The 71,324-nt window shown below is 39.0% G+C and overlaps 9 protein-coding genes, 1 long non-coding RNA gene and 1 pseudogene across 10 annotated transcripts in view; 5 read left to right on the forward strand and 6 right to left on the reverse strand.

Annotated features, from left to right (window-relative positions):
• Positions 1 to 3,387: 3,387 nt before the first annotated feature.
• LOC134637127 (cytochrome c oxidase assembly factor 4 homolog, mitochondrial) lies at positions 3,388 to 4,701 on the forward strand. The gene is made up of 2 exons (XM_063487476.1): positions 3,388 to 3,495; positions 4,151 to 4,701. The coding sequence occupies exon 2, from the start codon at positions 4,152 to 4,154 to the stop codon at positions 4,398 to 4,400; it is 249 nt and encodes an 82-aa protein (XP_063343546.1). The 5' UTR covers positions 3,388 to 3,495; position 4,151; the 3' UTR covers positions 4,401 to 4,701.
• Positions 4,702 to 7,505: 2,804 nt separating this feature from the next.
• LOC134637269 (olfactory receptor 1M1-like) lies at positions 7,506 to 8,468 on the forward strand. Its single transcript, XM_063487655.1, has one exon. It carries the CDS (start codon positions 7,506 to 7,508, stop codon positions 8,466 to 8,468), a length of 963 nt encoding a protein of 320 aa, XP_063343725.1.
• Positions 8,469 to 12,553: 4,085 nt separating this feature from the next.
• LOC134635294 (olfactory receptor 1496-like) lies at positions 12,554 to 15,445 on the forward strand. The gene is made up of 3 exons (XM_063484692.1): positions 12,554 to 12,611; positions 13,094 to 13,281; positions 14,441 to 15,445. The coding sequence occupies exons 1-3, from the start codon at positions 12,554 to 12,556 to the stop codon at positions 15,443 to 15,445; spliced, it is 1,251 nt and encodes a 416-aa protein (XP_063340762.1).
• A 4,173-nt stretch (positions 15,446 to 19,618) lies between these two features.
• LOC134637537 (olfactory receptor 2AT4-like) lies at positions 19,619 to 20,581 on the forward strand. Its single transcript, XM_063487989.1, has one exon. The coding sequence runs from the start codon at positions 19,619 to 19,621 to the stop codon at positions 20,579 to 20,581; it is 963 nt and encodes a 320-aa protein (XP_063344059.1).
• A 3,360-nt stretch (positions 20,582 to 23,941) lies between these two features.
• On the reverse strand, positions 23,942 to 24,967 carry LOC134635295 (olfactory receptor 8G17-like). The gene has a single exon (XM_063484693.1). The coding sequence runs from the start codon at positions 24,950 to 24,952 to the stop codon at positions 23,942 to 23,944; it is 1,011 nt and encodes a 336-aa protein (XP_063340763.1). The 5' UTR covers positions 24,953 to 24,967.
• A 5,474-nt stretch (positions 24,968 to 30,441) lies between these two features.
• On the reverse strand, positions 30,442 to 31,461 carry LOC134635296 (olfactory receptor 8G17-like). The gene has a single exon (XM_063484694.1). It carries the CDS (start codon positions 31,450 to 31,452, stop codon positions 30,442 to 30,444), a length of 1,011 nt encoding a protein of 336 aa, XP_063340764.1. The 5' UTR covers positions 31,453 to 31,461.
• A 5,644-nt stretch (positions 31,462 to 37,105) lies between these two features.
• LOC134635647 (uncharacterized) lies at positions 37,106 to 39,853 on the forward strand. The gene is made up of 3 exons (XR_010094967.1): positions 37,106 to 37,202; positions 37,541 to 37,617; positions 39,818 to 39,853. It is a non-coding gene; the product is annotated as an uncharacterized LOC134635647 (long non-coding RNA).
• Positions 39,854 to 41,022: 1,169 nt separating this feature from the next.
• On the reverse strand, positions 41,023 to 45,669 carry LOC134636135 (olfactory receptor 8G17-like). Its single transcript, XM_063485972.1, has 2 exons — positions 44,723 to 45,669; positions 41,023 to 41,041 (listed from the first exon to the last, which is right to left on the reverse strand). Exons 1-2 carry the CDS (start codon positions 45,667 to 45,669, stop codon positions 41,023 to 41,025), a joined length of 966 nt encoding a protein of 321 aa, XP_063342042.1.
• Positions 45,670 to 47,329: 1,660 nt separating this feature from the next.
• LOC134635298 (olfactory receptor 52K2-like) lies at positions 47,330 to 47,970 on the reverse strand (annotated as a pseudogene).
• Positions 47,971 to 54,331: 6,361 nt separating this feature from the next.
• On the reverse strand, positions 54,332 to 55,547 carry LOC134635299 (olfactory receptor 8G17-like). Its single transcript, XM_063484695.1, has 2 exons — positions 54,607 to 55,547; positions 54,332 to 54,389 (listed from the first exon to the last, which is right to left on the reverse strand). Exons 1-2 carry the CDS (start codon positions 55,545 to 55,547, stop codon positions 54,332 to 54,334), a joined length of 999 nt encoding a protein of 332 aa, XP_063340765.1.
• A 13,788-nt stretch (positions 55,548 to 69,335) lies between these two features.
• The window catches only part of LOC134635300 (olfactory receptor 8G17-like), a gene marked incomplete at its 5' end in the record, with an annotated part of 2,782 nt that continues 793 nt past the window's right edge, over positions 69,336 to 71,324 (reverse strand). Inside the window, one exon of the mRNA XM_063484696.1 lies at positions 69,336 to 70,284. Within this exon, the coding sequence (XP_063340766.1) occupies positions 69,336 to 70,284 (949 nt within the window). The remainder of the gene's footprint in view (positions 70,285 to 71,324) is intronic.

Here is a 71,324-nt window from a genome sequence, read left to right on the forward strand (position 1 = left end):
ACATGCAGTTAGTGGGATTAGGTTAATTGATAATTCTAAATTGCCCGTAGGTGTGAATGTTTGTCTCTCTGTGTTAGCCGTCCATCAGACTGATGATCTGTCCAGGTTGCACCCTACCTCTCGCCCTATAGTAGCTGGGATAGGCTCCAGCTTCCCCACAACCCTGATAAGGATAAAAGGAAGAGGATGGATGGATGGATGGATGGAAAACTAAGTACATATTTATTTCATTGGAATTAAGATGATAAGTAGCAGCAAGGAGCTGCTAATCATAGAAGGGTAGGCATATGAAATCCTCTTTTTTCAAAAAGGCACAAACCATAACACTTCTGGAATGTCCTTTGGACAGATGAGACCAAAGAGGAGATGTTTGGCTACAGCACAACATTTGAAAAACCTCAAATATAACATATCAGCACAAACACCTGTTACGACCCTCCCACACTCATTAAAGCCATGGTGTGCTGTTTGGCCAGCATGGCAGCTTTGCTGGCACTGGGTCATGATCTCAGCACAGCAGCAAGTCTACAACAGGATTGCAGAAAAAGAAAAGAATAAAACTGTTGCAATGGTCTGGTCAAAGTCCAGACCTCAGTCTGAAATACTTGACCTTAAGAGCTCTGGATAACTGGATGCTCCCAAACCCCAATGAACTGAAAGAACTGTGGAGCAAAATTCTTCCACAACAAGAGACTGACAAAGTCAAACAGAAAACAACCACTTCAACTTATTGCTTCTAAAGGTGGCTCTACAAGCTGGTGAGTCATGGGGTGTACTTTATTTTTCACACACTGCTTCTGCATTTTGGCTTAATTTTTGTAACCCATCATTAATGTAAGTTGCTGTTAGTATTTACCTAATTTTAAGAACTGCTAAGGATCAGGTGATATTTTTAATCTAGTGACAGGTAAAACCTAGAACTGAAAGATGGTTTGCTTTCTTTTCACATGACTGTAATAAATCTCAGTTATATGTATAATTCTCAAACTTGTAGGGAAATTGGTTTAAAATTGAGACCTGAGCACACTGAGAAATATAATGTTATGTAATTTTTATTTTTGCATAACTAATACAAACACAGTAATTTTGCCCAAACATAAACTTCTGTATGAAATGACTAAATGGCTAATCCTGATAAAACTAACAATGAATGCAGATCCATTAGGACTTGGATTTCTGCACCCATGAGAAACTCTGTCTCAAGACAAAAATGATCCTCTCCAGCCTCCTCGACTCCTGGGAGCCCCACTAATGAGTCCTTATTTGTGATGTCATTTCCAGAGGATGCTGGCTAATGACCTTGCCTGTAACAAACAAAGCTTTTACTGTTCAAGCTTAGGCCTAATTAATCTCATCTGCATCCATTAGAAGGTTTTGCTCTCATGCAATTAAAGCTGCAGTGTAATGGGAAAGGATGTAGAGTGATATTAATGACTCATTAGTGTTCTTGAAAAGCTCAAGTAAACCTCTAATTGTCTAATAGTCATCTCGTCTTTGAAGAGCTGTAGAAGATAAGCCTGTAATCTCAGTTGCTGCACACAATGACCCGCTTTCTCAAGTCACACTTTTTATAATGTCTTTATAATGACTGTGAAAAATAATAGGTGCAAAAGATTACATTGTGCTCACACTTACTTGCTGTGGTGGCAATTGGCATAAATCATGTGCTGCAGACAGAATTTACAAGAAAGTGATAGCTTTGCTAGAAATTTGAGTTCTGTTTTTGTTTTTCATAATTTGAGGGCAGATCAGAAAATTCACAATTTTATAATCACTCATAAAATGTTAGATGCTATCACATTAGGAAATGTACCATCCAATCCTGGAGTACAGTAATATACAGAACTCTGTCTAGTTCTGTAACAAACTATGTACACCTGATGAGTCAGTAACTTCAATATAACCACGTTTAGCAGCAATAACTTAAAGTAATCATTTTTTGTATGATTTTATCAGTTCATGGTCAACACCTCTGTGCACCCAGATACATCAGGTTGCCTGTGGCTGCAAAACAAGACCAAATCATTACCCCTTCACCACCGTGCTGACAGTTAGTATGAAGTTGTTTGTGCTAATATGCTGTGTTTTGTTTTTGTTTTTTGCTGAGATGTTCACTCCTGGGAAGATTGCGGGTTGTGTTAACACACAGACCAGACCTGAAAGCTGCCAAAATGTCTGCTTTTATAGAGGCGCTCGCACTTCCTGACAACCAGTTTTTCAAGTCCATTTTAGCAGCTCCTGACTGCTATACCTGCTCTCTTGATTACTAATATGTAATTTGTTTTCCCCTGCCCTGCACAGAGTCATGTGAATATGTTTATAAGTAATTTTGAAATGTCCTTGAGACCCCCCCAAAATATTAATACATTATTAATAATATAAAAATATAAGATTAAAATTTTTTTTAATTATACTGTCATCAGCTTTAAGATTTGACATGTTACCCTAGGCCTGTAGAGTCTGCAGTATAGCTCTTTTTTTTTTTTTTTCATTTTCTCTGACCTCGAGCTGCTGGAACATCCACTCCTGGGAGGACTGGTAGCTGTGTTGGATATTTTTCACTTGAATAATGTCTGTCACTTCAAATGACTTTAAATCGTTTGGAAATAGCCTTATAACCCTTCCTACTTGATTCTCTAAGATCATTGTTGGTTACTGCTCCTCCTTGGCATTATGAACATACCTGAGCAATCTTACAAGAATGCTTTTACAAGCATGTCGACCAACAGGCTATAAACTGTTAGGCTTAAAACTTTCCATTTTGACAACACATATAGTTAGGGTTGGCTCAAGTGACCCTGAACCCTCCCTTAGTTATGCTGTATTAGGCCAAGGCTGCTGAGGGCTTCCCATGATGCACTGAGTGTTTCTTATTCACTTGCCATTTTCCCTTGGGGTCTTCTGTGTCTTTGAGACGTATCTCAACAATATACATTATCCCTCCAGCATTTGTCTTTTTTGTTACACTAATTGGCAACATTATAGCAAACAGGATGACCCTGTTTGTGTGCTCTTCTCCTAGACAAGTGCACTGATCTTGATGAAACTTTGCATAAACATTGCCAACAATTGTGCATATCTGTACAGCTGACATTTCAGCTAAACGCTGAATGGAATTTCACTTAGAAATTAATTAATGTATCAGTAACATTAATCAATGTATCATTAATTATGCATTTTAATTTTAATTAAAATGGTGTGTCATAATATAATATATCAGCAGTTCTGCGATGACCCTGAAAACGGACCTTTTTTCTTGCATTATCACTAATTATTAGTATTAATATTGATTAGTGATAGAAACCAATGACGTGCACGTTCTCGGTGCTCAGCGGAACCAAAGTCACCAGCGACGGAAGTACTTTACGGACACACTTTCGTCCGTCACTCAAATGTTACCCCTGCAGCGTCCTTGCAGGATGGTTGTAAAAAGCCTGAAGTTATGAAGATTAGGACAAAAGTGCCTCGATAGAGACATTCGCCGAGAGACAATAGGTAGGAACAAGGGGTAGTTTCTTTATCCTCACAGGTGTTTAACAGGTGTCGTTCAGGAACACGAAGCGACGGCACAGGTGTGTTATAACATCAGTGTAGCTAAACGACCAGGGTAGCCTGACACCGACGAGTGTCAACGTTGCTTAACTAATTTAAAGTTGGAAGAGTTCAGTGTTATTTCACTCAGGTAAACATTACCAAAAAAAAGAGTTGTAATCAAAGTTTTGTATTTTGTATTTACTCATGTTATGTTTCTTTCAAAATTTGTTTGATGATCTGAAACGTGTGACAAGATGCAAAAATACTTTTTCACAGCACTGTAAATATTGAATTGATATTTCACAACTCGGGTCAAAGCACTGAATTCTGAAACAAAAAAGCATTTGTATAGGTTACAAAGGACCTTTAGAAAGGGCGGATGTATAAAAGTAACCACAATAGTTCATAAAAATGACAAAAACTAATAATAAAACGATATTATTACATAAAACTCCTAAGATACAGATCTCTGTTTACTGTCTTCAGCGGATCTCTCACAGTGCAGATTTTAAGATGCCCACAGGCCTGAGCAGTAGCTCTTTTGTGTTCTCATTATTAATAACAGTCTGTGTTCTTGTCAGCAGTGTGACTGAGTCAGCATGTTGTATTCACACAGGATGGCGTCACCTCATGACCGCGGCCGGAAAGATGATGAGGATGACCCTGTTGAGCAGATGATATCGCGCACCGGCTGCGCTGAGCTTCATTACGCCATCCAGGAATGCATGGCTGAACATCAGGACTGGCGAGCATGTCAAAGCCAAGTTCAGATGTTCAAAGACTGCATGATGAATTTCCAAAAGGCCCGAAAAGAACAGCTGAGGCAGCAGCAGCAGCCGCCCTCCACCAAGTCTGCGGCCAGCTGAATTCAGAACATCTTGCAAACACATACAGTGCTGTGTTTGGGACTTGACTGACAACCTTAAATTGCAAAGACTGTACCTAATTTAATCATTAGTAATGAAAATAAAGCTCTGGCAGTATCATAAAATCCCTACTTACAGTCTCAAGTGTGTGATTTAGAGCCTGACTGATAATTGGGATTTAAACGGCAATATGAAATATCACTTAACTTCAATTAGCTTGTGTTTAAGTGTGTATGTATGTAAAGAAATGCCATACTATGTGATTTGTGAATCAAAGTGCATTTGAAAGTTATCTTTTCAGGTAAAACGCTTTATTTTTGGTCAGTAATGTATTTTCTTTAAATAAAAATGAAAAGATTGTTTTCAGTCTTTTCATAGTTGCATGAAATTGCCATGGCTCTTGCCACAAACACATTTTTAGGGGAAAATCTGAAACTTTGGGATTTTTCATGACTTCAAGCCAAAGCAATAAAACACCCCTGGAATCTTTGGTGTTCAGCTTTAGGTAGATACAAAACTGTGCAAACCACAGATATGAATAATGGTCTGTAAACTCTTTGAAATGAAAAAGCTTTGATATTTCCTCTATGAAACCACTGTCTAAGCATCACAAGCAAAACATTAATTCAAGCTATGGGTGTTAACCCCCCCCCCCCAAAAAAAAGAGTTATAAAGAGTTTATTAAGAGTTCTGTGGAGAGAAATTTGCCTCAAAAGTGTTACAAATGTGTACAGCATGATTCACAAGCATAAACTAAGATTTACAAATGTGTGCAGTAATTTGTGTGTAACTTTTGAGGATTCACAAATGCGTGCTGCAATCCATCACACAAATACAAAGCAATTTGAACACATAAAACTATTTTACAAATGTGTGCATCAAAGCCTGTAAAAGAAAATGGATCATTTACGCACAATTTATTAATTTCAGCTTCATGAGTCTTTCAAAAACACTTCTGTGCATGTCCTACATGCAATGTGAGTTTTGAGACAAATTTCACACAAATCGTAAATATGTGATCAACTGTGTACAGATCTGTGCACGGATCCACAAATGTGAGCTGTATTCAAAAACGTTCCCGTTTTGAACTTGGTTGGGTTGTTGAAATGCATAAGTAGGGTCTCTTGCAGCATACCATCACTACTGAGGGGGGATGCAGTAAGACAGTCATTTGGAATTTCTTAAATGATCGTAAGGGGTATGGAACAAAAAAGTCAAGTGGAAGAACCAAAAATTTCACCAGTACTGAGCCAGGGGATCAAATTGGCTGTCCATCAAGACACTGGACGATCCATGATCCATGCCAGCTGCAGCCCCGTAACTATCAGATGGCATCTGAGACTGAAGGGCTTCAAAAACAAAAAAACATCTTCAAAGCCCTCGTCTCCTTGAACGCCACAGAACTGACTGTTTGGACTTTGCAAGAGAGCACCAAACATGGGACATTGAAAGGTGGAAAAAAGTTTCATTTCACCTTGATGGTCCTGATGGTTTCCAACGTTACTGCCATGACAAGCAGATCCCACCTGAGATGTTTTCTGCGCATCATAGTGGAGGGGGGGCCATAATGGTCTGGGGTGCTTTTTCCTTCAGTCGAATAATAAAGCTTCAGGAAGTGCAGGGGTGTCAAACAGCTGCTGGCTATGTCCAGATGTTGCAGAAAGCATCTCTTATGACTGAGGGCCCTCGTCTGTGGGGCAACGACTGGGCTTTTCAACAGGACATTGTACAGTACACAAATACCCGCAGAACAAGGGACTTCTTCCAGGAGAATAACATCACTCATTTGGACCATCCTGCTTGTTCCCCTGACCTAAATCCAATTCAGAACCTTTGAGGATGGATGGCAAGGGAAGTTTACAAAAATGAACAACAGTTCCAGACAGCAGATGCCTTTCGTGCCGTCTTCACCACACCACGGAAATGTTCCCACTCACCTACTCACCTCATGGAAACGCTTGCATCAAGCACACCACAACTAATTTTTGAAGTGATCAGCTACTGTGGAGCTATTTATTACTGAGTTCATGTTTGGAACTTTGATTTCTGTTTTTAGTTTTGTTTTTGTTTTGTTGTTGTTGTTGTTGTTGGTTTTTTTGGTTTGTTTGTTTGTTTGTTTGTTTGTTTGTTTTTTTGGGGGGGGGGGGGTCCCTTTGGAGGTGTGGTGGTAAAATTTTGATCAGCTGTAAAACAGCCTGTTTCTTTCCTGGCCTTCAGACAACAATTCTGATGGCTAAAGATCCAAACGGGACAGGCAAAAAAAACAAACAAAAAACCCCCAACAAAAAACCCCCCAGCCTGTTTCAATTTAAGCGTTGTTTTCAATAAATTGCATGCTCAAATAAATGTTTCGTCTCACTCCCATTTCTTCTTGTTGCATGTTGAAGCTCTACTTGGAACCTTGTTAAGATCCACCCATGCAAAATATGATTTTTTTTTTTTCAATTTTTCAAGTAGTCTTAAAGTTTTGATAGGGACTATATCTGGGCTTCCTCTGTATTCTCTCCATGGAGTTCTCTCTGTAGCTTCCAGCAAAATCCAGCTGCATCAGAAAAGAAGAGGTTGAACTACAAATGTGCTAAAAGCTTTAATGGGCCAGTAGAACTGCTGTTGGAAAAAAAAAGTGTAGGGAAAGCCACAGTCAGACACACCTTTTTAAATGAGTCCTGTGAGATGCTTCAACTTAGAAAACATTAAAACATTAATTGGAATTAGTTTATATTAAGGACAGGAAAAGTTTGTTGATCAAAGTAAGCCACAATTCTGCTCTCTATGGATCAAATTAGTGCAAATGATTGGATATTGTTTAATGTTTTTCTCATTATATTGTAAGCATCACCTCATGAGATCAGTATAGGAAAACTGTATATATTTCGCTGTAAAGAAGTCAGACATGCAGCCACATGCTTGCAGCCTGTGCTGTCCAATCCTTTCAGAAAACATCAGGGGAGGATCATTCACTCCTTTAACACATGCATAACTTCAAATGTGCTCATTAAACTGACATGTGAATTGTACCTGTATTGTAATGCCTCTGTAACAATATGATTTTCTTTTCCTTAGACTAATAAGGTAGTCCTCAAACGCAGGCTGTGGAGTTCAACTATGATTTTTCAAAGGACTGTTTTAAACAGCTCTGCTATCATTCATCCTCCAGGTTTCTATATCATTGGATTTGAGACCTTTCCTTTCATCAGTGTCTACTTTGTCTTCCTGGCGTTTCTTTATGGTGTTACAGTGCTGTTTAACATTTTGGTGATTTATGTGATTGCTTCTACTCGTCATTTGCACACTCCAAAATTTTTGGCTGTTGTCAACCTTGCAGTTATTGATCTGTTTCTTAACACTTGTACCATTCCCAGCATGATAAAAATATTTCTCATCAAGAACAACTTCATTCCATTTAACTTATGTTTGCTACAGATGTATGTTTATTATGTGTTTGCATCTTTAGAGTCATTTGCTCTTGCTATACTTGCCTATGACCGGTTAATTGCAATATGTTTCCCTCTGCGTCATAACTCCATCAACACTGTGAGAAGCATGTGTTGTATTATCAGTGTATCGTGGATTTTTAATATGGGGAAAACAGCTTTTAATATAAGTATAATTACTCAACTCTCTTTTTGCAGGTCTGTGAGAGTGTTCAGCTATTTCTGTGACTATGCACCTGTGTTTCGGCTTGCCTGTAATGATAACACAATGCAGTGGTTTGCAGCTTCCATTTTCAGTATTTTGTTACTTTTTGTCCCCTTTACGTTTGTTGTTCTGTCTTATGTCAGCATCCTGGTGACAGTGTTCAGGATGAAATCTGTGGACAGTCGGGTGAAAGCTTTGGCCACGTGTGCTGAGCATCTCATTCTTGTTGCAATATTTTACATTCCTCTTATTGTTATTTTCACAATTGGTTTTTTTCTGGGTGTTGTTAATCCAGATCAGCGCGTTCTGATTCTGTCGTTGGCCTCATGCATCCCACCTTGTATCAATCCTATTGTATATTCTTTGAAAACCAAAGAGCTCAAAACCACAGCACTGAAACTGTTCAGAAAAACTAAAGTTAATGCATAAGATAACAATTAATTCTAATGGAATTAGAATTAATTAATGCTGGATGTCTGGGATGTCTTCACTATGATGAATTATATGATCCTTAAGGACTTGGGCTGGCTGATCTCCTTTTGCTTTAAGTGACTTTGTATATTTATCGAACAGTTTTCTCTGGTGTCTGTGAATGGTCAAAGTCCTCCATAGCAAAGAGATATCTCAAAGATGTTGCATTTATTATCTTTCAAAATGCTAATTACAACTCTGCTAATCTGATGCTGTAGTTCATTTCCATTTGCTTCAAATGTCTTCACACTGTCGTCTAGCAAAACAAATACAAAGGGAGTACATGACTCCAGTTATCCTGCTCAACATCACCTAACCAGAGTTTATGTTTTCACCATTCAAGAAGAAGAGCGACAAAGCTTTTCATGTCCTTCCTCTTAAACTCTCAAGTAGTTTACCGCATATTTTCAGAAGTTATACTGAAACCTGAAAGAAATGGATCACAAATTCATCTCACCTGCTAATCTGTTAATTGTGTTTTCATATTATCTATTTTTTCATATTTTATTTATTTTATTGCTTTTATTTGTTAGTTGTGTGCGTACTACACTGAGCCCTTTTATTTAGAAAGTAAATAAATCTTTATTTTGGGCTAATTTAAAACTAATTCAATGAAATATGCTTAATATAAAATATGTGCTAATAATTTACACTATACTTACTCTATGTTTATAAGGTAATTATGAGCATTGGGATAAATCACTGAGCAACTTTTGATGTGAATATTGAAATTTCAAAATTGGGATTATACCAGATTTATACCAGAATGGTATACCAGAAAGAATTTCCTAGGTTCTTGTACTATGTTTGAAAAAAATGTTTTTATTTATTTATTTTTTAAATATATTTTTAGTATTACATCTAAAGGTGAAGTTTGGTAGTGTTTCTGCCTAATGGAAGTGATTAGAGCTGGTCTATTTCCCAATTTTACCCTAAGACATTCACAGAAGCAGAAGCCTTAGTAGCTGTGCTTCTATTACGCCATTATTCTTGAAAGTATTACATACTCTGTCAGGGGTCATAAACAAAGACTCATGCTGTATATAAAAAAAAGGTCACAACTTTTGTATACTCATTGGATTTTGTTCACTTTAAATGTTCTCAATGACCCTTTATCAGAGCAGCAACTGGCAATTGTTTTACAGGTTTTAATTTTTATTTGGAGGTGCAGATTTCCCTACACACGCCAGGTTGAACTACACTGAGTAGTCATACTGATGATGAACTGTTTTTGTTTGAGAAACAGTTTTCACAGTTGATGTTTAGCTTAACAGTTAATAAAATTGTAACCTGTGTTTTAGTTTTGTGCTGATTTTCTTTGTTTCCAAATATGTGCAGTCAACAATTGCAAACTTGCTAATTTTCATATAATGTTTAAGTGAGGTATTATTCGGCTTTAAAGTAAAATTAATAAAGGCTTTCAATTATACTTTACCTTGTATAGCTTCTTTATAATTAAATTCAATTACTTATGCTTAAAAAAGTTTTTCTTTAAGTAAACAGTTCATTATAAAGAAGTTAAACACTTTATATAGTTATAAGACAAAAAAGGTTAGTTATCTATCTATCTATATATACATATGGACAAACTTCTATTCTTCAAGCTTGGGTCCTGTATCAGAAGCCGGGAAACTTCAGGGTCCTGCTCATTACCTTCGCTGTTCTCAGGGCTGTGCTCTTCTGCACATTGATCTTAAAAGTAATTTCTCATCTGCTGGAGCCACTTGACCAGTCTGAGGGTCACTGCCCCGAGTTTCCGATTACCAATGGCTCCTCTCTCAACCTTTGGTATTTCTTGACCTTCTTCTGTTCCTTCTTCCTGATTTTGCTATCACTCAGTATAGCTACATCTCTTACTACAGCCATCTTCCTCTGCTTGTCCACCACTACTATGTCCGGTTGGTTAGCCATCACTAGTTTGTCCGTCTGTATCTGCAAGTCCCACAGGCTCTTAGCTCAGTCATTCTCAACCACCATAGGGGGTGTTTCCCATTTTGACCTTAGGACTTCCAGGCCATATTCGCAGATGTTACTGTACACTATGCCAGCCACTTGGTTATGGTGTTCCATGTATGCCCTGCTTGCTAGCATCTTGCACCTTGCTGTTATGTGGATGGAGCATCGTTGCATAGCTTGCACTTGGAGTCTTACCTGGTGTGGTATATCCCAGCCTCTGTGGATTTGTGCTTAGAGCTTGTTCCTGTGCTGCCATGATTAGTTTCTTTGAGCTGTTTTTCATTCCAGCTTTGTCCAGCTACTGGTAGGATTTCTTGATATCAGCCACTTCTTCTATCTGCTGGTAGTACTTGCCACACAGGGGCCTGTTCTTCCATGGTGGTTCCTCTTCTTGCTCTACAGGTTTATGCTGCCTGAAGTATTCACTAAGCACATGATCAGTTGTGGCCATTTTCCTGATGTTCTCATGGATTATCCTGGATAGTGGTCCTGACATTCACTAGTCCTTGGTCTCCTTCCTTCCACTTAGCGTACAGTCTTATTGTACTGGATTTGGGGTGAATCCCTCCATTCATGGTAAGGAGCTTCCTTATCAAGTTAGGGTCCAGCTGATCTTGTACAGTTCTAGGCATTCCAGGATCCATGTGTGGCACTGAGTAATAGGCTTTCTTTTAGTCAATCCAGGTGGTGCATAGGTATGTCAGTCTGGTCTTACAGTCTCAAGCAACTAGTGTATCTACCAGTAGCTGTTGGTTTGCCTCTCTGTTGTTTCTACCCATTCTTTTCTGGGCCCTGCTCATATGCCTGTTCATCTTAGCCGCTATGATGCCTGACAGGAGCTTCCATGTTGTGCTGAGGCAGGTTATTGGCCGGTAGCTGGATGGGACCGGTCCCTTCTGGGGATCCCTGGGAATCAGGACTGTCCAGATGTCCAGCATCTTAGCCAGTAGGCATGAATCATGTCAGAGTCTGGTGCTGTCCAACTCTTCATGCTTTTTAGACCCTTTCTTGGATGTTTTGTCTCACATTGTCACTGGAGCCTGTTCACGTTGTTTGCTCCATCTTGAACCTTGTTGATGCTGTTCTCAAGGGACTGTCCATAATACATGATCACTGTGCATGATTAGTGGCTATCTTCCTGATGTACTTATGTGTATTTGTTGTTTCATCCTAGATAGTGGTTCTGACTGTCACTAGTCCTCAGCGTTCTTCCTTCCACTTAGGGTACAGTCTCAGGGTGCTAGACTTGGGGTGAAAACCTCCTTGTATGCTAAAGAGCTTTCTTATCATGTTGTTGATGGCTGTTATCTCCTCCTTTGGCAAACTTGTTATCTCAGCAAGGTATCTGACGATCGTCAGGGCTTTGATGTAGATTGCCTGGATCTTGTTCTTCCCATTCAGCTGACTTAATTTGGGTAATCAGGTATTTGGTATTATTTATAGCTATCCTCAAAATCTGCAATGTTAGTATGGTAGTCCCTTCAGTTCTGACTACCTTCTTTCTTTTAGTTGCCATTCGACTAGAGAAGTCATTCTTCTCCCGTCATTGTTGTAGTAATCTGTCAAAAACTTGTTTAAAATAACCAAACAAACAAAAAAAAGTAATTTATTTGTCAAATAACAAACTGAAACAGCAAAGGAATCCTTATTTATACACAATAACACACAAAAAAAACATTTTGTCTGGCCTCTTTCGGCCTTGCAGTCTTGCTGGTGTTATTGAGTTCCAAATAGTTTCCATTGATCTAAATTATCTTTAAATCTGCTAAATTCCAAATGTGTTCAATAGGCCAGTCAATCAGTTCTAGTCATTCAAATTCCTTTTTCTTGGTCAAATAGTCTCTGCACAGCTTTGAAGTGGTCTTGGAGTCTTTTTTGCTATATGAACCCACAGCCAGGTTCTTTGAGTCTAGAAGGGATACAATGATGCACCAAGATGTTATGGTAGACCTTGTTCGTGACACCATTAAGTTTTGGTGATTTGCCAGTGCAATTTCCACAAATGAAACCTACAGAATCTCAATTGTGTTTCATTGTTGGTGCAATGCACCTAACGTCAAAGCTTTTCTACACACAAAAACACAACAATGCTGATGAAAGTGTTCAAACTTGGAGTCATCCATCCGGAGTCCACTCTGCAGTCCAGTATTTGTGCTGCCTGGAGGTGTTTGTTTATTTATGTTTTTTCAAGAACCAAACCAGACCAAAAAGCAATGAAATGTTCTCTGTATCACACCCTGACCCACTCCCACAACAAGCCCAACTTAAAAAAAACCAAACAAAAAAACAAAAAACAATTTCAATTAGTGCTATAGTATGATCTTTTTTGTTCATACATTTGTCACATTTGAGACTGCACCAGGAAGATGCAGGAATATGAAATATATTTACTTCAAGCAAAAAATGTCATTAAGGTTATATTATATTAAAAGATGTTAACAGCTTTTATCATGTAATTTTAAACTTATAAAAACAATGATGAAAGCTTTAGTCTTTTTAAATCTTAAGTAGTGTTTACACAGCAACTAACAACCACTATTTAGAGCATCATGGAAACAGAAGCAGAAATATTTAATAACAGATTTTATTGATTTACGATCATGAAGAGCATAATCTTCATTTTAAAGGTGAGGAAAGGATGTTGAAGGAGAGAAAGACGGGATATGGATTTAAGGTTGGTAATGAAGTTGGAAGAAATGAAGATAGAGAAGTGATGAGGAAATTTGGAGAGATTTGGGGATGGAGGAAAGAGAAGAAAGGGATGGGGAGAGACAGGGGAGAGGGAAGATGGAGAAAGGAGAATGGAAAGAAAGAGGTAAAGGTAGATGGGTGACGGTAGAAAAGATTAAGAACAAGGTGGAAACTACTGCTCAGCCTGAGCTTAAGGCTATTAGTAAACTTTCATAGGAGACAGAGAAAATTCTCTGCTGTTGTGTCATTGTATAGTACATCATCTGCACTGCATAGAACCTGAGAGATACCACTCACACAGTCAAAATGCTATCTGTGGGAACTCACTCTACATCCAGGATGGTAAATACAGTTATTCCAGTTTGTTCAATACATACCATTTTTCAATGCAAAAACCTGTTAACTGCACTATTACACTATTAAAATTGTATACTTAAGTATATATAGAAATGTCAATATGACTTTACTCCAATATTTATTTAATAATGTTATTTTATTTTATTCTATTCTGTAATTAATTAGTTTTTATTACTGGTGGTATCTATGAGACACCAAATGAAGAACACAGTGACAATAAAGCCTTGTCTTATCTTGCTCATGTTATGCACTCAACTTTCGCAAAGAGTTGTGGTGGTCAGCAGGCTGTGTGTAGTTCCAAGCACAGTGCTTGGAGGTTGAGAAGTTGGCTTCTTGACGCAAAGACAGACTAATGATCCAACACAACTATTGTGTTCAAAAAAAGAAACACATAAGGCCACAGATGTTCCATAAACCAGTAAAGTTGTGTCATCACTGCAAAACTGTCAGAAGTTTAGTTGTAAAACCTTCCCTGGCTTTAATGCCACAACTATATTATTTCCATGTGTATGAGCTATAAATTATCTCAACACTTTTCCACAAGATTGTTTTGGTCAGACACAGTTTTTTAAATGAGTCCTGTGAGATGCTTCAACTCTGAAAGTATTACAAAACATTCATTAGAAAAATCTCCATGGATCCAATTACTGCAAATAATTGGATATTGTTTAATGTTTTTCTCATTATATTGTAAGCATCACCTCATGAGATCAGTATAGGAAAACTGCATATATTTTGCTGTAAAGAAGTCAGACATGCAGCCACATGCTTGCAGCCTGTGCTGTCCAATCCTTTCAGAAAACATCAGGTGAGGATCACTCACTCCTTTTGCCACATGCATGACTTCAAATGTGCTCATTAAACTGACATGTGAATTGTACCTGTATTGTAATGCCTCTGTAACAATATGATTTTCTTTTCCTTAGACTAATAAGGTAGTCCTCAAACGCAGGCTGTGGAGTTCAACTATGATTTTTCAAAGGACTGTTTTAAACAGCTCTGCTATCATTCATCCTCCAGGTTTCTATATCATTGGATTTGAGACCTTTCCTTTCATCAGTGTCTACTTTGTCTTCCTGGCATTTCTTTATGGTGTTACAGTGCTGTTTAACATTTTGGTGATTTATGTGATTGCTTCTACTCGTCATTTGCACACTCCAAAATTTTTGGCTGTTGTCAACCTTGCAGTTATTGATCTGTTTCTTAACACTTGTACCATTCCCAGCATGATAAAAATATTTCTCATCAAGAACAACTTCATTCCATTTAACTTATGTTTGCTACAGATGTATGTTTATTATGTGTTTGCATCTTTGGAGTCATTTGCTCTTGCTATACTTGCCTATGACCGGTTAATTGCAATATGTTTCCCTCTGCGTCATAACTCCATCAACACTGTGAGAAGCATGTGTTGTATTATCAGTGTAACATGGTTTCTTGTTATGGGAGTAATTGCATTTACAACAGGTATAATGACTCGACTCTCTTTTTGCAGGTCTGTGAGAGTGTTCAGCTATTTCTGTGACTATGCACCTGTGTTTCGGCTTGCCTGTAATGATAACACAATGCAGTGGTTTGCAGCTTCCTTTCTAAGTGTTTTGTTACTTTTTGTCCCTTTTACTTTCATTTTTCTGTCTTATGTCAGCATCCTGGTGACAGTGTTCAGGATGAAATCTGTGGACAGTCGAGTGAAAGCTTTGGCCACGTGTGCTGAGCATCTCATTCTTGTTGCTATATTTTACATTCCTCTTACTGTCATTTTCACAATTGGTTTTTTTCTGGGTGTTGTTAATCCAGATCAGCGAGTTCTGAGTCTGTCGCTGGCCTCATGCATCCCACCTTGTATCAATCCTATTGTATATTCTTTGAAAACCAAAGAGCTCAAAACCAGAGCACTGAAACTGTTTAGAAAAACTAAAGTTAATGCATAAGATAATAAATAGACTGAAATAGTTTGAAATGTCAAACTGATTTCAAGTCATGGGGCACATCTAGCCCACTTTCTTCTTAAATGGGCTAGATGAGTGAAACTTATTTCAGTCTTAAAAGTTTTAAATACAAGAAAACAAGGTGGTATTTTAGCTGCATGTCTTGGTTTTCTACATGTGTAGAGTTAAAGAAGAAGTTCTGGTACCTTGTTGTCCAGACTGTCCTGTATTTATAAAACAAAGGTTATCTATAGGTGGTGAAAAATGGGAACTTTTCTGTCATTTAGTCATTTATCTATTACTTAATTCTTCTTGTTTACCATGATTGGTAATAGGGGAGTTTTTTGTTAATAGGAAAAGCTGTCAATCATATGAAAATACATTTTTTCCTTCCCTCACATTTTCTAGCCTGGCTGGATTATGTTGTTTTGTGCCCCCATGCCTTATGTTTGAAATCTTTAGTTTAGAGAATCAGTGTCAAGAAGGCTGACAACAGGGTAATGTGCTGTAAACCTGAGTCTATAATGTTTACATCATTCAAAAAGAGGAGCGACAAAGTTTGTGATGTCTTTGCTCTTAAACTACTTAAACTACTACTTAAGAAATTAATCTCTCTCACTATTCTGTTAATTGTGTTTTCATATTATTTATTTGGTGGCTTGTGTGATTTTTTTTCATAATACTTACACCATGTTTATGAGGTAATAAGTAGCATTGTGATAAATTATTGAACTTTTAATGTGAATATTGAAATTTTAAAATTTGGATTAATTGGAAAAGATTTTTATGAACCAATCAGGATTTCACATCTGTTATTTCAATAAGGAGAGCTTGTTAGAAGGAAATTTACACATAAGCTTCATTCCATTTAACTCGACTAATTTTGTGACTAAACGAAATTAACTGTCACATCGTAAGTAACACTCCATATGTATACAATGGTTAAAATAAGTATTGATCATGTCACCATTTTCTAAATATGTTTATAAAGGTGTTATTGACATGACATTCTCAGCAGATGTCGGTAAAAACCCATCCAGTCCACACATGCAAATTAATCAAACCACAGATGTCCATAAAATATGTGTAATTAGTTAGAAATAACACAGTACTGAACACATGACACGGTACTGAACACATGAAGAAAGGGAGGTGCAAAAAAACATGACACCAGTTGTAATCTATCAGTGATTAGTAAGCAATCCCGCCACTTTGTGCAAATTAATGTCAGCTGGTTCAGTCCTGACTGATGCTACACAAGAAACATCTCATCATGGGTAAAACCAAGGAGTCCTTGACCCTTGCAACCTTATTGTGCCAAAAGATACAGATGGCACTGGCTACAGAAGTATTTCTAAACTACTGAAGGTTCCAGCGAGCACTGTTGGAGCCATAATCCAGAAGTGGAAAGAACATAATTTCTCCATAAACCAGCCACGACCAAGTGCTCACTGCAAGATTTCACACAGAGGAGTGAAAAAAGTCAGCAGGTACAATTGTGTCAAAGAAAACAATGGCCTATATGCACACTCACGACACAAGATTCCATTACTAAAGAAAAAGCATGTTGCAGGTGCATTTTCAGTTTGCTGAACAACATTTGGACAAGCCTGTAAAAGAATGGGAGGATATAGTCTGGTCAGATTAAACAAAAATTGAACTCTTTGGATGCCATAATAAACACTATGTTTGGTGGTGAAAAGGCACCACGTATCACCCCCAAAACACCATACTAATGGTGAAGTTTGAAGTTGAAATTTGGAGGTGGGCAAATCATGGTGTTGGGCTGTGGCACTGGAACACCACACATTACTGAAGGAAGGATGAATGGAAAAATGTAACGAGACATTCTTCATAAAAATCTGCTGCCTTCTATCAGGATGATTAAGATGAAACAAAAGTGAAAGCTTCAGCAAGACAATGAACCTAAGCAGACAGCCAGGTGACCTCTCTGTTGGTTTTAGAGAAAGACAACAAAGATGCTAGAATGGCCAAGCCAGTCACCTGACCTGAATTCAACTGAAAATCTATGGAGAGAAGTAAAGGTCAGAGTTCTTAGGAGGCAACCTTCAGGATCTGAAGATTGTTTGTGTAGAAGAATGGGCCAAAATCACACCCGAGCAATGCATGGGACTAGTTTCTGCATACAGAAGGCGTCTAAAAGCTGTCATTGTCCACAAAGGCTTCTGTATAACGTATTAAAGAAATTTCAGTTAGCGTGTTCAGTACATTTTCCCTTTGTCATTATTCATTATTACATATAATTTAAGGAAATCTATGGTTTTTATTGCTTTGCATGTGTGGATTGGATGGGTTGTTACTGACATCTGCTGAGAATTTCATGTCAACAGCACCTTTAGCAATATATTTACCTGCAAAATTGTTGATGTATATATATTTTGCCAATCTCCAACCTTCTCTGGGTTCTGGAATATTCATATATTCAGAGAGCACTTAACTGTTTTTATTTGCCAAACAATCTCCACAATTACAGTTTGGTTTAATTTTTAATAAAATTGTGACCTGCATTTTAATTGCATGCCTTGTTTTTAAATATGAGTAGTAAGCAAATTTGAGTTATATTTACTTCATGTCCTATTTAAATGAAGTATTATTCAGTTTTGACGTTAAATGAACAACAGCTCTGAGTTAGGAGGAGGTGGTTGAAGAGTACAGGTCGAAGAGGAGCTTGTTGATGAAAAAAGATTAAATTTCGTGAGTAAATCAGTGTGTTTGGTCAGAAGGCTGAGTGTACGGTGCTTTAGTGCTAAAGTCACTGGAGATATTGGCTGCAATACAGAGACCCCATGAGTTCTTTTAACTTTGGCCAGACCTGGCAGTTGAACAGGCCACAGGGAGTGTAGCTTTACATAGTTCTTCTTTTCACATGTTTTAAAAAAAGACTAATAAACTGCATTTCTTTCAGCATCCCATTTGGACATTTATTTTTTACACTTCACTCAGTAATTCATTTGGGCAGGATACAAACCAAATTGGTCTCCACTGGTTTGTATCCTGCTCCACTGGAGTATGAATGTGTGTGAATGTTAGATAGAAAACACTTACATAGAAAAAGAACAGAAAAAAATGCTTGTATGAATCGGTGAATGAGACAACTTGTATAAAATCGCTCTGAGTGCTCAGTTAGAGTAGAAAGAACCAGCACAAGAACCAGTCTATTTACCAAGTTTATAAAAAGGAAATTCAGATTTCATTCCACATATTCCTCATTTAGCACTCCTAAGATTCAACACGTACAGACTTCTATGATTTTATTGTCTCTAGTACAGTACCGAACCCTGTTACTAGTATTAGCATTTTCCATAGAATTATGTCTTAATTACTTAGAAAAACTGCTTCCCTGTGGACTTATTCATAGTGCTATTTCTCATAGAGCGACATCACATATAAAATATTATACTATAGTATATAGTAAAATATTACATACATATACATATATAAACACAGGATAGTGCAAGAGCCTCCTTAACATCAGTTTTCATTCAATATATTCAGACTTTCATTCTACATATACGTATATTATATTCCTCGTCAAACAACTGTCTAAAAAAAAAGAGGAGAAAGCAACAAATAGTTTGTCCGTTTTGTAAAACTCTGACATTTGGTATATACACAAGGTTATTTGGACTAATGTTAAGAAACTTTCCTTGGCTTTTTTGTCAAAGAAACATTATTCCCATATTTACAACCTCAATAATATTTCAGCAACTCCCCAACTTGGTCAGACACATTTTAAAATGATTCCTGTGAGATGCTTCAACTTAGAAAACATTAAAACATTAATTAGAATGAGTTTGTTTTGAGGAAAAGAAAAGTTGGTCATCAAAGTAAGCCACAGTTCTCTCTCTATGGATCAAATTAGTGCAAATAATTGGGTACAGTTGTAAGCATCACCTCATGAGATCTGTGTAGAAATACTGTATATATTTCACTGTAAAGAGGTCAGACATGCAGCCACATGCTTGCATCCTGTGCTGTCCAATCCTTTCAGAAAACATCAGGTGAGGATCACTCACTCCTTTTGCCACATGCATGACTTCAAATGTGCTCATTAAAATGCCATGTGAATTGTACCTGTATTGTAATGTAACAATATGATTTTCTTTTCCTTAGACTAATAAGGTAGTCCTCAAACACAGGCTGTGGAGTTCAGTTATGATTTTTCAAAGGACTGTTTTAAACAGCTCTGCTATCATTCATCCTCCAGGTTTCTATATCATTGGATTTGAGACCTTTCCTTTCATCAGTGTCTACTTTGTCTTCCTGGCGTTTCTTTATGGTGTTACAGTGCTGTTTAACATTTTGGTGATTTATGTGATTGCTTCTACTCGTCATTTGCACACTCCAAAATTTTTGGCTGTTGTCAACCTTGCAGTTATTGATCTGTTTCTTAACACTTGTACCATTCCCAGCATGATAAAAATATTTCTCATCCAGGATAACTTCATTCCATTTAACTTATGTTTGCTACAGATGTATGTTTATTATGTGTTTGCATCTTTGGAGTCATTTGCTCTTGCTATACTTGCCTATGACCGGTTAATTGCAATATGTTTCCCTCTGCGTCATAACTCCATCAACACTGTGAGAAGCATGTGTTGTATTATCAGTGTATCGTGGATTTTTAATATGGGAATAACAGCTTTTGCAACAGGTATAATGACTCGACTCTCTTTTTGCAGGTCTGTGAGAGTGTTCAGCTATTTCTGTGACTATGCACCTGTGTTTCGGCTTGCCTGTAACGATAACACAATGCAGTGGTTTGCAGCTACCATTTTCAGTATTTTGTTACTTTTTGTCCCCTTTGCGTTTGTTTTTCTGTCTTATGTCAGCATCCTGGTGACAGTGTTCAGGATGAAATCTGTGGACAGTCGAGTGAAAGCTTTGGCCACGTGTGCTGAGCATCTCATTCTTGTTGCAATATTTTACATTCCTCTTATTGTTATTTTCACAGTTGGTTTTTTTCTGGGTGTTGTTAATCCAGATCAGCGAGTTCTGAGTCTGTCGCTGGCCTCATGCATCCCACCTTGTATCAATCCTATTGTATATTCTTTGAAAACCGAAGATATCAAAACCAGAGCACTGACACTGTTCAGAAAAACTAAAGTTAATGCATAAAATAACAATCAATTCTAAATTGGAAAACAGAGAAGCAAATAATGAATGATGACCAAAAGACTGGATGCCAAGCATCTGGGCACAGGTCTGCTGTTGCTGGATATTAGCTCTGCCTTCACTTTAGTAGATTATAGGATTCTGCAATGATGGTCTACTGTCAAGTCCTTTTTCCTGTGAGTCTTTAAAATCCTCCATACCAGCAATATGTCTCAAACATGTGGTTTGTTATCTTCTGCAGGAAACATGTTACAGATGTATATGATATAAAATTAGAACGTTTTAAATACTACAGTAGTTATAATAGTTGAAATAGTTGAAAATACTATTAGAAATGTCCTACAATTGTAAATGTGCACAAATTATAATATGTAAACTTACTCCGCATTAAAAAAATAAAATGTACACTTCTCCCCAGATTCATCTAACTAAGCATCATTGTCCAAATTAATCAGTCATTAACACATGATCTGTTTCAGTGTTTCATTCAAACTCAAGTGTTGTACTTAAAAAATCTAACAAAATTTACGTTTTCTTTTTAGATAAAGTAAGTTTGATCACTTAGTTAGCTGAGTATTAATTTCAGCTAACATATTTAAGTGTACTAGAGAGCATTAAACCACATTACTTCAAAAGTTGCTCTAAATTGTAAATTGAGTATCATTCTACGAATTTCTTCGGCTAGAGTTTAGGGTGGCCTTGTATACCTTACACAGCACAGTGGTGGATTGTATCTTTGCTTTGTGTTAATTATCATTTTTCGTCCCCTTTCTTTCATTATGCTAGGTTCATTGTGAAATATTTGGACAGACAAGTGAAACCTTTGGATACATTTATTCTCACATTTTGAGAGTCTTTATCAAGTTTAACAAGCTAAAAGCTGGGACTGTGACAGGTTGAGAAATATTCCCACAAGGGGCATGTGCGCAACCCCTGTGAATATGGGATGAGTCAAAAGTAGCATAGATGGTAAGAGGATTAAGTTTTACTTTCAATAAACCATAAGTAATCATGTCTTAGGTAAAACAGGGCAGGATAATTTGTGAGGATAGGTCTTTTTCCTCTTAAAATGTGTGTTGTACAACCTAGTGTACAATCTTCCTACCCTCTTATACATGATTTAAAAATTCATTTATGAACTCTAAAAAGAGCTGTTTGATATAATTTGGCATAAACACTCATTATGAGAGAATTCTAGGCCTGGGTTAAACTGTGCCACACTGTGAACTCGTGGTATTACAAATTGGACCCATTACACAATTTTTATTTGCTTATCAATAAATCTACACTCATTATGTAATATTTGCATATCATTCTGTAATGTCTGTCACCATTTTTTTCAGGTCATCAGGAATAACTTAAACATGGGTATCAAAACATACACTTCAAACAGTGTGCTATTTGTTCTGTACTCTTCTGCATACAATTATATCAGCACATTATGCTGTAGTTCACGATTCCCATGATGCAGTAAAAGACAGTAATACTGGTATTATGATGAGTGCGTGCCCTCTAGTGGATTTATGTGTGCAGTGCAGGGTTTCATGAGTTACGCTGGTAAATTTGAAATTGCAACTATCCCTGTAACATACGTTTGATTAATTACGTTATGCATCAATATTTTATGTATCAATAAACTTCTTTTAAAATTTAGATTCATTAGCAGATTGCTGACCGATCTACAATAGAGTCTATAAAGTAGAGTCTTTATTTTGAATTTTACAGGGTATGCACTTCACATATTGCATTTAGTTTTCTGTGAAACAATACCACCACAGTGTTGATTTGATGGACAAAACCTGTGACAGATTATGCCAATCAGTAGAGGTTTACCATAGAAGACCACTAAATGCACAGACCAAGAACTAAAGGCAAGCTTCCTACAAATGTAGCTTTTATTTTAAGTAGAAATGTGGACTGTGAGAAACAATTCAATATTAAAAATGTGTTTGAGGTTTTTTTTTTTAATTTTTAATACAGTTAAGTACAATTTCAAACCACTAGATGGTGGCAGAAACATTGTGAAACAGTGAACAGCTGATTGCTTACATTTTAAAACTGACATCACCCCTAGCTCCAAAAATGTAAGAAACACATTTAAAATAAATATTGTAAAAGTAGAACAGTCAAAGTTTATCATCGCACCCACACTGCTACTTCTCAGTCCGCACCTTAACCTTGTCAGATCTCCTGCTTAAGCCCGAAAGGTGGTTTGCTGCTATGCTCTAGATTCACCTCTTATTTGCTCTGATTAGTTTTCCACACCACTCGTGGTGAGCAACCTGTCTGATTCTTTACAAGTTTGATCATATACTCCCTGCTCTGCTCCGGCTCAGCAATAATTATTATTCTTTTATCTAACTACAGTCCCCAGCGTATTTATATTTATTCATTAATCACATCTAGCTTCGGCTCATGTTAAAGCAGTCTTCACCTCAACATTTGTGTAAACAATTGTATTGCTAGACTAACTTCGGAGTTTCTAAAATTTTCTGAATTTCCCCACACACTCCAAACTTCAATATTTTGTGCATGAACCCATTTTAGAAACAGTTATGACATATGAAACGATGGGATACTTAGAGCCACTGCAAGGTTTTCCAACAACAATAATGCATTCAGGAGTCAGCAGAGAAGAAGCCATTCCCCCAAACAGTCACAATACAGAGACAACACAGGAAGACATAATAATATATATATGTGTGTGTGTGTGTGTGTGTATAGAGAGAGAGAGAGAGAATATATATACAATACGTATAATAATAATACTCAAGTTTTCAAGACATTTTATTTCTATCCCGTACTCTCCACTGATGTAACATAACTACTCCTCCTGCATAACCCTGATTAAAATCTGTTGTAGCCTTTCCTCTTGCTGCAGTGCCCCAATTTTTAGATCAAAATATTTTCAGTTCCCCACTACAACTTTCCTCCTCCCCATACACCTACATAATGACACTTAAACACTTCTTCTTCTTCTTTAAATGTTTTATTTTAAAAACTTTAATCAATGCTAAAATACAACCTCACATCAAGAATGGTACAAAAATATTTTCTGTATTTTAAAACAACTTTTGTGTTCTAAAGTATTTTCAGTATACATGTTCATGTAGTCACATGAAAAAAATAAGCAGATAATCTGTTGGAGACAGTCAAAGAAATTTTTATTGATTTTTTTCCTATTCTTTAATACAAAGGCCATAGAATGAGAGCTGCAAATGTTTCTCATAGTTTTCCATATTTAAATTGCATTTACAATGGATTACGCAACAACTGGAATAATGTATGACTATTCCATTGTGTTTTTTTATGAGTACTGTAATATGTTTTGAACACAAGACTTTATTCTACTTTAACAATCTTTTATGATTTAATACAGCAGTGATTACAAGGTCTTGTTTTTGCTTTCATGCGATTGAGATAAGTTCTTTTGCAAAGCTTCTTGACTGCAATCATCACTTCTTCTGTCTTCAGAGCATATATAATAGGATCGAGGAAAGCTGGTATTGTGTGTGTCAATGTGGAATTTATCATTCTGGCATTAGGATGGATGTAGGAGGCCCTTGTTGCTATGTTAGTGATTCCAATTGGCAAGAAGAACATGACCACAAGGATCAGGTGAGAAGTACAAGTTTTTAATGCTCTGAGTCGTTCCTTTCTTGTTGTAGTCCTGCTCAGTGCTATGAAAATACAGACATATGTGGCTATTATGAATATAAGAGGAATGATGATGAGTATAGTGATAAGTGCGGATGCCATGTTGTAATTTACAGATGTATCATTACAAGCCAGACGATAAACTGGTCCATGATCACAGAAAAAGCTGTTAACCACCAAAGAACTACAGAATGACAGACGATTAACAAGCCCAACCATGGTTGCTATTACACTCACTAAAAAAATCCATACAAACAGCAGAATTACAGCAACTGATGTTTCTGTCACAATATTATGATACCTTAAAGGGAAACAAATTGCTATAAGTCTGTCATATGCCATAGTGACAAGTGTCCATGACTGCACACTTGCAAAGAAAATAACAAAGAACATATAACTTAAACAGGCGTCATAGATGATGTATCTCCTGTCAAACAGAAAAGTATCTAAGAGTTTGGGGATGAGAGCTGTGCTCCCACACAAATCTGTCAAAGCCATGTTAAACACAATCATGTATTTAGGAGTATGAAGAGTCTTCACCAGCCAGATAACTGAGAGAAGAAAGCCATTACCCAAAACAGTCATGATGTAGACAAAACACAGGAAGACATAGAAATATCTAATATGAGGGATGTTGGAAAACCCACTGAGATAAAACTTTTCAGGCCGAACAAATGTGTTATTAAAGATAGTAGTGGCTTTATCTTCTGTTCCCATTGCAAATATTTCTTTCCCTAAACATAAAAAAGCAGAATATAACAAACCATAATGAGTTACTTCACTGTTGCTGTGGAAAAAACTAAACTCACCCGAGACTCTGTCAAGTGTTCAGTGCAATAAAGTGGATTGTACTGTGAGAGATGTGTTATTTATATTTCACCTCTATCACAGCGTGGAAGTAGAAATTCAGGTGGGTGTGTCACATTCTCATGAATTAATTTAGAATATTTTTCAGTGTGAACCTGTTAGAATTTATGTCATTTAATTGTTTATTATTGTAAATAGAGCAGTGAATCATTAATGAAAAATCATTCAAATTTTCAAAAATAACACAACTAAACACTGTAAATAGTAGATAAATTTAAGTCACTTAAAACTGCGATGTCGTTTTTCTAAAAAAAGCTAACTTTGAGTTGAAGCTACTAGAGCTGTTAATATTTTTTATTATTATAGAATAATATACAGATTTAAATTCCAAGGCAGACTAAGATTTACATGTTTACTTCACATGTTTTTTGTATATTTGTATACTCCAAGTGAATACTTGAGTAGGGAGGCAAAGAAAACATTTTTAAAAAGAAAGGAACTGAGAAACTACATATTAAAGAAATAGAAATACATATGTACTCATATTTAGTGTATCAAATCAAATCAAAACAATTTTCTATAGCACATTTTAAAAACAACAGTGTTGACCAAAATGATTCACAATCAGCCAAAAAGAGAATAAAAAGTTAAAAGACAAAGCATTAACAAACTAAACAGACCAACAAACAACATGCAACATGCACATGCTGTTTTCTTTTTTTTTCTTTTTTGCAAATTTGCATTATAACATTTATCTTCATTTTTCCTGCAGTGCATAAAAATAGGTGTATCTTAAAAATAAAACTATGAAGACACTCAAAATAAGTTTCCTGTGGTTGGAAACTATTTTGTGCAACTTTTTTGTATATTTACAGTTTTGAGGGATAAACCTCTTAAATTTCTCTAACTAGAAATATATGTAAAAAACAAAACAAAAATGATTTTCAATTTTTTGTAGTTTATTGCACTTTTTTTGCAATTTATGTAGTTACTATGGAATAATTGCATACATATTATTAAAATTTGGGCTATAACGTTGTATTGATATGTAGCAACTTGAAATGCTCCCATAAATAGCACTACAGCATGTAAAAATACATAGATAAGCTCTGGCGGACTTGGTTCTATGGTAGGTCTTAAAGGGTTAATCAACCAAAGCCCAAGAAAGACTTTTAATTTATTTGAAACCCTGATGCTTAGCCTTGTCTGATTTTGTGAGCTTTTTATATTTAAGTCATTTTTTGCATTTTTTGCACATACGATGTGCTACCTTCCCCAATAAATCTGCAGCTGTGGTTTGGAAAGGACTCATCCTGGCCCCTGTGTACAGTCCCAGCCACACTCAAGCACATCTTGGTTTCTTTTGTCTGGTTGGGAGCTGACACAGTCTCCAAGGTGATGGGGTTTTGGGGAGGTAATGTGAGAAGAAAAGCTGCAGAGAGGCGTGTAAGACTGTGACTCTGCTTCCTTGTCCCAAATCTGGATAGTCATGTTTTGGGGGGTTTAATAAATTTGGCCAGATTTCTAGAAATGAGAGCTGCTCCATCCAAAGTGGGATGGATGCTGTCTCTCCAGGTTTCCCAGTTATCTATAAAGCCCACATTGTTTTTGGACACCACTCAGACAACCAGCAGCTTAAGGAGAACATGTGGCCATGTCACTCCTGGTCCGATTTAGTGCTCAGCTCAGATAAAATAATTATCGTGGGTGATTTTAACATCCACATATATGCTAAAAATGACAGCCTTAACATGGCATTTAATCTGTTTTTAGACTCAATTGGCTTCTCTCAAAATGTAAAAGAACCCACCCACCACTTTATTCACATTCCAGATCTTGTTTTAGCATATGGCATAGAAACTAAACATTTAAGTGCTTCCTGAAAACCCTCTCTTATTTGATCATTTCCTGATAACATTTAAATATACAATAATTGATTACACAGCAGTGGAGAGTAGATTTCATCATGGTAGACGTCTTTCTGAAAGTGCTGTAACTGAGTTTAAGAATATAATCCACCCGATGTTATCATCTTCAATGCCCTGAACCAACACAGAGCAGAGCAGCTATCTGAACACTAGTCCAACAGAGGTTGATTATCTTGTTAATAATTTTACCTCCTCACTACGTATGACGATACTGTAGCTCCTGTGAAAAATAGAGCATCAAATCCGAAGTACTTGACGCCATGCTATAATTTTCAAACACAAAGCTTAAAGCAGATACCTTGTAAGCTGGAGAGGAAATGGCGTGTCACAAGTTCACGCACAAGATCACAAGATCATCATTTAGCCTGGAGAAATAAACTACTGATTTATATATAAAAAAAAAAGCCTTCCATGAAGCTAGAACATCTTACTATTCATCACTAATTGAAGAAAATCAGAACCCTAGTTTTCTATTCAGCACTGTAGCCAGGCTGACAAAAAGTCAGAGCTCTGTTGAGCCAACCATTCTTTTAACATTAACTAGTAATGACTTCATGAACTTCTTCACAAATAAAATTTTAACCATTACAGAAAAAAATTACTAATAATCATCTCATAGATATAACATTATCTATAACTACTTTCAGTACGATTGATAGTTATTTTCTCCAATTGATCTTTCTGAGTTAACTTCAGGAATTGCTTCCTCCAAACCATCAATATGTCTTTTAGACCCCATTCCTACAAAACTGCTCAAAGAAGTCCTGGCATTAATTAATGCTTCAATCTTAAATATGATCAACCTATCACTAATAATCGACTATGTACCACATGCCTTCAAGCTGGCAGTAATTAAAATGTTGCTTAAAAAGCCATGTCTTTACCCAGCAGTCTTAGCTAATTATAGGCCAAACTCTAACCTTCCTTTCATATCAAAAATCCTTGAAAGAGTAGTTGTCAAACAGCTAACAGAGTTAGCTGTTTCAGTCAAGAGTTTCAGTCAGGTTTCAGAGCTCATCACAGCACAGAAACAGCTTTAGTGAAGGTTTCAAATAATCAGGCCCCATCTTATCTTAATGACCTTATAGTACCATATCACCCCCATTAGACCACTTCGCTATTGCACTGCAGGCTTACTTGTCTTTCCTAGACTATTTAAAAGTAGTATGGGAGGCAGACCCTTCAGTTTCCACGTCCCTTTTCTATAGAACCAGTTTGGATTCGGGAGACAGACACTATCTCTACTTTTAAGATTAGATATAAAAACTGTCATGGTCCGTGGTCCTGTGTCTGTGGAATGTGTGATGCTCGGGTAGCCACACCCCCGGGCTGGGCCATCACCGGCACACCTGCTTTCCATCGGGGTGATTACCTGAAGAGCTACTTAACCCGGCGCTGACGGATGCTCCACGCCAGTCCGTTAATCACCTCTCTGTGGTAACTAGACTCCCGCGAAAGCGTTGCATTAATATCTTATTTGAGCTGCGTTAAATCTGCCTACTCCGGCGTCCGCCACCTGCCTGTCCTCCCGTTCAATTGGATCACCCGGTGCATCATCTGGCCGCTTAACTTACTCCACGGATTCCCTTCTCACGGACTTTCACACTTCCCTCCCGAGCTCCCACGGTCCCGCTCTGATCCCCCCCACGGTCCCGATTCCGGCTTCCTCGCGTCATTGTTTCCCCGGATTTTTTAGTTCCTCGTTTTGCTTCTCTGGTTTTCCCGGGTCGCCTTTTGTTATTATAATAAAGTGTCTTTTTCTGCTAGCGCTTGAGTCTGCGTCTGGATCCTTTTGTGCACGCGCGCCGCGGCGCATGACAAAAACGTTCCTTTTTGCTAAAGCCTGTAGTTAGAGCCGGATCATTTAACCCTGAATCCTCCCTTAGTTATGCTGCAATAGGTGTATATTGCTGGGGGGTTCCCATGATGAGTATTTCTTCTTCAGTCACCTTTCTCACCCATAGAAATCTCTGGCTCTCTTCCACAGCATGTCTTTTATCATGTCTTCCTTCTCTCACCCCAACCGGTCTTGGCAGATGGCCGCCCCTCCCTGGGCCTGGTTCTGCCGGAGGCTTTTTCCTGTTAAAACTGAGTTTTTCCTTCACATTGTCGCCAAAGTGCTTGCTCATAGGGGGTCACATGACTCTTGAGTTCTTCTCTGTATGTATTATTGTAGAATCTACCGTACAATGTAAAGCACCTTGAGGCGGCTGTTGTTGTGATTTGGCACTGTATAAATAAAATTGAATTGAAATCTTAAAACAGAAGTATGTATTTACATTTGTGTATATTAAACTGAACAATGCAAAGAGAAGTGGTAAATATAGTAAATATAAAAAGAAAACAAACACACAAGCAGTGTTAAGAAAACTGGAAAGACACAATTAGTTGCTGCAATCATCTATTACCATAACACCAGTTAATAAGTCTTACAAATAAGGTAATAAATATAAAAGAGATTAACAAGTAAATAAACATATTAGTACTCACAGTTGCTTCATAAATATTCAGATTAAAACATCTGATGCACGTTAAACATCCTTAATATCTTGAAAGCTTGTTAAGCTTTCTGTTGTGCTGGTACAGTAGAATAAGGCAGCCTGTCAGGATTGTAAGTAATTTCTTTTCCACAAGGAGTCACTGCTAGGCTTCACAATGACAATCATGTATTTAGGAGTATGAAGAGTCTTCACCAGACAAATAATTGAGAGAAGAAAGCCATTACCAAAAACAGTTATGATATAGGCAAAACAGAGGCAGACAAAATAATGCCTAAATCTCAAATCATTTTGATTTTAACCCTGATATTATTATACACTTATTACTTCCTTTCAGTGTTGAGATGGTTAACTTGTATCTCCTTTCCACTACATAAAGATCTTTCATCTCTATCCCTTGACTATGTCCTTTAAAAGGTAAATTAATACAGTGATGCAATATAAGTGCCGCCCTCACATAATCATGATTAAGAACTCTTGCACCTTTGCCGATAGAGCAATTGTTCCAAACATTTTTATTTAGATGAAAACATTTTCAATTTAATTATTATAATTATGGTTGCAAACTTACTTAACATTTTTATTTTACAAACACTAACTGGAATCAATACTTCACTTCAAGTAAATATAGAAAATATTTTTTCTTTCATTTGCTTTGCATTTCAATTTACAATAATAATAAATAATAAAAACATAAGCAGATAATCTGATGGAGAAATTCAGAGAAAATTTCTCCATCAGAAATTTTTGAGAAAAAACAAAATTTGATGCTTTTTCTCAAACCAAAAGACAGTTCAGTCAGAACTGCAATTTGTTTCATGCATAATTTCATATTTAAATTCTACTTCTCAACATTCTTAACAACAGTCCACAACATATTATGAAACACTTGGCTTTACTGGTATAATTTATGGCTATTGCAATGTATTACCAATGAGTATTTAATTTCAATATGTTATTCTATAACACTCCTCTACGATTTAATATAGCAGTGATTACAAGGTCTTGTTTTTGCTTTCATGCGACTGAGATAAATTCTTTTGCAAAGCTTCTTAACTGCTTTGATCACTTCTTCTGTCTTCAAAGCATATATAATAGGATCAAGCAAAGCTGGTATAGTGTGTGTCAATGCAGAATTTATCATTCTGGCATTAGGATCAATGTAGGAGGCCATTACAGCTATGTTAGTGATTCCAATTGGCAAGAAGAAAATGACCACAAGGATCAGGTGAGAAGTACAAGTTTTTAATGCTCTGAGTCGCTCCTCTCTTGATGTGGTCCTGCTCAATGCTATGAAAATACAGATATATGTGGCTATTATGAATATAAGAGGAATAATGATGAGTATAGCAACAAGTGCAAATGCCACATTGTAATTTAAAGTTGTATCATTACAAGCCAGACGATAAACTGGTCCATGATCACAGAAAAAGCTGTTAACCACCAAAGACCTACAAAATGAGAGACGATTAATAAGCCCAACCATGGTTGCTATTACACTCACCAAAAAAATCCATACAAACAACAGAATTGCAGTAATTGATTGTTCAGTCACAATATTATGATACCTTAAAGGGAAACAAATTGCTATAAGTCTGTCATATGCCATAGTGACAAGTGTCCATGACTGCACACTTGCAAAGAAAATAACAAAGAACATATAACTTAAACAGGCATCATAGATGATGTATCTCCTGTCAAACAGAAAAGTATCTAAGAGTTTGGGGATGAGAGCTGTGCTCCCACACAAATCTGTCAAAGCCATGTTAAACACAATCATGTATTTAGGAGTATGAAGAGTCTTCACCAGCCAAATAACTAAGAGAAGAAAGCCATTACCCAAAACAGTCATGATGTAGACAAAACACAGGAAGGCATAGAAATACCTAATATGAGGGATGTTGGAAAATCCACTGATATAAAATTTTTCAGGCCGAACAAATGTGTTATTAAAGATAGTAGTGGTTTTATCTTGTGCTCCCATTGCAAATATTTGTTTCCCTAAACATAAAAACAGTAGAATAGATTAAACCATAATGAGTTACTTGATTGTTGCTATGTAAAAAACTACATTCATCCGAAACCACAGAGCATTGCACAAGTGATTTATACTGTGAAAGATGTGTCGCTTATATATTACCTCTATCACTGTGTGATAGTTGGAAATTCAGGTAGGTGTGCCTCTTTCTATTAGAGTTTATGTCATCAATATGATGCCGTAACTGTTTAATTTTGTAAGAGCACTGAATCATTAATGAAAAATGCTTAAAACAGCACTGGAAGAAGTAAAAAGTTTTAAGTGTCTTAAACTGAGTTGTGTCTGAGTTTGTTTAAACAAGCAAAATTTGAATTGAAGCCACTAAGAGCTTTTAACGCTCTTTGTTTGTGTGTGGAAGGCTGATGGGGACACTCAAGTTTGTAAATGCAATAATTCGTACCATAGGTGCATCTACTAAAATCTCAGATGAGTTTGAATCTCAGTGACCTTGACCTCAAAGTCAAGGTCATGTAATGACCCCATGATATTTCAATGTCTGAGGCAGGCCACAATGAGTGATTTGGTCTTTCAGATTGTGTTGATCTACTTGGATGATCTATTCGTGTTTTCAACAACATTCCAGGATCACCTTGTGAGACTGTTTTGAAAAGACTGAGGGATACGGGGCGTATCCCTCAGTCTCTTCTCAAGGTTAAGGTTGAAAAATGCCATTTCCTCTGGCTCAAGTTCAAGTTTCTCAGTCATGAAGTGTCGGCTCAGGGGATGAGCACTGATCCTGACAAGATAAGCGCTGTGGCAAAATGGCCCATCCCGAGTACGGTGATAGAGCTAAGTTCCTTTTTGGAATTTTGCAGTTAGTATAAGAGATTTATTGAGGGCTTTTTCCAAACTGCAGGGCCACTCCATGATGTAGTGAATGTCTGAGTTAAGAAGACCAGTCATGGCAGGGCTAAACAGCTTTTTGCTTCAGCCTGAATGTCACAGTGCTTACAAGCTTTTGAATTACTTAAGGAATAGTTGACTAGTGCCCCTGTTCTAGGCTATGCTTCATTCTCCAGAGGCCTGGTAATGAACTAATCATTTGATTCAGGTGTGTTGACCCAGGGTGATATCTAAAACCTGCAGGACACCGGCCCTTGAGGCCTGGAGTTGCCCACCCCTGGTGTACACAGTAGTGCCTCTAGGAGGAGGGCCAGTGAAAAGAGTGCACAGATCTAACTCGAGGCCATGTGTCGGGTCTAGCAAAGGCTACATGACTAAGAAGTCAATTCTGCAAATGAGCACCAAGAGTCTGACACTGAGTTTGAGCACCCAGAGTTTGCCCTGATGGAGGAGGTCCGGTACCCAGTAGAGTGGTCAGCGGCTCAGGAACCTGAAAATTTGGTTCCAATGGTTGACGATTCTGGAAATCATTTGGAAAATGGAACTGAAAATATGGTGGAGGGTGAGGATCTACTAAGGCAAGAGAGCAGCAACAACTCTGATAACCTTGCCAGGAAGCCAGGAAGCCTTGGATTCTCCAGTGAGGAATCAGTGACAAAACCTGTTCCAGCTCCTAGAAAAAGGAAAAAAGGGAAAGCGGAGGCAGGTCCATCCACACCTGCCACACACAGGAGTAGGAGAGAAACAGCAGGGATACACATCCTTCAGTCCAGATGTACGCTCCCAGGTGTTAGCCGGTATGGTTCTCTACACCACCAAACGTATATAGATATAAATATATACACAACACAAATGCTACAGCAAGGGGGAGCCAGAACAACAGGTCAGGAGGGAGATATACATCAGCCCCACCCAAGATTAGGTGGGTACCAAGCCCCAAGTGAGATGGAAGGAGTGTCATCAATTAGTGATGATATCTGCTGCATCATGGCAGCAGATATCAGTGAGATGCTTGGCTACAAGATGAACAGCCTCAAGGAGCAGTACCTTCCAGAGACTAGAGCCCAGAAGGAGACCAGAGGCCAAGATCAAGGTAGCATGAAGGGAAGTTAGCCAACTGTCGGAGCTGCAGAAAGAAACGATGAAGAAGGTGCCTAAGAAGTACAGCAAGCTGTCCATACCTGAGGCCTTGGAAACTCCCAAGCAAAGACTCAAGGCCTTGGTCAGCTGCTTGAAGAGGTATACGAGAGAAATAGAAGGCAGGAGAATAAACAAGCTGTTCTCCACTGAACCATCCAAGGTGTACTCTTAGTGGCAGGGGAACAAAATGACAACAGCACAAACAAGGCTGGAGACTGAACAATACTGGAAGAGCATATGGGAGAAGGAAGCAACCCATAACTAGGGCTAGGTATCGTCACTGATTTCTATAATTGATTCGATTCTGATTCACAAGGTCCCTATTCGAGTCGATCCCCGATTCAATTCAATTCAATTCAATTTTGACTCAGTCAGAAATATTATAATTCTGATCATTTATCAGTACTGACACTTATGAAACTTCATCAGAGGTGTAAGCATCACAGCAGATGCCTTTGTGTCAAAATAATTGAGGATAAAACACAGAAAAACATGAAGGAGATTTTCTTGGCCTGGCTTTTTATAGCAGATAACCTTAAAAATATTCTGCAGTAGATCAAAAACTGAAGAAAACCACGAATCAACATATGAACATTACCTGATGCTGCTGATGTGAAGCAGAGAAACGTTATATTAGAGACACAGCCAAGTGTTTTGCTATTTGGCATAATTTTAAAAAGTTTAAATTTCTTTGGTTTTGAACAGCAAAAATTAGGCTTTCTTGCCTAGTGGGTGAATAAGCTGACTAAACTCCATGAGCGTCTGGCAAGACTACCAGATGCTAGTCAATGAGACAAACTCAGAATGGCTAGCTGTAGACCATACAGTCCTGATTCCCAAGGACCCCTAGAAAGGACCAGTCCCATCCAGCTACCGGCCAATAATCTGCCTCAGTACCACATGGAAGCTCTGTCCCCACTGCTGTTCTGCAAAGGTCTGAACCCCCTCAGTGAGATCATTGACAAGACTGGCTACGGATACCGACTACAGAATGGAGCAATCAGCCACCTCTTCTACATGGATAACATCAACTTCTATGCCAAGAGTGAACGGGACATTGATTCACTGATCCACACCACCAGGATCTACAGCAAGGACATCGGAATGTCGTTCAGACTGGAGAAGTGTAGTGGGATGGTAATGAAGAGAGGGAAGGTAGTCAGAACTGAGGGGATGAAACTACCAGGAGACACGCTCTGAGTCGCTCCTCTCTTAATGTGGTCCTGCTCAATGCTATGAAAATACAGACATATGGAAGGACAAGCCCCTGCACAGTATGTACCACCACCACCAGATAGAGGAGGAGACTGACATACAGAAATCCTACCAGTGGCTAGTCAAAGCCGGACTGAAAGACAGCACAGAGGCACTAATCATGGCAGCACAGGAACAAGCTCTGAGCACAAGATCCATAGAGGCTGCACTGTAAAATGTAATTCTAGCTGTTTGTTATTTCAACATATTATTCTATATCAGTTTGACGATAGATGACTGAAGTTGTTGTTATAACATAGAATTACAAGTTAAAAACGTCCCAATTACACCAAAAAAAGCTAACTTGAAAACTCATGTCCAGCTAAATCAGAAACTTATGTGAACTTGACAATGCGGGTAAGTTGAGCACAGCAGGATTCAAAACTGCCTCACGTGACTGCTACCGAGGTGCATCATGGGGAATTGGCGGTTAACGACATGCTCACTTTACTTGGACGTTTTCTAATCGTCTTCTTTGGAATATGCTTTCAAGGTGAGTAACATTGGTTATAACTATAAGGAAAGAGAGCTACAAAAGTTGGAACATGTTTTGAATTTATGGCATGACGTGTGTTTTTCTCTTTTACCGAAATGTTTGCTTTAGCTAATGTAACTTTAGCCGACAAGGTCCAGCTTGTGTGTCATGACCAAACTTGACCTAATAAACTGACATATGGCCTTTTTTATGGGTTTAATGTGGCGCTGAGCAAATCACAAGTATTGTGCCGCTAGCTTTAAGGTTGTGCACTCAACCACTGTTGCGATATTAGCAAGCTAACTCAGCTAATTAATAAAGCTTATTTCATATTGTCTCTGTACTTGTAAATTCCTTTCAAGTTCACAGGCTGTTGTATTTTGGTGGAAGTTCATTTTGGCAATATTTCCAATAACTGGCTGGGTTCAAAAAGACCTTTTTGGCAGGACTCGGATGCTTGTTGTCATCTGTTTATCCCTATGTAATCACTTAAGGTGTTATTAACTGCTGCATGCTAAGCTGCAAGAGTGCACTGAGGACAGAGACAAAATATGGTCTACAAACCAGCATTATATTAGTTTTTATCAGATAGTCCTCCAGTGTGCTTATTTTTTGCTTTAATTATAATGTGCAGTTATTTGTTACCCTGAAATGCTTTATGCTTAACAACAGCTCACTATTTTGACTTATTTTTGAACTCTTGTGATCAGTATGACTAGATTGTGTGAGTTTCCATACTAAACGAGCTGTAGTGATAAAATAATTGGCATCAGAGACACTGATTTTTGGCATGGTATACTGCAGAAGTTTTTTTTTTTTTGCATAATTTACCTTTTAATTAAACTGCATTCTCTGTATTGTAACAAAACTAACATTGTTTATATGTCAGAAAATTAGCAAACATGAATAAATGGCGAAAACAATATAATTATAACATATATTTTTATTTTACTTATTTTAGGTCTGTGAAGCCAAACTTGATGCTGGGGATTTATTTTTGTCAGTGGAGTCAAATGGTAAGTTACAATTTGTGCATTTTGTCATACTGGAAACACCTCAGATTATATTGTAATTTAATAGCTCTGTAGAACAAATGATATAAAGATTGTAGTGTCAGGGTACTTCTTAAGAAGTAATATGGCACTATTGATGATCACATGCAGGTGGCATAAACTAAATATTCAGACGTGTTACCAACAAATGATTCATTAACAAAAGCAATGGAGCAGACTGTTTAGGTTCTTGTGGTTGTAATAACATCCATAACTGCAAGTTTGTCATTAATTTATTTTCACAGGTCTAGATGATCACATTTGACTTTGTCATTTAAATGAGGTGGACTTGCAAACTTTGCGCTCTTTGGGGTAAATTGCTGTCCACTACATATACACAGAATCTGCACAGTATTTCAGATCTAAAAAGGGAGTATGTAATGGACTTGCTGGCTTTAATGTAAAAAGCCTGTTGTGTAACTTTAATGAGGCAGTTGGACTAAAACAGTATTGCTCATCAAGGTAAACATCTGAGGAATAAGGAAACTGTTACTTGTCCTTTTACTCAGTGTTCTTTTAATCGCACGTTTACTAAAGTTTTACATCACATAAGTCATTTTCACAATCATTCTACTTTAAAAGATTTCAAGACAGAGCTTATTGTTCTCTGAACTTCCTTGTTTGCTGAACGGCAGGTAAAGTGCATCTTTTTGTTTGTTTGCTTTTGTGTGTTTGTGTTTTCTCTAATGGGCCTCAGATGACTGTTTGCTTAAATTTGGGTCTCAAAGAATCTTTTTTTAATTCTGCCTGTACTCTCCACCCCTCTTCTTCTATTGCTCAGGTTGAAGCAGAATTTGCCCGTCTTACATCTGTTGACCTGAAAGGGTTCCTTTTTGCTGTGCTTGACCATTATGGAGAGGTTCGTGGAGCTGTACAAAATCAAGAGCGGCATAGAAAGGCTAACTAGGCTCATAAGATGCTTCGGAGATGATGTAAGTGTTCAACTGCGAAATCTAATCCTTTGTTTAAGTTTTAGGTTATCCAGTTCAACTGATGAACTCATTGAAAGAAAGCTGATAAGTAAAGTCTGTCATCATATTTCACAACTGGACATTTAGTGTGGTAACTTTTACAGAATCTGTGTATATTGGTGGTAGGTTGGATATCATATTCTACTTGAATGTCCTGATAAGCCTGATTCAAAATCTCCAATGATAATCATATATTGATGGAATTATGCATCAAAAAGCTGTGAATTTGGAGCTGTCTACATGCTTCATAAACACTGTTTAAAAAGTGTTTTTGTTTTCTTTTTGACTTCTTTGACCAGAGCCCTACACAAAGGAAGAGGACAGAGGACCTCATTTTCTAAAGGAAGATCCCTCACACACTTTCAAGACTGTGAAGGTTAGCATTGTTTCTTTTAGTAAATTTAATAATGACAGCACCACAGTGGATTTTAAATTAAAAAGTACATGTGTACTTTTTCCTCACCAAATGTATTATTACAAGATCTTTGACACTGGATTTGGTCTGGGTTTCAGAGAAACTAACTGGCAAGCTAGCATTGATATTATTAGTGTCTTGTGTTTATTCATGTCTTCACCAGGGTCTTTGACATTTCGCTGCTGTACTGTTCACTTCAGCTTTACGTTTGATTTCTCACATTGTATATTGTAATGGCAGAGATATTAGGATATTTAAGGGGCTGCAGTGGCTGCTACAGCTGTGGGGGGCAATACTTTGGTGAAATGTCCTGGACCCTGGAAAAGAGACTGTGTAGACTGGGTAAGCAATTAAAGGTTACTGGCCGAGAGTCATTGGGCAGCTGGGTAAAGGTGGATGTTGATATTCAGTGCCAATTATGCAACCTGTTCAGCCATGTCTATATGCTCTTTTTTCATGCTGTTAATATAGGGGGAAAAAATAAACTTTAACCCTTTAAGACCTACCATAGAACCAAGTCCGCCAGAGCTTATATTATATTTTTACATGCTGTAGTGCCAATTTTGGGAGCATTTCAAGTTGATATACATCAATACAACCATTACAGCCCAAATTTTAATAATATGTATGCATTAAGTGCATAGTAATTACATAAATTGCAAAAAAGTGCAATAAACTACAAAAAAATTGAAAATCGTTTTTGTTTTTTTAACATATATTTCTAGTTAGAGAAATTTAAGAGGCTTATCCCTCAAAACTGTAAATACAAAAAAGTTGCACAAACTAGTTTCCCACCACAGGAAATTTATTTGAAGTGTCTTCATAGTTTTACTTTTGAAATACACCAATTTTTATATACTGCAGGAAAAACGAAAATAAATATTATAGTGCAAATTTGCAAAAAAGCAGCATATGCATCAAAATAAACTATTTCCAGCAGTGCAATTTGAGTTCTAAGCATCCCAGAAACGACACAGAAAGTCATAAAGTCAAAGATAACTTTTAAAAACACCAGTATAGGCTCTGAGGCCCTGACAGTAAAAAAAACTACATTTCCGCGAAAATGACGTCACTTCCGGTTTCGGGCAGGTAATGGCGGACATGCGAAAGTTCGCGCTGACGTCTATTCCAACGTAGGAAGTGTTATGAACAGCTGATCGGATCGGCAAAGCGTGTTTCTGGAATATTATGTTTTTGTTGCTGCAAGCGCTTTTTATGCAGTTTTTGCAAAGCTATATGTGGAAGAAAACCGTGACCTAGGACAAGCTGATGGCATAAGATGTAAGTACAACTTCTCCGGTTTCATATGCAAAAAAAATTATTGCGCTAGCTTACGTGGTTGCAGTGATACAGGGATTTAAAAATAGATACGCAAATTGTAGCGGGGGCGCTACGCTCGGCTCTAAAGGGTTAATCAATAAACTGATTAAAGAAGCATTGTCTATGGAGCCGTAATCTGATCCTGTAGTGTAGCTGCAGTTTGCACATTTCATGTATTCTCAGCCAGATTTGGTTTAGAGCACAGCCAATATTTAGCATAAGTAGATTTAAATTCACACACTGGTGATGGCAAGCTACATTGTAGCCACAGCCACCCTGGGGCGCACTGACAGAGGCGAGGCTGCCGGACACTGGCACCACCGGGCCCTCTGACCACCACCAGTAGGCAACAGGTGAAGTGTCTTGCCCAAGGACACAACGACTGAAACTGTCGGAGCCAGGGCTCGAACCGGCAACCTTCCAATTATAAGACGAACTGTCAACTCTTGAGTCACGATTCAGTCATCCACCCATGTGTGTGAATGACTGAATGTGTAAAGCACTTTGGAGTCCTTAGGGGACTAGTAAAGCACTATACAAATACAGGCCATTTACCATTTAAATTGAAAATTTTGTTTGAATTCTGCAATTGAAGACATGCTCAGTTATTTATGAACATGGTCTTTGTTTAAAGCAAGAAATGGATTTGTAACATGGGGGTGCATATCTCATTCTGAAAAAACTTTAACAACTAATAAGTGTTACCCAAAGCCAATCACCATCATCCAAAGCATCAGTATGGCTCTTCTTTGGAAAGACATGAATTGTTAAGCACACGGGATATTGTGTAATTGTAATTGTGTAATTTTTTTTTTTTTTTTGTCTTTGAACCCTTTTATAGCCGACAGGTATTGAAGACACGTTTTCTAAGAGGATGAAAGTTGGCATTGCGATGGTGAAAGAAGAAGACATCGATGTGTTGGTTGTCCTTGAGGCAGCAGTAATCCTGTCTAATCTGAGGGATGTCTCAAGTGCCATTTCCATGCTGATGGGCCTTCTTTTTGCCCTCAACATACACTATCCAAAGGAACTTAAGGACATCTTTGAAGTCATTCAGAACATCCTAATGAACATTGGTGGAAGGCAGTGCATCTCACTAGTGCATGGTCTAAGAAACAGACTCTTGCAGAAAGCCATGCAGAACTGTAATTGTATGATCCTTAGTGTTAAGGACAGTTTTTATTTTACTGTTTGTTTTTTTATTCTTGCAAGTTCTCATTCTCACTTTTGTATGTCACTAAATGACTACACTTTACATTCCAGATTAGACAATTACTCATTTGTTCATGGTTTAAGAAACTTATGTGAACAACAATATAATGCTGGACTTTGCAGATGCTTATCTCATGCAAGTCAGTAGTTTTTCCTTTGTTTTGCAATTGAGCAGACTCAAACTAATGTTTCTGAAATATCCATATTATCAAATGTTTCAGAAGCATGCAGTCATTTTCAGAGATATTGGTTCTGTGGAATTTGTTGCAATTGTAAACGAAGACAAATACAAGAGTTTGATGTCTTAGTTGTTATAAACTGATCTTTACTGTCACTTATCAAAGGTTTTGTACTATTTTAATATTTCAAGTTTTATGCTAACAGGTGTGACTGAGCACAATGAAGTTTAAAAATTTTGTAAATGTAAAGAATAACTTTTCTAAAATAGCAAGTGTCCCGTTGATACATTACATTAATGCAGACTTTATGTTGTTACTTCACAAGAATCACTACTGCTCCTAGAGTATTGGTCAGAATTTCATCTTCACCCAAACTGGGCTCAAGACCAAGTTCAAATTTATTGTTTCACAGGGAGCAGCCTTTGAGTTTTGATGGATTGTGAGCCTGATGAGCTACGTCACTGATTTTTCTGTTTCTCAGATGACTAAGATGGCACAATAAATGGTGAATGTTGGGTGCTCATGAGTAATTGTCTTGTCATGTTCTTAAAACAAACTTTCTGTATGAAATGATCAGATAGACTTTAATGGAATCTGTGGGGTTTTATTTTTTTTCTGTAAACAACAGAAAATTAATTTAAAGGAATGTAGATATTTAAACCTGAGATCTAAGATAAACCTAACAGGTAGTTTTGCTGAAATGGATGTTAGAAAGCCAAAAAAAAACAAAACAAAACTTAAGATGTTTAATACACATTTTTCTTTACATCCAGTCAATCAACTCTGATAATTAAAATGAAACTGATTTACAAGTTCACTCAGCTACCTTAAGGAGCTCAGTTAATTAATAAACTTAAATCAACTTAGCTAACAGATTATGTTAGTTAAGCTAAAATAGATTCCTAAGTTAAAAGAACTACTAAAGTATTTGAATTAACTAAAAAACCCAAGTCAACTGAACTAGGACAAGAGTTTAAACAATAGATTATTTTAATTTAGCTGAAAGGGTTTTCCCAAGTAAAGATGACAATTAAAGGAGTTGAACTGACTAATAAATCTCAGTCAACTAAACTAAGATGAAAGTTTAGACAACATGTGATTTTTCATTAAGATAACAATTGGTTGTGTTATAAGAACAAACTCTATTTCTTGACTTAACTTAAAATTTTAAGGCAGCCCTTTACCTCATATTTTTAAGTTGAAACAACAAGTTATATTTTACAGTGTGGGGTCTATCACACCAGGCAAGACCCCAGGTGCAGGTTGTGTAAAGATGCCCCAGAGACAATCCAGCACATAACAGCAGGGTGTAAGATGCTAGCAGGCAGGGCATACATGGAACGCCATAACCAAGTGGCCGGCATAGTATACAGAAACATCTGTGCCCAATACAGCCTGGAAGTCCCGAGGTCAAAATAGGAGACACCCCCTAGGGTGGTGGAGAATGACTGAGCTAAGATCCTGTGGGACATCCAGATACAGACAGATAAAATGGTGGTGGCTAACCAACCGGACATAGTGGTGGTAGACAAACAGAAGAAGATGGCCGTAGTGATACATGTTGCAGTTCCCAATGACAGCAACATCAGAAAGAAGGAACATGAGAAGCTCGAGAAATACCAAGGGCTCAGAGAAGAGCTCGAGAAAATGTGGAGGGTGAAGGTAACGGTGGTCCCAGTGGTAGTCGGAGCACTAGGTGCAGTGATTCCCAAACTAGGCGAGTGGCTCCAGCAGATTCCAGGAACAACATCGGAGATCTCTTTCCAGAAGAACGCAGTCCTAGGAACAGCTAAGATACTGCGCAGGACCCTTAAGCTGACAGGCCTCTGGTAGAGGACCTGAGCTTGAAGAATTGACCGCCCACAGGGGCGAGCGGGGAATTTATATATATATATATATATATATATATATCTTAGCCGATATGATGTCAGGCATCATATCGGCTAAGATGAACAGGCACATGGGTCAATACATGAGCGGGGCACAGAAAGGGATTGGCAAGAATACCAGAGGCGCAAAACACCAGCTACTGGTAGACAGAACAGTCAGCCGAGACTGCAAGACCAGACTGACCAACCTGTGCACAGCCTGGATTGATTACAAGAAGGCCTATGACTCAATGCCCCACAGCTGGATACTGGAATGCCTAGAATTGTACAAGATCAACAGGACCCTAAGAGCCTTCATCAGGAACTCAATGGGGATGTGGCGTACAACACTAGAGGCCAACTCCAAGCCCATAGCACAAGTCACCATCAAGTGCGGGATCTACCAAGGAGATGCTCTGTCCCCACTGCTGTTCTGCATAGGCCTGAACCCCCTCAGCGAGATCATTAACAAGACTGGCTACAGATACCGACTACGAAACGGAGCAGTTGTCAGCCACCTCCTGTACATGGATGACATCAAGCTGTATGCCAAGAGTGAACGAGACATCGATTCACTGATCCACACTACCAGGCTATACAGCAATGATATTGGAATGTCGTTCGGACTGGAGAAGTGTAGTCGGGTGGTAACAAAGAGAGGGAAGGTAGTCAGAACTGAGGGGATTGAACTACCAGAAGGCAACATTGCAGACATAGAGGACAGTCACAAGTACCTGGGGATCCCGCAGGCAAATGCGAACCATGAAGAGGCCGCTAGGAAAGCTGCAACCACCAAGTACCTGCAGAGGGTCAGGCAAGTCCTGAGGAGTCAGCTGAATGGTAAGAACAAGATCCGGGCCATCAACACCTACGCCCTGCCCGTGATCAGGTACCCTGCTGGGGTAATAGGCTGGCCAAAGGAGGAGATAGAAGCCACTGACATAAAGACAAGAAAGCTCCTGACCATGCATGGAGGGTTTCACCCCAAGTCCAGCACCCTGAGGCTGTACGCTAAGTGGAAGGAAGGAGGCCGGGGACTGGTGAGTGTCAGCTCCACAGTCCAGGATGAGACAAGAAACATCCACGAATACATCACGAAGATGGCCCCAACTGACAGCGTGCTCAGTGAATACCTCAGGCAGCAGAAACCCAAGAAAGAGGAGGAAGGCGAGGAACCATCATGGAAGGACAGGCCCCTGCACGGTATGTACCACCGGCAGATAGAGGAGGTGGCTGATATCCAGAAATCCTACCAGTGGCTGGACAAAGCTGGACTGAAAGACAGCACAGAGGCACTAATCATGGCAGCACAAGAACAAGCTCTGAGTACAAGATCCATAGAGGCTGGGGTCTATCACACCAGGCAAGACCCCAGGTGCAGGCTGTGTAAAGATGCCCCAGAGACAATCCAGCACATAACAGCAGGGTGCAAGATGCTAGCAGGCAAGGCATACATGGAACGCCATAACCAAGTGGCCGGCATAGTGTACAGGAACATCTGTGCCGAGTATAACCTGGAAGTCCCGAGGTCAAAATGGGAGATGCCCCCAAGGGTGGTGGAGAATGACTGAGCTAAGATCCTGTGGGACTTCCAGATACAGACGGACAAAATGGTGGTGGCTAACCAACCGGACATAGTGGTGGTAGACAAACAGAAGAAGACGGCTGTAGTGATCGATGTAGCGGTTCCGAATGACAGCAATATCAGGAAGAAGGAACACGAGAAGCTGGAGAAATACCAAGGGCTCAGAGAAGAGCTCGAGAGGATGTGGAGGGTGAAGGTAATGGTGGTCCCCGTGGTAATTGGAGCACTAGGTGCGGTGACTCCCAAGCTAGGCGAGTGGCTCCAGCAGATCCCGGGAACAACATCGGAGATCTCTGTCCAGAAGAGCGCAGTCCTGGGAACAGCTAAGATACTGCGCAGGACCCTCAAGCTCCCAGGCCTCTGGTAGAGGACCCGAGCTTGAAGGATAAACCGCCCGCAGGGGCGAGATGGGTGTTTTTTTTTTTTTTTTTTATATATATATATATATATATATATATATATATATGCAAAACATTGCAGCTTGCATAAACAGTATATCAGCTAAAATGCTCCCTAAGAAACGATTTTCAATATGAAATATATTCAGTTTGTACTCTTACATAATCAGGTAAATAATAAAAACATAAGCAGATAATCTGGTGGAAAAATTTGGAGAAAACTTTAGTATTTATTGCTTTTTCTCAAACTCAAAGACAATTCAGTCAGAACTGCAATTTGTTTCATGCATAATTTCATATTTAAATTCTACTTCTCAACATTCTTAACAACAGTCCACAACATATTATGAAACACTTGGCTTTACTGGTATAATTTATGGCTATTGCATTGTATTACCAATGAGTAAGTTAATATCAACATGTTTTTCTATAACACTCCTCTACGATTTAATATAGCAGTGATTACAAGGTCTTGTTTTTGCTTTCATGCGATTGAGATAAGTTCTTTTGAAAAGCTTCTTAACTGCAATCATCACTTCTTCTGTCTTCAAAGCATATACAATAGGATCGAGCAAAGCTGGTATAGTGTGTGTCAATGCAGAATTTATCATTCTGGCATTAGGATGGATGTAGGAGGCCCTTGCAGCTATGTTAGTGATTCCAATTGGCAAGAAGAACATGACCACAAGGATCAGGTGAGAAGTACAAGTTTTTAATGCTCTGAGTCGCTCCTCTCTTGATGTGGTCCTGCTCAATGCTATGAAAATACAGATATATGTGGCTATTATGAATATAAGAGGAATAATGATGAGTATAGCAACAAGTGCAGATGCCATGTTGTAATTTAAAGTTGTATCATTACAAGCCAGACGATAAACTGGTCCATGATCACAGAAAAAGCCTTTAACCACCAAAGACCTACAAAATGAGAGACGATTAATAAGCCCAACCATGGTTGCTATTACACTCACCAAAAAAATCCATACAAACAACAGAATTGCAGTAATTGATTGTTCAGTCACAATATTATGATACCTTAAAGGGAAACAAATTGCTATAAGTCTGTCATATGCCATAGTGACAAGTGTCCATGACTGCACACTTGCAAAGAAAATAACAAAGAACATATAACTTAAACAGGCGTCATAGATGATGTATCTCTTGTCAAACAGAAATGCATCTAAGAGTTTGGGGATGAGAGCTGTGCTCCCACACAAATCTGTCAAAGCCATGTTGAACACAATCATGTATTTAGGAGTATGAAGAGTCTTCACCAGCCAAATAACTGAGAGAAGAAAGCCATTACCCAAAACAGTCATGATGTAGACAAAACACAGGAAGGCATAGTAATATCTAATATGAGGGATGTTGGAAAATCCACTGAGATAACATTTTTCAGGCCGAACAAATGTGTTATTAAAGATAGTAGTGGTTTTATCTTCTGTTCCCATTGCAAATATTTGTTTCCCTAAACATAAAAACAGTAAAATAGAATAAAACATAATGAGTTACTTGATTATTGCTGTGTAAAAAAACTAAACTCACCTGACACCCTGTCAGGTGACTAGTATAAACTCACCCTTGACCACAGAGAGTTGTAAGTAGGTTGTACTGTGAGAGATGTACCATTTATATTTTACTTCTACGGCTGTGTGACAGTGAAAAGTCAGGTAGGTGTGCCACTTACTATCAGAGTTTATGTCATCATGAGATGATGAAGAGATGTAACTGTTTAATTTTGTAAGAGCTTTTCATTATTATAGAATAATATTTAAATTTAAACTGTGAAAGCACATTTTCACAAAGAATGAATAAATAATCCTCTCATACGTATGCATACACACACAGGTACTATAGTTACAACACTCCTTGCTCTTTGTGTCTGGAAAGCTGATTGGGTATTGTCGTCACATGAACACTCGGCGGGCACATGAACACTATGCATGCTCAAGTTTGTGAATTCAAAAACTCATAATATAGGTACAACTACTAAAACTTTTGGATGAGTGTAAATCTCAGTGGTGAAATTTTCTAAAAATCTTGTGAATTTGATAATTTGATCTTTAAAGAGGTTTATCCTTCGATTTGAACCTCAGTCCTTGCTATTTTAAATAGCAGTATTACTTCCAGTGTGGTTCCTGATGGTTTTAAACATGCAATTGTAAATCCTTTATTTAAAAAACTGGCCTTGATCTCTCATCCCTTTCAAAGTTATTGGAAAAAATAGTTTTTCTCCAACTGAATACGTTTTTGGATGATAATGGTATAATGAAGGTTTTTCAATCTGGTTTTAAGCATCTACATTCCACTGAAACAGCACTTTTACAGGTTTTTAATGACATCCTTTTAGCAAATGATTCTGGATTCTTGTAATTCTTGTGCTTTTAGATTTTACTGCAGCGTTTGACACTGTGGTCAACAGTATTCTTATCTTCTGTTTGGAACGCTGGGTTGAGATTAAAGGTGCAGCACTGGATTGACTTTGTTCCTATTTGAGTGGCAGAACGTTTAGTGTCAATGTTGAAAATTTTTTGTTCACCTAAGCCCTCTTTTTGTGGTAAATAATAAATATCAAGGATTGACAGAGGTGGTTATAAATAAATATCAAGAATATTCCAGAGTAGAAAAGAGCGTGTGCAAAAAGGATGTAACTATTGCAGTGTTTACAGTGTATTAGATGATTAATTTAAAGTCCTAATGTTGGCTTATAAATGCCTAAATGGTCTTGCTCCTCCATACTTTTCTGAGGTATTATATTCCCTCGCGGGCCCTTAGATCAGCCGACCAGCTGCTTTTGGTTGTCTCAAAAACTAGACTGAAACTTAGAGGAGAACGAGCTTTCTCACTTGTGGCTCCCAAACTTTGGAATACGTTGCCTTTCAATATTAGACAGGCATCTCTGTTTCCTGTTTTTAAGTCACTTTTGAAAACACACCTTTTTTCAATAGCGTTTAGACTGACTTCAATTGATTTCCTTTTCATGCTTTTTATGTGAGTATTTTCATGTGAATGGTTTTATCTTTTGTTTTATCTCTTGTTTTGGTCTTGTACAGCACTTTGGACAAACTTTCCATTTTTTAAATGTGCTATATAAATAAATTGGATTTGGATTTATGATAAGTAAAATGATAAGTGCAGTGCTAACTGGTAACTAAAAAATGTTTCATTACATGCAAGAAGATAAACTGGTCAATGATCACAAAAAAAGCTGTTTATCACCATCGATCTGCAGAATGACAGACAATTAAGAAGCCCAACCATGGTTGCTACTGCACTTAAAAAAATACAAACAGCAGGATTGCAGTAATTGATGTTTCAGTCACCTTACTGTGTTACCTCAAAGGGAGACAAATTGCTATAAGTCTGTCATATGCCATAATGACAAGTGTCCATGACTGCGTACTTGCAAAGAACAAAACAAAGAACATATAACTTAAACAAGCCTCGTAGACAATGTATCTCCTGTCAAACAGAAAAGTATCTAAGACTTCTGGGATGAGTACTGTGCTCCCACACAAATCTGTCAAAGCCATGTTAAACACAATCATGTATTTAGGAGTATGAAGAGTCTTCACCAGCCAAATAACCAAGAGAAGAAAACCGTTCCCCAAAACAGTCACGATATAGGCAAAACACAGGAAGACATAGAAATACCTAATATGAGGGATGTTGGAAAATCCACTGAGATAGAATTTTGCAGGGTGAACAAATGTGGTGTTAAGCATTGAAATGGCTTTGTCTTCTGATCCCATTACAAATATTTATTTCCCTAAACATAAAAAGAGCAGAATATATTAAAAGATAATGATGTACTCGATTATTGCTGTGGCAAAACCTCGTCTCAACCTAGTACAACAGGTTGTACTGTCAGTAATCCTCTTAATATTAAACCTCTAAAACAGTAGGGAGTAGTATGGGACAGTAGAAATTTAGATAAGCGTGTCATGTGCTCATAAATTTAATTAAGTTTATGCCATTAGTGAGCTGATGTAACATATGCGGTTGCTATGTTACATTCGATAGAGAACTGAATCATTACTGGCATAGAACTTTAAACAAATCTCATTAACACAAAATAATAATAATAATAATAATAATAATAATAATACCTTTATTTATAAAGGGCTTTAAAACAAAGTGCTGAACAGTTATTTGAAGATAAATACATAAATAAATACAAGCAATACAAGCAATACAGAAAAAAAGCAATATAATTTAAAAACTGATAACAATTTAAAAACTAATAGGCATTGAATTAAGAGATATAGGATAGGGTGAACAAGTGGGTCTTTAAATTAAACCTCCACAGAGCATGCCTGCCTATTATCTTGAGGGAGGTTGTTCCACAAAAATGGGGCACGAAAAGAAAAAGCACACTTCCCAATAGTCTTTTTTCTGGCTTTAGGAACTTTTAGAAGGCCAGTATCCTGAGATCGGAGGGCACGGGATGGAACATAGAGGTGCAAAAGGTCAGAAATAAATCAAGCACCATACCATTTAAAGCCTTGTAGGTGAGCAACAGGACCTTAAAATCTGCTCGAACCTGACAAGGAAACCAGTACTGGTTCCCACATTACCCTAATACTGGGGTTGCCGGCGTCACAGGCGAAACCAATCCGAAGGCCGACCGGGCAGAAGGCAGTGGCGGCAACACCGTTCAGGAGGCCTTCTATGACGGCGATGATGTCCAGCCAGCGGCCTAGAAAGTTGCTGGTGATGTTGAGGCACTGGAGGTGGACCAGACGGCAGGGTGGCGGCTGCAGAAACGAGGATGAAGCTGCAGACGAGAATGATGCTGCAGACGAGGGCATGGAAGCCGCAGGTGGTGGCGCAGCAGGCAACGGCATGGAAGCCGCAGGTGGTGGCGCTCCAGGCAAAGGTGTGGAAGATGCAAGTGATGGCACTGCAGGCGACGGTAATGGCTGGACCTCCTCAGACCCTCCAGCGAAGACGGAAGGCTGAAGCGGCTCCTTGGAACGTACAGCGAAGACAGAAGGCTGAAGCGGCCCCTCGGACCCCCAGCGGAAGCAGGGGGGCTGGAGCGGTTCCTCGAACCCCCCAGCAGAAGCAGTCACAGAACCAGCAGGTGCGGGGGCCTCTGGCACACATGAGGCAAAACCAGAAGGTACGGGGGGGGCTCTGGCACACACGAGGCAGGCTGGAGCTGCACAGAACACTGACTCTGCTCAGGCAGCGACAGCTGGTTGCAGTCCTCAGCTGGCTTTTTAGCCTCCAGGGGTCCAGAGTCAGCTGAGGGCAGAAACTCAGCCTCTCGGATGTCCTGGAGTGAGTAACAGTCTCTAAACAGGCCAGCTTTTAAGAAACCAGAGTAGTTTTAATATGTTTGTCTCTCTACTTAGAATGGGTCCTAGAAAAACAGTCCAAAATGGGTGGCACTGACACAGCCTCCCGTAGAGAGGGAGCAGGTGAAGATGGAGGTTGCATAGGGGCACAACAGTAGACTGAATGGATGATGAGGCAGGTAGTTGTACTGATAACTGTGCTACTGGTGAGGCTAATGGCTGAACAGGTGACCGAGCTACCAACTGAATTAAGGGTTGAACAGCAGACTGGGCTAATGGTAAAGCTGCAGGGTGGGCTAATGGCTTGGTTGAAGCCTGAGTGGCTGACAGCAGTGACGGTTTTAGCGGAAGTGGAGCAGGTGAAGCAGGGAAATCACAGTCATTATTCTCCCCTGTCCCAAAACACACAGCCCCTGAATAAACAGACCCAAAGTCAGAAACGGTGGAAAAAGTGTTTCTTGCAATCACCACAGCTAGCTGCTTAAACGTCCCAAAATCCGACTATGGGGTGATGCGCCAGCGGCGCAATCACCGCTATCCAGTCAACCAGAAGCAGGACTCGTGCCAGATCGCTCTCCCTAGGTGAATCCGCTGGATCCATGTTGTGGTCGGTTTGTACTGTCACGGCTGGGGTAGCAGTCGTGTGGTGTTTGGAGAAGGAGGATCCAAGTTGCAGACAATGGTGGTGATGTGAGTGAGGTTTATTGATGACGGGTGACAGTGACACAAAGCGGTTATTAGAATAACAAAGTACACTGAACTGGGAAAGCTAGTGAGCTGACCTGAAACATAACACAGAGGGAAGACACGAGGCGAGAAGCAGAGAGACACGGACAAACTAAATAACACAGATGAACCGACGATGAGCACAGGTAGACACACACCATAAATATACATGGAAGGGAATGAGGAATGGCCAAAACAGGAGGGAGACACAGCGGATCCTTATTGACATCACGAGACACAGACTTTCAAAGTAAAACAGGAAAAATACACAGACCACGAACAGAGGAGACACACGGGCAAGAATGACCCGACACTAAACAGGAGGGAGTGCAAAACCTAACTAGGAAAAGCTTAACAGAAAACATAACCAGAACACAAGATAATATTCATTAATACAAAAGTCCCGAGTCACAGACTCAGGACCATGACATCCTTAGATGATAAAAGGCAGTCCTTGTTGTCTCCTTTACATGAGACTCGAAGGAGAGCACAAACCACACACCCAAGTTCTTTACCTTGTCTTTGCAATTTATGACAAGGTCATCAATTCAAAGTACTGAAATTTTTGTGATCCAATGACCATCAAATCCGTCTTATCATTATTAAGAAGCAGGAAATTATCCGATAACCAGCCCCTAATTGCAGATAGGCAAGCTTGTAATTTAGACAATTCAGCACAGTTTCCAATGGTTAAAGGAACATAAAGCTGCAGGTCATCAGCGTAACAGTGAAAGGTAACATTAAAAGAACGTAGGAGAAGACCAAGAGGCAGCAGATACAGAGAAAACAGCAATGGGCCAAGTACAGAGCCCGGAGGGACCCCATGTCTCACAAAACAGGTCTCAGAGAGATCATTTTTAAAACTAATAGTCTGGGATCTCCCAGATAGGTAGGATCTCAGCCATGATAATGCGTTTCCCCTAACTTCTATATAATGTTCTAGCCTACCCAATAGGCTAGAAGTTGAAGCCTCTACCTCCCATCCTACTTTTAAATATCCCAGGACCCATAGGTAAGCCAGCAGTCTGAGAGCAAAGAGCTCAATTGGGGTGATATAGTACTATAAGGTCTTTAAGCTAAGATGAGGAATGAATATACAAAACCTTAAAAGGGAAGAGTAGGATTTTAAATTCATTCACTGTCTGGATTTATCAGCTGCCTCCGAGGTCCCACAGGCTAACCAAGCCTGATCGGACTCCTTCCTCAGCTCAATGGTTCCCTTCATCTCTGATATTGACCATCTGAATCGGGGGTTACCAATACGACAGGCATGAACCAACTTGTGGCCAGAGCTCGGAGAAGCAGCTTCAGCTATGGATGTGATGGACATGGTACATTTGGACTTAATGTTTCCAGTTACCCTCGGAATACGGTAACTTCTGCCTTCTTTTGGCATGTCCAGAAGTCCAACTTTTGCGCAATGGTTGGCATCTTTTGGGTGCTGCCGCAGGTGCCTTTGACGGTGCAAAACATTTTGTCGACATTGTTGTGTTTGTTGGGGTGAAAACTTACAAACATACAGTACAGCGCTTCAGAGTCACACTGCTAGCGATCGAAGATTTATGTAAATTTGACAAGCTGAAAGCATTTTGTACTGTACACGACATGAAGGAGATTGGATGCAGAACACAATGCGCTGTAAAAAAAAAAAAAAAAGCGTGCAAAAATGCACAAAAAAAATCTGTGAAACAGTGAGGCCGCGAAAGGTGAACCGCATTATAGCGAAGGACCACTGTATAATGTTAACAGAAATGGTCATAGCACCAAACCCCTGTGGAACAGTGGCTTGGTGACAACTACTTACAGTTGAACTCTGAGAAGTCAGAAACATTAATTATTGCCCCCGACAACCAGATATCTCTAATCAAACAGCATCTTGGTTCTCTTGGCTCATCTGTTCACCCGAGCCTCAGGTACCTTGGTGTGATCTTTGATTCTGCCATGTCCCTAGAACAACACTCTCGCCAGTTGATTAGGAATTGCCTTTTTCAGCTAAGAAACATCTCCAAACTGCGGACTTCGCTGTCTAAATCTGAGTTAGAAATGGTTATTCATGCTTTTATTTCATCTCACTTAGATTATTGTAACAGTCTTTTTCTTTGTTTGAGCAAAAGGAATCTTGACCGTCTCCAGTTAGTCCAGAATGCTGCTGCAAGGCTTTTAACTAAGACACGAAAAAGAGAGCACATTACACCAGTGTTACGTTCATTACACTGGCTTCCAGTACATTTTAGAATTCATTTTAAAATCTTGGCACTGACTTTTAAAGCTTTGAATTGTGATGCCCCTGCCTACATTTCTGATCTTTTAGAACCCCACACTCCCTCTCGCAGCCTGAGATCATCTAATCAAAGGCTGTTGGTAGTCCCACGAACTCGTTTTAAGACCAGAGGTGATAGATCTTTTAGAGCGGTGGCCCCCAGGTTGTGGAATGCTCTCCCTCCATCATTACTTTGCTTTGATTGTATTTATTCTTTTTAAAAGCAGCTTAAGACCCATTTATTTAGATTGGCTTTTAATTAGATTTGTGCTGTATGTTTGTTTATTAATGTATTTTATATATTTCTGTTTTATATTACTGTGAAGCACTTTGTGGTTTTTATCCTGTGAAAAGTGCTATATAAATAAATTGATTTGATTTGATCTTTATAATTGTATGTGTGAAGAGGACTCTCCATTAACACGAACAAATTGGAGTCTATTAGACTGATATGAGTCAAACCACTGAAGTGTACTATCTTTAACCATGCTCTAATCACTGTAATAAAATATTATGATCAACAGCATTGAACGCTGCACTGAGGTCTAGCAAGACAAGCACGAGATACTCAGTGTAAAACTGGTTGAGATTGGTTGGGGATGAACACCAAAAGTGGCTCAATTAATTAAGCTGATTTGCTGCACATCCATGTATTTTAATGAAAATGCCCTCTTCTCAATCCCGTCTCATCTCAATCATTTTCCCTGCTTTGCTTGGGAGACTGCCAATGCACAATTCTCCTCCTGCTCTTGTCGGCACACCTCTTCAACCACAAGCTTCCAGCACTGGCTTGGTGTTCCATTATGTCAGAATGCAGTGCACCCTCCCAGCCCAAAACCTCACTTACCCTGCTGTACACAGCTGAAAATGCCTCAATTCTTGAATGCTGGCACTGCCTGCTAAGTGGCTACCTATGGGCATCTGCACCAAAAAACCCTTCTAGATCATTCTGCCCGAATTTAACCCTGGGCACAGTGCTTTAAATTATGCATAAATCAAATGTTTTCACCTTCTTTCATCTTTTTGGATGCGATAAGCCCTGGTGACAGATACAACAGTAGGACTGTCTTCGATGTGTTATTGTTCCCTCCATTTAGGCTCAAATCGGTTTGATGTTTGATGGTGCGCACTGATGGAAAATAAAAACCTCCTTCATATTATAAGTAACAAGTCTGCTTTAAAAATGTAAGGAAGAGAAAGTACAAATATTTGTGTTACATTGTAAGGAGTAAAGTAAAAAGATAAGAAAAAATACTGAAGTACAGATGCCTGTAGCACTAAGTATTTGTACTTTGTTGCTTCCCACCTATGAATTTAACACATCTGAACAAACACATTTTCATGCTTAGGTGCCATAGTAGTCTTAAAGTCTAATACCTTTTGATAACGAAAATGAGCCACTTACAGACTTAAAGGTGTATTTCTAAATATTTCACCACAATAGTACCACAATAGTCACTCCCATTTGCATAATCTTGATTAAAAACTATTACACCTTTGTCTCCATTATATTTTCAACTTGTCCACTGTTTCTGCACTTTTCCCCATGTACCCAAAAAACCACACTATCAGACGTATATACATTGTTTGACATCTCCTTTAAAGCTTTTCTTTGTGATACATTAACTGTAATAAATGCAGGCATTACAAGAAAGCAAAGCAACTTCACAACAAAGGTGCTGAAAAATGTTTTGAAAATATTCTTGTTTCTTTACTTTAAAAAGCTACATTTATGTTTTCAAAAATTTTCATTACACATTGATGTACTTAGATAACAGAAGCCAGTAGGTGATGTGGTGCAAGAATTCAGAGGTAAAACAAAATTTAGCTTGATCCTTTTTTAACACACAGGGAATAAAGTGAAGAGGATTTCATGCTTTTCAATATTTAGATTAAATTTAACTTGTGTACAGCTACAACAACAGTCCACATCTATTTCAAATTTTGCTTCTGCAATGGAAGGTTGTTTTTAGTGGATTAAGGTGCAGCTAATTCATTGCAATACTTATGAATAAGATATTTCAAAACAAAGAAACTCTATTCTGCTTTAGCATTCCTTTATGTTTTTCTTTTTTCTTGTTACTTTATAATGTCTTTTGCAAAGCTTCTTGATGGCATTCATCACTTCTTCTGTCTTTAAAGCATATATAATGGGATTGAGCAAAGGTGGTATGGTGTGGGTCAATGCAGAATTTATCATTCTGGCATTAGGATGAATGTAGGAGCTGAATGCAGCTACATTAGTACCTGTCCATGGTAGGAAGAAAATAGCAAAAAGGATCAGGTGAGAAGTACAAGTTTTTAACGCTCTGACTCGTTCCTCTCTTGACGTAGTCCTCCTCAGTGCTATGGAAATACAGACATATGTGGCCATTATAAATGCTAGGGGAATGATGAGAATTATAATGATTAGAGAAATTACCAGGTTGAAATTTACAGATGTATCATTACAAGCTAGACGATAGACTGGCCCATGATCACAATAAAAGCTGTTTATTACTAAAGATCTACAAAATGAAAGACGATTAAGAAGCTCAACCATGGTTGCAAGTACACTCACCAAAAAAATCCATACAAACATCAGAATTGCAGTAATTGATGTTTCAGTAACAATACTATGATACCTTAAAGGGAGACAAATTGCTATAAGTCTGTCATATGCCATAGTGACAAGCGTCCATGACTGCACACTTCCAAAGAAAATAACAAAGAACATATAACTTAAACAGGCGTCATAGATGATGTATCTCCTGTCAAACAGAAAAGTATCTAAGAGTTTGGGGATGAGAGCTGTGCTCCCACACAAATCTGTCAAAGCCATGTTAAACACAATCATGTATTTAGGAGTATGAAGAGTCTTCACCAACCAAATAACTAAGAGAAGAAAGCCATTCCCCAAAACAGTCATGATGTAGACAAAACACAGGAAGACATAGAAATATCTAATATGAGGGATGTTGGAAAATCCACTGATATAAAATTTTTCAGGCCGAACAAATGTGTTATTAAACATGGTAGTGGCTTGGTTTTCTGATCCCATTCAAATATTTGTTTCCCTAAACATAAAAAGAGCAGAATACATAAAAGAGAATGATGTACAAGATTCTTGCTGTGGCGAAACCTAACCCCACATCAGACTCTATCAAGCACACAATGCAGCAAAGAATGTTGTAGTGTATTGAGTTTATGCCATCCATTAGTGAGCTGATGTAACATGGATGGTGGCTATGTTGCATAAGATATAGTGCTAAATCATTACTGACGTAATAATTTAGTCAACACTAAACACAATACAATGAAAGTGGAACTGTAAAGGAAATTAAGTGATTGAAATTGAACTGGTCACACCAGCATCGAATCCATCCAAGTTACATGGTTTATTAAAATAATCAAATTACAGCATTTACATTTATGTTAGACTACTTTTAATTAAGAGCTTTAGCCCACTTACAATGAAAATTTAAAAAAAAAAAAACCCATCTTGCTCATGATCTGTTAACACTATTGGAAGTAAAAATAACTTGAATTCCAATTTTGAAAACACAACTTTCTTTCTTTCTTTATTTTATTTTTTTTATAAAGCTCTGACTTGTATTATGAGTATGAGTCTGTGGTCTGGGAGAGAGTCCTGTAACTCTCTGTCTGCAAAATACAGTAAATAATGACCAATGTTGGGCAATTAATTATATAGTTACTTCTTCAAAAAAGTAACAGAGTTTTGCAAACAACAAAGTTTTTTGCAGCTGTTTACCTAAAAATGCAGCCAAGGTGTTTTTTTTAAATAAACATTTAAAACTATTTACAGAACAATCAGGTGTTCTGCATCAATTCAGCAGTCGCCTCATTATTCTGACACACACAACAAACTATTGACTACACTACACACTCACTACACAAGATTTGCGCTAAACGTCGCAAATCTCTCACATCTCAAAACACTGCCATCACTCCTAAAACTTCCCCCTTTCCTAAACAAGTAAATGCCATGTTGCCAGATCATTTTTTGATTGGTTGACATGGTACTTTTTTCGACGAATAGGAAAGGGTGGGTTTTTTTGGATTTGCTCACAGGCGGAGAGTGCTTTCGAGCGTTTTCCTTATAAAACGCCATTTTTACAGTTTCTTCCCACAGTAAATATAAACAACGATAGTATTCAGGAAGAAAACCAAACATTGCATATACTTTTATCATAACTCTGGTTTTACGTGATCAACACAATTTAAAAACTAGTATAAAGTCCACACTTTTTCCGTCAATTGTTCCGTCTGTCCTGCTCACATCTCCAATGGTTGTACACGTTGTCATTAACGTGGTTTCACTCCACATCAGCCACGCCGCTTTGCTAGCTAAAACATCGGTGTCGGCACATAAGGACGCTGTCATAGCCTGGCAACGACGTTGATTAGCTGCGTATATACGAATGTGAATCGTATTATTGGCTGGACTGTGGGATAAGGTGGCATCGTTCTAATCCCATACGGGAGCAGCCAGTCACTTACTGACTAACAATTCTGTTTTGCAGTGTTAAAGTTTTAATTTTAATTTCAATTCAGGTTAAAAAAAAACTTTTGTGCGCAACACAGATTTTCTGTCCACAGAGACCCGTGCCAGCAGTGTGCAACTGCGCACGCGCGCAGCTTAGAGGGAACATTGGGTCCACCCTAATATGACACTGAACCAGAAATCTTAAAACAAACCTTCAACATAAGAGTTGACTCTAAACGGGTGTAACCGGAATACTGTCTGATTAGTTTTCTTAACAAGCTTTTTTCTTTCTTTTTTTGATTGTCACTGCAATATCCATGGAAGGTTATGTTTGTGAAATGCTGGGTTCTGGATTCTGTAGTGACTGGCCAATAGCCCCGACATAACAACTTTGTAAAAGAAATCGTGAGCAACTGGTAAAACTTGACCCCACATGTTTACATCTGCCATCACACATGTAATTACACAGGCTTTGGTTGTCCACACAACAAAGTCACAAAAGTGTGACTTTGCAACAAAGGTCTGGGTTTGGACCTGCTTGTAGGAGATGTGTGTCTGTTTCAACTCCACCATTCCATCAGTTAAACTCAGACAGAACGTCTCATCTTCACAGGCCTGCAGGAGGTTGTGGTCGCGGTGTTTATACGGGCACTTGATTTCCACACAGCCTTTTCCACAGCACAGTTAACGAGAGCATCAGGGGTGGCACCCAATTCTGGGAATGAGGGGTTGATGCTGAAACCACACTTCTCCACTTTAAGCTCTCTGTGCTGCAGCTCACTCTGTGAGGTGTACCATTCTCTAGCTGTGTCTTCATTTTCTTTTCCCCATTTGATTGGTTGTGGTTCAGTGTCTGAGAGCTGATGTGACAGTTTTTGTGGGTAGCACAGTTTCTTCACAGTTGATAATGCAAGCTCGGCAATGGAGGTAGACAAAACCGCATGTATGTTTGATGCAGTGATTCTTCCTGCTCGTGCTGTGTGCCAAACGTCATAGTTGTGCTGCTCCCCGGTTTTCTCTTCCAGTGCCTCTGCCCCTGCCTCTGACACAGCAAGACAGTGTTTCAGACTCTCACAGTGTTGCAGAAGGACATATAGTTCACGGCCCCTCATCTGTGGGTCATGGAGACATAGAAGTGATTTGGGGAGAACACGAGGCTGGACAGCGTCTGCATAAAAGTGGCAGAATTCCTCCATAACAGAGCAGAGCTCCGACTGATGTGCATGCATAAGATCTGTGAAAGGTTTTAACTCAGTCAGTGTGCTTTGTTTTAGCAAACTGCCACCAGTATGAGTCCGGATTCACTGATGGACTGATAGAGTGTCATTTTCCTTGCTGCACTGGTGGTGTAGTCGATTGCGTGGCCCGGGACTTCTTGTACTTTCTTCACATTTGAGGGCATTATCCAGTAAGCCTGAACATCTGTAGGTGTGATGTTCCCGCGTAGACGCACTGCAGTGTCAATTTTGTACAGGAGACCTGCCACATGTACACACTTCTCTGCCACACCAGTCATGCATGTGCAATGGGCACTCTCAACCTCCCCGTTAGATTTAAGGATAACCCAGGCCTGAAGAGGCTTTTGGTTGAGGTGCATGGAGTGATTTACCTGAAACAGTCAATACAGAAAAACATATTTTGGAGGATACACTGTACAGTAAATCTGCAGTGATTTATAAATAGTGAATTGTCTTGACAGAGTATTGCGTTTTACTTTTATTATTACTATGGTACATTGAAAAAAAGAAATACTTGTATTCTCAGAATTAATTTTAGATTTTTGTTTCATTTTTGTCCAGTACGATTAAAATGTACACTATTATTGTCACTGCTACATTTTCTTAATTCGGAAGAGAAATTATTTCCACTACTAATTAATTTCCATTGATCTTTGAGTACTTATTATTCCATGGTTTTCTAATAGGTATTTATGAAGACAATTTGTGAGACTGGTAAACTTACCTTTGTACTGACGACGGTCTTTTGTTCTACTCGGAACATCTCAAGGTCCTGTACCCATCTGTCGGTAAACTGGACCGGGGCTTGTTGCAGGGAAGTTACTTAACACATCATGAGTGTATGCACTCACACTTAGGATCATATAATTGTAAATATGAGCGTGATGAAAGTTGGGCAGCACGCTAACGTCTTTAGTCCACTCTGTATGCTCGTATGGGTCCAACCCTTTCACTCCTTTGAATTTTTCCTCATACGTCTTTTTTTGCCTTTTCGTCAAGTCTGTCTTTGTATGGACCTGCCGTGCTCTCCTTCGTTTTGTACATAACTTTTGGGGGGGGGAATAAAATGCAAGTAGGGATTAAAACCACAGAATGAATGGTAACCGGTGCTGGAAATGCTAGCGCTTGATGCCGTGTTTTGATTTTGCTGCCACTCATACCTACAATGCAACACGCCCAAGTCACGTGCTCTGTCGATCTCTATAGGTTTGATTCATCCAGGAGGCAGTCTTCAACATCGGCTGCAGACTCACCCACCCCCACTGCTGCTGTTCCACCTCTGAACCTCAGTCACTTCACACCTCCTCTACTCACCCTGCTCACTAATCCCCACCCCCAACCACAGCATCCAGCACACAACCAACACACAACTCCAGCCTGTCTCTCTCGGTCATTCAGGTTAGGAGGATCAGATCCAGGAAGGCAGCGGGTCCAGATGGCATTAGCTCAAGGGTTGTCAGGTCCTGCGCAGATCAACTGTGTGGGGTGATGGAGTATATCTTCAACCTGAGCCTGAGGCTGGGGAGAGTTCCACAGCTCTGAAAATCCTCGTGTGGTACCAGTGCCAAAGACTCCACGTCCCAAGGAACTCAACAGCTACAGACAGGTGGTTCTGACATCCCACCTGATGAAGACACTGCAGCGGCTGGTCCTGGTACAGCCCCTGGTGAGCTCATGATTGGACCCACTTCAGTTTGCCTACCAACCTGGCACCAGCGGAGGATGCCGTCATTTACCTCCTACATCTTTCCCTCTCTCACCTGGAGACCGCTGGGAGCACTGTGAGAATAATGTTCTTTGTTTTCTCCAGTGATTCAGTAAAACAACTAGACATTATAGTCCCTGATAATGCATTGCTTTAAATGGAGAGAATCTTGAGGGATGGCTGTTATGAGGAAAGGCAGCCCAGAAACTTTACCAGCAGCACACATCGTTGTGTGCCTCAACTTTTGGTCTTTTACCCAAGCTAATGTAAAGTGCATGCCAGGTGTTACTCTAATGTGGTGGTGCGAATGAGGAATAACCGGGGACGGTAACTAAGATGTTGACAATGCCACCTGGGGGAGGGAGTTACACCCCAGGAAAGATATCTCTAGCCAATGTAAGTGTTACACTGGCTACCAAAGCCCACAGACTCGTTATTAACGGCAGAGGTGAGGCAGGTGAATTTTACAAATCAAGGTTTATTAAGAAGAATTACTAAAAACATAGAATTATAAAATCAAAAAGGCACCTAAGGTAGCAGGGTTGAGACGGCAAAATAGTTAATTAAAACACTTTATTAACAACCGATGATTAAAACGACCAGACTCCCTAACACGATGCTACCCTAAAAACAATCACAACATGATAAAAGAATAACTACACAAAATAGTGGAGACCGGCTACTTGAGGAGGCAACCTACAGGGAGGAGTGCTCAAGGGTGCCACCAATTACTCACCCGTGTGATTTCACTGCAGACCTCACTCACACTAACTCTAAATGGTGCAATCTACCTATGCCCGGTGTGTACACTCGCATGCATCGGGGAGGGGATTCCACCTCACGTGCCTAGCCTCTGAACAAGCGGCCGCACCACCACTAAAGCAATAAAACAAAGCATAAAACGTTAAACAAATTAGTAAAAGATCTACATAAAACAAATACACCCCAAATTACTGTTCTTTATAAAAGCATCGCATAACAAACAAAACAGCATAACACAAGACAGCAGCAGTATAGCGCAATCCTGCAACAAAAGAGGGAAACAGTCGTCAAAGTCCACCCTACTATATGCCACATTATGATAAACGCAAGAGTCCCACTTACCACTCTCTAAAGGGCAATACTAAACTGAGTAGCTTTGCTAGAGAGAACTGCAGTACTTAGCTCTCTAATGCTCTCAGCCACCTTGGATGGACAAGACTGCCAAATGCCTCCTCCTGGTAGTGAAGCGCAGCTGTTTCTTATAAGTCCACTAATTGTCAACTGGGAAGGTGTGGATATTAGTGGTGCATTTGTGGACATCATGTAAAATCCTACCCCAGAATCTACTTCACTACAATCTACCCCCGGGATATGAATCGTCGTCCCGACGATTGACACTCACTACCAAGGTCTAAACAGGGTAACTGTATTGGGCACAGGTGCCTGGGAGTGCCCAGCCCCTATTGCTCTACTTCCTGCTACCTGGGGCAAATGATGCAGATTCGAGTGCGTCCCAGCATTACCACGGGTAGTCCTACGTAGAGGTGCTATATTGTTGTGAACACCAGCCATAACTGGCAGCTGATCAGTGCAAGCCGACACCACGGGGGACGTTGAGGGTTCTAGATAGTCTGGTCTACGAGGGCTAGGAGTCTCTGGTCTTGGTTGGCAACTGCTTGGGGCTGGAGTAGGTTCAGAAACCAATAAAAACCACTCGCCACCTTGCATGGGTTCTTCTACAGGGGCAGTAGTATACACGGACCCATTTTGGTCAGGGGCCTTAAGCACTTTATACACCACTGAACTCGAAGCACCCTTAATTTTATCACGACCTCTGAGCCCAACTTTCTTCAGATAAACCAGCTGACCTTCTCGCAGGGGAGCATCCTTTGCTTGCTGGTCGTGGCGCGTCTTACGCCAATCAGCTACAGGGATTTGCTTCGGTTGGGGTGCGGGCAAATGGCCCACACACACATTAAGATGGGTTGGTGCATCTTTAGCCGACTGGCATCGCTCACACTCCTGGCACCACCGTTGGATGTCTCCATACATCCCTACCCAGTAGCACCATTGAGAAACCACATCTACCGTGCTCCGAACACCCTGATAACCATGCTCCTGGCGCACTTGTTGCAAAACCTGACCCTGAAGGGACTTGGGCAGCAATACCTGCAGTGTCTCTCCTCTCCTTGGATGACAGACCTTCCGATATAACACGCCATCCCGCTCCACTAACCTACTCCATTGCCTGACCAACCCGAGGGCCAGCCTTGAAGTGCGACCACGCTCCTTGGCATCAGGGCCCCGCCTCCGCCTCCAAAATTGCAGAAACTCCCGGATCATGGGGTCAGTCTCCTGCAACATACGAAGGTCAGACAATGCATACCCAGGGAAGACCGAAGTAATGGTTTTAACAGCGGGGGTTACTGGTTTCCTACCAGTAACCTGCAGCAACGGGTCAGGTAGTACAGACTCTGAGCCTAGGATGCCCCCACCTAAACCTCGGCTCAATGGTTCAGGGGGTGGACGTTTTCCTGCATGGAAGAACAAACAACCTTACTTAAACTGGCTTGCGTTGCTGTACCAGCTGACTGCACAGGCATGACTGTGGGCTCACCAGGGCACTCTCTGGCAAAATGCCCAACCTTCTGGCACCGTCTGCAAATGACAGCCTTATTACGTGAGGCAGGATAAGGTTTGGAAGCACTATTCAAAGCAGCAAGACTCCTTGCGAGCTGCATTTGTGGACATCATGTAAAATCCTACCCCAGAATCTACTTCACTACACTAAGGAGGGAAACCCTCCAAAAAGCGGACGGAGCAGTAGAGCAGCCAAAGGAATAGAACAATATAAACTGTATTACTAAAATATAATTTATTATACAAAAGAGGTTTAAAAGCAATTAAAACAACCTTGGCCAGGGAAAACACACAATAAAAACCAATAAAACATAAACATCAAAAGTCCGGTGGCGTCAGCCACAGCATTAAAATCCAGAAAAATTGGAGCGGGGCAAGGAAAACCCAGCGGCGTCCCCAGCCGTCCCGTCTATCTCTCCGCTCTGGAGTGGTGCAAAAGACAGGGGGCAGCGACGGTCACTGTTCTTTCCAGTGGACCGGGTTATTGCAGCGCTATATGTCTCGGGACTTACCCCTGATGGGCAGACCTGTCAACTCCACCTGCCGCTTTTCTGTGCCACTTAATCCTCCACCGTAGCGTCAAGCCACTTCTTCAGCACCAGCACAGCTCCCTCTTCCTCACCCCACATTGCGCTTTGTATTTCCTGTTTCACTTTGACGGTCTTGTGTCTGTTTTCAGTGTTTTCAGTTTTGCTTCCTCCCTGTCTTGTTATGTCAGATTAGTCCCAGCTGTGTTTCCCTCCTGTTTCCCATTCCCTTGTTACTCCATGGCAATGTTCCCTCTAACTCAGGGGTTGGCAACCTGTTTGATGATAAGTGCCGTCTAAAATTTCCTCAGAAGTCAATGTGCCATATGATTGCATTAGCAATAAATATAATAACGCTCTATATGAACAGTTACACACTATATAAAAGAACTTTACAGAATTATATTTGTTCGCAGATGTTGGCATCAGCTATTTTGAAAAAAAAAAGAAGACACTTTTTATCCATAACAGCAAATGAACTGTATATCAGAAAATGTATATCACAACAATGAAAACAAACGCTGCTGTGACAGTGATGTACACTGTCTTGTTGGTATATGTATGATTTCTATACATATTTCTATATATATTTTAGCTATCAGTGAATAGTTAACAGTTATTTTGAAACACTTTATCCATAACAAGAACTCCATAACGGCAAATGAACTGTACAACAGAAAATGCAAATGCTATTTATGATCTCCTTTCAACAATGATAAGAAAAATGAACTGGGTCAATATGACATGTTTGTTAATATACAGGGATACACATGTTAATGTGATCTCTGGTCTCCCACTCAGAGACACAGGTCTCCGAGTTTCCAGCATTCAGACAGCTACCTGAGGACACTCTTCGTGTGAGAGAAAATCTGCACACACAGATATGTAGAGCCAAATACTGTCAATAAGGCCTCTGCAATGTTCTGAAGACAGTTAAACTTGTCAGGTAGTGATGTCCAGCAGGTGAAAATGCAAGCTCCATGAACACGCACAGCTATGGATTCCAGCTGCGTTCGTAGTTCTGCAAACTTTGACCCCCACAGAGTCGAGCTTTTCAGTTCAATCAGCTGCATTTCGATGTCCTCTGTGTCCAGCCAGTTAAAGCTCTGGCTCCAGCAAACATCAGCTGATACTAGAAATTAATATTAAATAAATTCTAACAACAGCTGATCAAGCTTAAACGTGCTGCTGTTGTTTATCCGCTGGTTTCCTCTTTCTGACGCAAAGTGGGCGATAAACAAACAAGAGAGAAAAGCTGATCAGCTGATCATTGATCAGTTTCATGATTGAAGTAGCAACAGGAGAGGGAAGGGGAGAGAATGAGAGAAGAAGAGGCAGCTGTGCAGCATAAAGACGCAGAATAAATCCAGCTTTGTGTCTTTTTCCATTCTAGCTGAAGTACGGGACAAACTGTTTCTTTTCAGCTCAATACGAAACGCATAATATTTTCTCTGAATACGAGACGATTCCGTTTTTTAGGGGACGGTTGGCAACTCTACTAACCTTATGAATACAATAAAGTTCACTATCAGTAACATCATAGCACCCACCCAGCTGTATAGAAACTCCGTCATGCTAGCTAGTACGCAGTATGAGTTATTGTAACTGACAGTAAAAAGTTAGCACAACGAAAATAAACTATACCTAAACTTGGTTTATATCTGACCCAGATAGACTGCAGGTCATAACTTCTTACCTGAAGTTCAGTTCACCTGACACTCGGACCGGTGGCCGCATCCGGTCTCTCCTCCTCCTGCCTCCCCTTTACCTCACCCACCTGCTGGCCTCTGTGGAAGCTCCACCATAGCCACCACCAAACAACTGAGTTATTTTTACACATCTGCCAGCATCTGGCCAATCCACCACCTTTCATTGTTTACACCGTTACAAAAAAACCAAAAACAAAAACCCAACGACCCATAAAAACGAAAAATCACCATCGGGCAAATGTCCAGTATGCCCGATGGCCAGTCCAGCTATGGCCGTGCCATCAGTATGGTTGTGCCAGCTGTGGCACACGTACCCAGGGTTGCCGACCCCTGGGCTAGTGTAACCTGTAAGAGCTATTCATAATAATACTGATTAATACGTAGGTTTTAACCTTTATTGAATATTCCAATAAACACTCCAGAAACATAGAAAACATTGAATGACTGACTCAAAGCTCCAGTATCATGACAGTAACATTATGTACTGCTACTTTCAGAACCTTTAGCATTTAGCACTTAGTTCCTCCTATGCCAAGAGGCGCATCGGGCAGCTAACGATCTCCAGCGATGTCGGTCAGCAGCGACTGCTTCCGCTTGGCTTCGTCCCAGGCAATGTCGATGGTTCTCAGATCATCCATAAATGATCGACGCCATGTGATCTTTGGTCGGCCTTGCTTTCGCTTGCCAGTGCGTGGGAGCCATGTAATGGCGATCTTGGCCGGGCGATAAGGGAGTAGACTTAACATATGGCAGTACAATGGTACTTTCAGTACCATTGATATTTATTTAGACTGTTTTTCTCCAATTGATCTTTCTGAGTTCACTTTAGTAATCACTTTCTTCAAACCATCAATGGGTCTTTTAGACTCCATTCCTGCAAGACTCATCAAGGGAGTCCTTCCATTAATTAATGTTTCAAACTTAAATATGATCAACCTATCTCTAATAATCGGCTATGTAGCACAGGCCTTTAAGCTGGCAATAGTTAAACCCTTAAAAAAGCCATCACTTGACACAGCTGTCTGAGGTAATTATAGGCCAATTTCAGCCCATCCTTTTATCAAAAAACTCTTGAAAGATTTTTTTGATAAAAGTTGTAAAATAGCTAACTGATCATCTACAGAGGAAAGGTTCATTTGAAAAGTTTCAGTCAGGTTTTAGAGCTCATCACTGTATGGAAACAGTTTTAGTGAAGGTTACAAATGATCTTCTTAGGAACTCTGACAGCGGATGCATCTAGGTGCTTGTCCTGAGTACAGCATTCAATACCGTTGACCACAATATTTTACTAAAGAGATGAGGACATGCCATTGGTATTAAGGGTACTGCACTGCAGTGGTTGAATCATATCTGTCTAATAGGCTCCAATTTGTTCATGTAAATGGAGAGGCCTCTTCACTAGTGATGTGTCGGTCGCGAACAAAACGGCTCACAGTTCACACTCCAGGTCTTAATGCTCAATTCCGATTTTTTGATCAAATCTGATTTTTTTGTCTGCTTGTTCACACTACAAATAAAATGTGACAGCAAACGCGCTCTGTTTAGACCCAGACCGAACAGTATTGTTTGACTGATGGCCCTTAATATAAAGACTTGTTTCGGACTTTACGTTTCCCAATTTTGCTTTAAGTTATAAAGTTATTTTGTTATTTACAAATGGCCTAATAATTATCTTTATTGCTGTTTTAGAGAGGAGCGGTGCTTCAAAGGATAGTTGCAGATTTCTCTCAGAATCTGCAGATTATACAGTACAAATAAAATGTTCACGTTTCTCCAACGTTGTCTTCCCAACAGTTTCACTAACATCTACACCGGATGGCCAGGAAGCATTTGCGATGTCTTCTCGGCGCCTCTCCGGCGCTGATAATTGGTGTCTGTCTTGTGTCAGTGACGTAAAAGACAGATTTAATGCGACATGACCATTCAAACAGCAGTCGCTTTCTATGTATCGGATTCAGTACCACATATGAAAGTGACCCAGATCGGATTTGAAAATATCGGTTTTGTGCCGTTCACACTGTCATACCATGATCGGATATGGGTCGTATAGGGTCAAAAAAGTGAGATTTGATGCGCTTTCGCCTGCAGTGTGAACGTAGCTTAACAGCCGACTCTTTGAAGTGAACGAAGGGAGCCGGTTCCTTATTGGGAGCCGTGTTTTTTTTTCCGTTCTCTCACCCTCTCTCTCTCACTTTTTTTCCGCTTCACGCAGCACGTGACCCTTGTGTTTGTGCTGAGCAGAGGGGGGAGGGGCGGTAGTTACACTCCCAATAGCACAGGAACAGAGCAGAAGAGAGAAAGAAAGAAAGAGAGCCAGGGGCAACAACAAGAGACAACATCGTCACATTAGAAAGGTATAGTAATCATCCACAACTATTTTCAGTTGCGATGATAAAGGATTCAGAAAGTTTATTCATGCAGTGAATCCTGTGTATGCAATTCCAAGCAGGAAAACACTCTCCCAAAAAATCATCCCAGGCCTATATGACAGAGAACGTGCATTTTCTTTTTGTTTTGCATATTTTAATTTATATTTCATTGTGTTCTGGTTTGCAGTGTTTTGTGTTGTTTCACTTTAAATTTGTTTAAAAGGAAAAAGCTGAAAATTTAGATAGTTAAAAGTTGAAATGTAAATAGTTGCTTTTTGTATTTTATAATTTATTTTTTACATTTTTTGTGGAGTAACCGGTCGGAGCGGGCACGCTCCGTTTTGCATAACTATTTTTAAATCCCTATAGAACACATAAGCTAGCACAATAAACATTTTTTCATATGAAACCGGAGGAGTTGTACTTACATTTTATGCCATCAGCTTGTCCTAAGTCACAGTTTCCTTCCCTATATGGCCTTGCAAAAATTTCGTAAAAAGCATTTGCAGCAACAAAAACATAATATTCCAGAAACAGGCTTTGCCGATCCGATCAGCTGCTCATAACACTTCCACGTTGGAACAGATGTCAGCATGAACTCTCGTATGTCCACCATTACTTGCCCGAAGTTGGAAGTGATGTCATGTTCACGGAAAATGTAGTCTTAAAGGGTTAATACAAAAGCCCTGAGTCACAGACTCAGGACCGTGACATCCTTAGATGATAAAAGGCAGTCCTTGTTGTCTCCTTTGCATGAGACTCAAAGGAGAGTCTTAAAGGGATAAGTAAAAGCATATTTATATATAAACATATATAAATAAAAAAACATGTTTGTTTGTTTTACATTAGTAATTCATTTTGTGCATAATTTTATATTGTTGTTGATAATAAATTAATTAAAGCAACAAAACAACCTGAAGAGCCGGTTGGGAGCCGAAAGAGCCGGTTCTCGAAACAGAGCCGGAATTCCCATCACTACTCTTCACACACTAAGGTTAATAATGGAGATCATGGGGTTGCATGAAAGGACCAATTATGTTTACATTATGCATGCTTCCCTTTGGCAGTAACATTAGAACGCATAGCATACATTTTTTTTAGTCTTTTTTCAGTCACTTACATGAGTGACGAAAAATTTCTTAAATTAAACATTTTCTAAAACAGTGGACAAATGCTGAAATAGTGTTCACTCAGAACACAAGAAAATGAAGTTACCAAACATCCTTTCTTTGAGAAAATGCAGTACTGCTGCATGGTACTGCACTGTGGAAACACAAAGACAAAACTTAACTAATCAAGAAATATAAAACAATAATATCTTTTTCTGAAAAGGCAGAGGAATCAAGATACACTCACACAGGATTTATATGTAGAGAAGAAAGAACTCTCTCATATAAACAACATGTATTAAAAAAGTTTCACAATAGGACTATACCTGTTAAAAGAAGCTGTTAAACAACAACCCATGGTCATGTATGGTGACTCATATGTGTAAGGACATTCTTGCAAATTAAATTCTTTACATGGTTTTCTTTCTTGCTGAAATGAAAGTGAATACATGGTGCCAGCCATGCAACTTCTTGGTTAGCAAAGCATACTGACATGCACAAGTTTAGAAAGATTTTCACAACTGAATTTCCTTTAAAAAGAGAATGGGGAAGTTTTTATTCATTCAATATATTGACATTTTCTCATGTAACCATTAAATTAGACTATAATAAATGTACTGTAGTAAAAGCATCACTAAAAAATTTTTCATAACTGATTGGGGATTAATTGTAATAAAAAACACTTTCAGTTTAAATTTGTACAAATTAGTTTTCAGATATTTTGTGAAAGGCAGCTCAGTTTTCACACATTTATTTTCTTTTGGAGGGCCTAAGATGACAGGAATGCATGTGTGTGCATGACGAAAACATAAAGTACATACACACGTAATTTGTTTTGTTTTGTTTAAATTATATGTGTTAAGCTTGTAAAATAATTTATCTAAAATATACTATTATTTTATACAATATACAACATTTTATGTAAACATGATATACAGTAATGAACACATAACACATTATTATTATTTCTAAATATTATAGCACATATAGTGAGCAGGTCAGTAGTTGTAGTTTATTTGCTAAAAGAAAGTCTACAGTAATAGTCTAAGTAGAGGCATATGATTCACCATTTTGTGACTGTATTGCTAACATTATTTCTTTTGCAAAGCTTTTTTATTGCATTTTTCACTTCTTCTGTCTTTAAAGCATATACAATAGGATTGAGCAAAGGTGGTATGGTGTTTGTCAATGTGTAATTTATCATTCTGGCATTAGGATCAATGTAGGAGGCCCATGCAGCTATGTTAGTGATTCCAACTGGCAAGAAGAACATGACCACAAGGATCAGGTGAGAAGTACAAGTTTTTAACACTCTGACTCGTTCCTCTCTTGACGTAGTCCTCCTCAGTGCTATGGAAATACAGATATATGTAACTACTATGAATGCTAGGGGAATGATGAGAATTATAATGACTAGGGACATTGCCAGGTTGAAATTTACAGATGTATCATTACAAGCTAGACGAAAGACTGGCCCATGATCACAATAAAAGCTGTTTATTACTAAAGATCTACAAAATGAAAGACAATTAAGAAGCCCAACCATGGTTGCAATTACACTCACCAAAAAGATCCATACAATCAGAAGAATAGCAGCAATTGATGTTTCAGTAACAATACTATGATACCTTAAAGGGAGACAAATTGCTATAAGCCTGTCATATGCCATCGTGACAAGTGTCCATGACTGCACACTTGTAAAGAAAACAACAAAGAACATATAACTTAAACAGGCGTCATAGATGATGTATCTCCTGTCAAACAGAAAAGTATCTAAAAGTTTGGGGATGAGAGCTGTGCTCCCACACAAATCTGTCAAAGCCATGTTAAACACAATCATGTATTTAGGAGTATGAAGAGTCTTCACCAGCCAAATAACTGAGAGAAGAAAGCCATTCCCCAAAACAGTCATGATGTAGACAAAACACAGGAAGACATAGAAATACCTAATATGAGGGATGTTGGAAAATCCACTGATATAAAATTTTTCAGGCCGAACAAATGTGTTATTAAACATGGTAGTGGCTTGGTTTTCTGATCCCATTCAAATATTTGTTTCCCTAAACATAAAAAGAGCAGAATACATAAAAGAGAATGATGTACATGATTCTTGCTGTGGCAAAACCTAACCCCACATCAGACTCTATCAAGCACACAATGCAGCAAAGAATGTTGTAGTGTATTGAGTTTATGCCATCCATCAGTGAGCTGATGTAACATGGATGGTGGCTATGTTGCATAAGATATAGTGCTAAATCATTACTGACGTAATAATTTAGTCAACACTAAACACAATACAATGAAAGTGGAACTGTAAAGGAAATTAAGTGATTGAAATTGAACTGGTCACACCAGCATCGAATCCATCCAAGTTACATGGTTTATTAAAATAATCAAATTACAGCATTTACATTTATGTTAGACTACTTTTAATTAAGAGCTTTAGCCCACTTACAATGAAAATTTAAAAAAAAACCCATCTTGCTCAAGATCTGTGTAGTATGTTAACACTATTGGAAGTAAAAATAACTTGAACTCCAATTTTGAAAACACAACTTTCTTTCTTTCTTTTTTTTTTTTTATAAAGCTCTGACTTGTATTATGAGTATGAGTCTGTGGTCTGGGAGAGAGTCCTGTAACTCTCTGTCTGCAAAATACAGTAAATAATGACCAATGTTGGGCAATTAATTATATAGTTACTTCTTCAAAAAAGTAACAGTTTTGCAAACAACAAAGTTTTTTGCAGCTGTTTACCTAAAAATGCAGCCAAGGCGTTTTTTTTTTTTTAATAAACATTTCAAACTATTTACAGAACAATCAGGTGTTCTGCATCAATTCAGTAGTCGCCTCATTATTCTGACACACACAACAAAACTATTGACTACACTACACACTCACTACACAAGATTTGCGCTAAACGTCGCAAATCTCTCACATGTCAAAACACTGCCATCACTCCTAAAACTTCCCCCTTTCCTAAACAAGTAAATGGTATGTTTTTTTTTTTGTTTTGTTTTTTTTTTGTCTGTCCCATTTGGTTCTTTAGCCGTCA

The sequence above is a fragment of the Pelmatolapia mariae genome, linkage group LG10_11 (genome assembly GCF_036321145.2).
Source record: "Pelmatolapia mariae isolate MD_Pm_ZW linkage group LG10_11, Pm_UMD_F_2, whole genome shotgun sequence".
Taxonomy (NCBI): domain Eukaryota; kingdom Metazoa; phylum Chordata; class Actinopteri; order Cichliformes; family Cichlidae; genus Pelmatolapia; species Pelmatolapia mariae.

Excerpts from the sequence above, each read along its gene's own strand:
- LOC134637127 (XM_063487476.1), top strand. The coding sequence starts at position 4,152 with ATGGCGTCACCTCATGACCGCGGCCGGAAAGATGATGAGGATGACCCT.
- LOC134637269 (XM_063487655.1), top strand. The coding sequence starts at position 7,506 with ATGATTTTTCAAAGGACTGTTTTAAACAGCTCTGCTATCATTCATCCT.
- LOC134635294 (XM_063484692.1), top strand. The coding sequence starts at position 12,554 with ATGCTGATGAAAGTGTTCAAACTTGGAGTCATCCATCCGGAGTCCACT. Across the intron at positions 12,612-13,093 it reads GGAGTCCACTCTGCAGTCCA|GTGAGGAAAGGATGTTGAAG; the intron begins GTATTTGTGCTG and ends TTCATTTTAAAG. Across the intron at positions 13,282-14,440 it reads AGGAGAATGGAAAGAAAGAG|ACTAATAAGGTAGTCCTCAA; the intron begins GTAAAGGTAGAT and ends TCTTTTCCTTAG.
- LOC134637537 (XM_063487989.1), top strand. The coding sequence starts at position 19,619 with ATGATTTTTCAAAGGACTGTTTTAAACAGCTCTGCTATCATTCATCCT.
- LOC134635295 (XM_063484693.1), bottom strand. The coding sequence starts at position 24,952 with ATGGGAACAGAAGATAAAGCCACTACTATCTTTAATAACACATTTGTT.
- LOC134635296 (XM_063484694.1), bottom strand. The coding sequence starts at position 31,452 with ATGGGAGCACAAGATAAAACCACTACTATCTTTAATAACACATTTGTT.
- LOC134636135 (XM_063485972.1), bottom strand. The coding sequence starts at position 45,669 with ATGGGAACAGAAGATAAAACCACTACTATCTTTAATAACACATTTGTT.
- LOC134635299 (XM_063484695.1), bottom strand. The coding sequence starts at position 55,547 with ATGGGATCAGAAAACCAAGCCACTACCATGTTTAATAACACATTTGTT. Across the intron at positions 54,390-54,606 it reads AATGCCATCAAGAAGCTTTG|GAAAAGCATGAAATCCTCTT; the intron begins CAAAAGACATTA and ends AATCTAAATATT.